We start from the raw sequence: 72,089 nt of genomic DNA on the forward strand, positions 1-72,089 counted from the left end.
ACCGAGCAGTCCGCCGCTTAGAGTAACTTCTTAGGCAAGTTAGAAGTCTCCCCTGCAAAGTCGAGTCCATGTATCGGTTCATGAGAACCATGAGTGTTGTGTGCTTCCTATTCGTGTTTGATGCAAGCCGCATTTCTGCCTTAGGCAGCTTGTAAGCGACTACATCACTTGTTTTAGTTAAGTAATTGCATTAGTCTTCTCAAAACCTTTTGTGGTCTCACACACTTGTACAGTACCAAACCCCCTTATCTAGGAGCGTCATCCCTTATGATTCCCCGACCACTTTGGTATATTAACGTGTCTGCTCCCAAGCAGGAATGTGATTTTGACCCGCACCAGCACCTTCAACAACCCCAGCACTAGCACTTCTAGCTAGCAGCCAGGAATTGGTGGGTCTGCCTAAGCTAGAGAATACCCCGAGCAGCAGCAAGGCGACATTCCCCCGCCACCACCTCCTCCAGAAAGCATGACTGTGGCTCAGTCCCTCCATGCTCTCCGCGAGGAAAGGCAAGCCAACAATGCCGCCATCCAATAGATGGCTCAAGTCTTAGTGAACAATCCACCGCAGAACAGGAATGGCAACAGTCGCTCCACTGTGTCCGAGTTTATGAGGACTACGCCTCCCATATTTACAAAGAAAACTAAAACGCTGGATACCGATGACTCGATCCGCACCATCAAAGACCACCTCGCGCTGGTCAAATGCATCGACGACTACGAGAAAGTTCTTTATGCTTATCACTGTCTCGTAGGCACGGTCAAGGCTTGGTGGGACGGGTTCCAGATCATGCGAGCAGGGCAAGCTATCTCCTGGATGGACTTCAAGGAAGGATTCCATGCCGCTCACATTCCCCCTGGAATGATGACCATTAAGAAGCGGGAATTCCGAGCTCTGAGGCAAGGTAGTGGAACCGTCATGGAGTACGTGCAAAAGTTTAACCTTTTCTCAAGGTATGCACCGGAAGACGTCAGTAGTGAAGCTTCAAAGGTGGAACGCTTTATGGAAGGACTACATCAGTCGCTTCAGTATCAACTGGTTGTCTATGAATGTCGGACCTCTTGCGATCTGGTTAACAAGGCCCTCATGCTGGAGGATAAGCATCATGCGATGGATGACACTCGTTAGGGTAAGCTGATGGGTAATGGAGGTTCCAGTAACCAGAAGACACGTGTGTGGCAATCCGCCCCGGCAAGACCCAGCTATCAGCAACAACAGTATAAGGCACCAATGTTCCGCCAGAACTACCAGCCCCAGCAGCAAGTCAACCCCAAGCCAGCAATCAACCCGCCCAACAACAGTGGAGTCAAGCCTAACATCCTAGGGCAGGTTACCTGCTTTGGGTGTGGTCAGACTGGGCACTAATCCATGCAGTGCCCCAACAAGAAGCCCGATGCACCGTGCCGCAATGCGCTTAATCAACGACAAGGTCATGGAGCGTCAGGCAGGAACCAAGCTCCCCACAACCAGCAGTACCACAACAGAGGACGCGTGAATCACATCTCCGCAAGCTCAGGAAGACCCGGACTGCATTTTGGGTACGTTCCTCGTCAACTCCACCCCAGCAACAGTATTGTTTGATTGTGGTGCTTCGCATTATTTTGTCACCCAAAAGTTTGCGGAAAAGTGTGGTTTGAAGCCTACCCTCCTTAATGGACAATTGGCAGTACATAACCCCAGGAGCAGTGCCAAGGACCAACCTAGGATGTAGAGGAGTCGGGATCAACATTAATGGGATAAGCTTCACAGCAGATCTCATCGTCATTAAGTCACAAGGCTTGGACGTGATCCTTGGTATGGATTGGTTGGCCAGGCACCAAAGCATACTGGACTGCACAAAAAGGGCTATTACCATGACAAGTGACCAAGGGGGCAAAGTCAAATATGTCCCGGAACCTACCTCCACTCAAGTTCCTCAAGTCAATTGCCTATCGGAAGAAGAGTTGGACCGAGTACCAATAGTCTGTGAGTACCCGAACATCTTTCCTAACGAGCTGTCAGGGATGCCTCCTGACCGAGACATCGAGTTCATCATTGAGCTCATGCCCGAATCAAGGCCTATCTATAAGAAGCCTTATAGGATGGGGTCCGAAGAGCTAGCAGAGTTGAAGAAGAAGTTGGATCAGCAACTCAGGAAGGGATTCATCCGTCCGAGTGCATCACCTTGGGGATCACCTGTTCTGTTCGTGTCTAAGAAAGATAGGACTATCAGGCTCTGAGTCGATTACCGTTCCCTCAATAAAGTCACGGTCAAGAACAAGTACCCACTCCCCAAGATCGAACTCCTATTTGACCAGTTAAATGGCGCCATGGTATTTTCCAAGATCGACCTCAGATCTGGATATTACCAACTAAAGATCCGACCCAAAGACATACCTAAGACGACATTCGTGACCCGGTACGTTCTATACGGGTGCACAATCATGTCATTTGGGTGACCAATGCCCGAGCCTACTTCATGTACCTCATGAACAAAGTCTTCATGGAATACCTGGATAAGTTTGTCATCGTCTTCATCGATGACATATTAATCTTCTCCAAGCCCGAAGAAGAGCATGAGCAACACTTGAGGCTAGTGTTGTAAAAGCTTCGAGAGCACCAACTTTATGCCAAATTTAGCAAATGTGAATTCTGGCTTCACGAAGTTGGATTCTTGGGTCATACCATGACGGCAAACGGATTGGCAGTCAATCCTTCCAAGATTACCACAGTAACCAACTTGGAGTCGCCAATCGATGTGAAGGAAGTCAGAAACTTCCTCGGACTCGCGGGTTACTACCGCAAGTTCGTGGAAGGATTCTCCCGCATCACCTGACCAATGACTCGGCTCTTGAAGAAGGGCAAGAAGTTCGAATGGATGCCGGAGTGTGAAGAAAGCTTCCAGGAGCTGAAGAAGAGGCTGACCACCGCCCGGTACTGGCTACTCCGGATATCAGCAAGGAGTTTGTGATATACTATGATGCCTCAAGGACCTGGCTCGGTGGTGTCCTAATGCAAGACGGCAGGGTCGTGGCTTACATGTCACGGCCACTGCTCCCGCATGAGGAGAACTACGCCACTCATGACCTCGAGTTGGCAGTCGTAGTGCAAGCTCTAAAGACATGGCGACATTACCTTCTAGGGAAGCGATATGAAATATACACCGACCACAAGAGTCTGAAGTATATTTTTACTCAAGGGAATTTAATATGAGGCAGCGAAGATGGTTGTCGCTGATCAAGGACTATGACCTCAGCATCCAATACCACCCCGGTAAGGACAATGTGGTGGCTGATGCCTTAAGCCGGAAGGCCAGCACCTTGAATGCTATGCTCAAGGAAAGGCTATCCGCCTTATATGACTAGCTAGAGAGCTTCGGGTTGGAGCTTGTTGAACCTGGATTCCTAGCTAACCTCGAAGTCAAACCCACTCTGGCAGACGACATCAAAGAGGCCTAGAAGGGGCAGAAGAGCATCGAAGGCATCAAGAACAAGATCCAAGGAGGCAAGGCCCTAGAATTCTCAGTGGATGAGCAAGGAGTCGTGTGGTTTGGAAAACGTTTATGTGTACCCAACAAGGCTGAACTCAAGGATTTAATCCTACAAGAAGCCCATGACACACCCTACTCTATTCAACCCGGTGGAACCGAGATGTATCAAGACCTCCGGGAAAGGTTCTGGTGGAATGGCACGAAGAGGGAAATAGCTTCCTATATTGCCAAGTGTGATGTGTGTGAGCGTGTCAAGGCTGAGCACCAACAACCTGCTGGACTGCTACAACCTCTCCAAGTGCCCGAATGGAAGTGGGACAGAGTCGGCATGGACTTCGTCACTGGTCTACCTAAGTCCAGCGGAGGCCATGACTCCATATGGGTAATTGTCGACCATCTGACCAAGTCCAGCGGAGGCCATGACTTCATTCTGGTCAGCACCACTTATGGTGGCAACAAATTGGCTAGTCTCTACATTGAGTGTATCATGAGCCTCCATGGAGTTCCCAAGGAGATTATATCCGACAGAGGCACGCAGTTCACCTCAAGATTCTGGAAGAGGTTCCAAGAAGCTCTCCGAACCAAGCTCTCCTTCAGCACTGCCCTCCACCTGCAGACGGGCGGACAGATGGAGCTAGTGAATCAGATACTTGAGGATATGCTCCGCGCTTGTGTCTTATCAGACGGGACCAAATGGGAAGACTGTCTACCATTTGCTGAGTTCTCATACAACAACAGCTACCAGTCCAGTCCCTAGATGGCCCCATTTGAAGTGCTATATAGACGGAAGTGCCGCACCCCGCTCAACTTGTCCAAAACTGGTGAAGGATTGGTTTCCGGGCCAGAAGTCCTTCGTGAGGCAGAAGACAAGTTGCAACTTGTTAGGGAAAATCTGAAGGCAGCCAAGTCGCAATAAAAGAGCTACGTGGATTCCCACCGCAGGGAATTGGAATTCAACCTCGGAGACCATGTGTACCTCCGCGTCACACCTCTCAAGGGGACCAATCGTTTCCACGTCAAGGGGAAACTTGATCCAAGTTTCATTGGCCCTTTTAAGATCACGTCAAGGCGTGGAGAAGTTGGTTACCAATTGGAGCTACCTCCGGAACTTTCGGGTGTGCACAACGTCTTCCACGTGTCCCAACTCGGAAGTGCCTGCAAGCGACAAACCGTCCAGATCTTTATAAGGATATTGACCATCAAGCAATTAACCTTCGACCAGACCTCACTTATCGTGCGAGGCCGATCTGCATACAGGACGAAGCTGAGTGTTGTACGAGAAGATGCATTATCAAGTACTTCAAGGTTCAGTGGAGCAACCACACCGAAGCAGAAGAAACATGGGAGCATGAAGACTATCTCTGATCCGAATTTCCGCACCTTTTTAGCACCTAGCTTAGGAATCTCGGGGACAAGATTCTTGTAAGGGGGATAGGTCTGTCACACCCTATTTTTACCTTACTTCAACTGTAGCTTTCCAAAATCTAAGTTCATTAAAACTTTTTAAGCAAGTGTCATGAGTGCCATGATTGCCATTGTTTGAGTGTATGTCTGAATGAGTGGATCCAAAATAAGCATTTTTATAACATGATATTTTCACAAGAACCTTTTCCTCATCTTTGACTATTCCAAAACCTTGCTTTGGGTTTGCACTACAAGTCCCTCATGTCAAGGGAGTGCCTTCACCCAAAGATGGTAATCTGGTTTTAGCATTATTTAACTCTCCAAAATCATAAAATAATTATTTTATAAAATATTTTTCTATTTTATTTGCATGTCCTTTTCTGAGGCCAGAAATGATATTTCTAGATGGAAAATTACTTTTCTGCCTTAGAAAAATGTGAGAAAATTTGGAGATACTCACAGGACATATATTTTCCATGCATAAGATTTTCAACCCCTATTTATGTTCAAAATATTTGAGCCAATCCTTGATAACCTATTCTGTCTGTCTTGACCTTTTGAAAAAGGAAATATTTCCAATAAATTCTCTGCAATTTCTAGCATGCTTCCCAAGCTAAATTTGGTGGCCATGCCAAATTTCACCTCATTCCAAGGTGGTTTGGTTCACCAAATAATCCTAAAACCCTCTCCGTCCAGAATCTAGTTGAAGCAACTCTACATAGCAAAGTTTGTCCAAATGGCTTGAAACTTTGCAAGAGTGCTCAACACCCCAAATAAGGAGTCCCTGTCAAAAATTGGATTTGTGGGGATTAATTTACCCACATTCCCTTTAGAAAGGACAGAACTACCCATTTGGGGTTATTTCATGTTTGCACTGCCAAACTTGTCCAATGGAGCTAAAATTTGGTGGAGCATCCTATTTTTGTATCAAACCCAATCATGTTAACCTTCATCACCAGTGGTGAAGGGTAGCTACCCCAAACACCTGTCGAACACCATCTGCCAGCATTGTGAAGCAGCACTTATCTCACTCTACGCCCATACCCTTTCCACCAAACTCTTAGTGCAAGCAGCCAACACCACTCCTCAACTGCAGACGAGTGGACCCTCTCTGGTTCCGAGAAAAAGAGCCCAAAATATCCATTTTAGTTTCTGGCTCAAGTCTATCATCTCCTCATTAATCACTTGCTTTGACCAGCAGGGAAACCCTTGGCTCTCAAACAGCTAGGGATCATCCAACCCAACCCCCGGACATGCCAGACGCAGCCAAAGCACCCCAAGAGCGCGCCAGCATGTTGTGGCATGCCAAAACTAAGCTTTGGGCACGCTACAAAGCGCACCCGAGGCTAAGGTGGACAGCCCTGGCCGGTTCTCACCTCCCCTCGATGCCTCTCCACGTCTTCGACAACCCACCTGAATCAGAGCAGCCTCAGGGCCCCTCCTCCCCCTCTGTGCTGACCAGGGCGACGCGTGCCCGCGCACGCCCGATTCTGCGAGAAGAATGCGGCCACGCACCACGCGCGCACCTCGTCCCCTCTCTCTCTCTCGTGAGTCACTGGGGTCCTAAACCACGTCCGCAAGACCGTGGTTTCGACCCCGAGCTCTCTCTGCCTCTCCTTCAAGCCATGGTGATACCACCGGCGCTCCCCGCTCGGTGCACCATAGCTGGCTTGTAAATAGACCTTCCCCCTCGCTCTAGCACCCTCACACCACTCCTTCAGGGCCATAATCGAGCCCCTAGCCACCCCATTCGAGCACAACAAGCTCCGGTGCTCGAGATCGACCGAGGCCCCACCGCTTTGGAGCTCCTCGATCTCGGGCTACAGGCCATCTCGTGCGCTCCTCTCACCTCCTCCGTGACTGCAGTGAGCTTAGGGAGCTTCCCCACCTCTTCCCCGCGCAAATCCTTGCCCTTAGCACCCAGCTCCACCACCTCCCGTAGCATCTCCGCCATGGCCACCTCGTCGCCGGTGACCCAGGGCCTCCCCATCGTTCCTTCGACCACCCGCAGGTAGGCGGCGATCCATTGATTCCATTACTGTCATCGTTGGGGCATGAGGGCGTCGGTGTTGCCGCCGGCATGCCTCCCCTCCCCTCTATCCAGAGGAGGAAGACGACCCCGACAGGCGTATCCTACTTGTCGATGGCCCATCTCTCCCCCTCTCTCCTATCTCTGCCCCTGACCGCACGGGCCCACGCGCCAGGTGTGAACCTGGGCTGCTGGCTGACTGACTAGCCGGTTGGCCAGTTGGGCCGGCCCATTCTGTTTTTAATAGATTTTTGCAGACATTATTATTTACTCAAATTTAATTATTTTTTCACCACAATTCTTCTACAAATATGTAGAATTTAATAGAGTTGTTATACATTTTTTTATGAAAACTTTTCTGCATAGTTATAATTAAAAGGCTTTGAATATTATAGCTCCCGTTAATTGGATTTTAAAAATAATATTTCCATCAAAACCAGAGAAAAATATTTTTAAAACTATAATATAGATTTATCAAAATAGGATAACATTTTTAAAGTGAGTTTGTGCTCTGTTTTTGAGTGAGCTACTTATTATATTACTATTACTACGACGATAGATCCCGCGTTTGACGAAGGACTTGGACTCGAAGACCCCGAAGACCCCGGATACCTAGCTGACAAAGGCAAGCAACCCTTTGACCATGTTTGAGCAAAATATTATTTGCATGCCAAGTAGAGTAATATTCCCGTTGCATATGATCATGAGTATTCGGTAAATTATCGATATGGTGTTACGGATGGCTCCTCTAGAGCTCTTGCATTTGAGCATGACCCTGCCACCTACGAGGGTCACGTTGATATTATGTTGACTAGTAGATAGTAGATTTACACATAGTAGAAGCATATGCATGATGATGGTAACTCAGATTTGATATCAAAGGTTTTACAAAATCCCGTCAGGTGCCACTAATGCCCGAAGATGATGATGATGAGTTAGGTGGCCACTTGTGAATAAGTGGTGCACCGTGAAATATTTTGGTGTGAGTGGTTTCGAAAACAGGAATAGATCTATGATGTGTCGACTGTCCCTACGACCACGATGACCCTTTATGGGACGGGGCTTTCTTGATTACTTTGGTCGGTACTAGCAAAGAGGCCACATTACTAGTGGCGGGAGTGATATGTGGTCACTCTCGTGACGGGGTCATACCAGGTAGGTCGACTATGCCGTTTTTACATGTTCTGGGCACACCGTTGGTCCCCGTATGGATGATACGGTCCAGAGTTGGTGCTCGTAAGACGTACATCTTGTGGGCTGGGTACCAATCGAGTGGAACTCTTTGTCTAGTGTCAACAGGGGAAAGGCAATGATCGGGTACTTACCTCGGGTATGTTATATACCGCGAGTCGTGGATGACACGGATGTTTCCCATATCTCGTGGGTACAGCGTACAACCTCTGCAGAGTGTAAAACTATTCGGATAACCGTGTCCATGGTCAAGGACAGTTGTGTAATCCTGCTTAAACTACGTCCAGTTGTTTCCGCGTAAACCAACTATGTGTGTGTGTGTGTGTGTGTGTTCAAAGAGGCAAGTGAATGAGTTGATATGACCAAGTTTCGTGACTTGGTATATCGGTTGAACCCGAAGTGTTGAGCCCTCAACAGATATGTTGATATTTGTAACCTATTCTTCTAAATACCATCTAGCTTATGATGCATATTCATACCCATCTATGATCATGTTTAAGTACATCCCATTTTCTTTCCACCAAGGCTGCATATCGCTTATTATCATACCAACTGCATTATTGATATCATGGGCTGTCTGCGAGTACATTCAAAGTACTCACTGGCTTGCCACTGGTTATGTTATTGACTAGACATGTAAGAACCGGAGTTTGGAGAAGAATTCATCATTGGAGACGGACATGCGAACTAGGATGCTTCCCAGTCAGAATGCCTGCTGGTGAAGGTTGATGGCATGGGCTCTCGTTTATTCCCAAGATCTCCGCTAGTAGTTGTATCGGTGTGATTGGCCTTATAGGCCCTACCTATCTGATACTTGACCGTGATGGTCATTTGTTGCGTTAATCGGTATATTGGATGTAAGACTCTTAATATTCAGTATGAGTGTGTTTGGTGAGCATTGATCTCTGGGATCACTGAGCACGTTCATTCGGCGATCTCAACTCATAAGTCGGGGCCCCCACACACATCACTGACATCTCATATTTTTCTGACATAAGTCTTCTAATTTTTTCACTAAAATGTGGGTTAGTAGAACCAAAGGTAATATCATCCACATATATTTGGCATACAAATAGTTCTCCATTAACTCTTTTAGTGAATAGGGTTGCATCAATTTTACCAAATTCAAAACCCATTACAATGAAAAACTTCGTTAGACATTTGTACCAAGCTCTAGGGCTTGTTTAATACCATATAAAGCTTTATGAAGTTTGTAAACATGATTAGGTTTCTTGGGGTTTGCAAAGCCAGGAGGTTGTTTGACATAAACATCCTCCTCAATTTCACCATTTAGAAAAGCAATTTTGATATCCATTTGGTAAAGAGTAATATCATGGTGATTGGCATAAGCGAGAAGAATGTGAATGGTTTCAAGTCTAGCAACGGGGGCATAAGTCTCACCATAGTCCATACCTTCGACTTGCGTGTATCCTTGGGCTACGAGACGTGCCTTGTTGCGTACAACTTGTCCATCTTCATCTTCCTTATTCCGAAAGACCCATCTTGTACCAACGATGTCTTGCTCGTCTTCGGGATTTTCAACAACTGTCCACACTTGATTCCTATCGAAGTTTTGTAGCTCTTCGTGCATGGCATACACCCAATCTGTGTCTTGAAGGCTTCTTCTACATTCAAAGGCTCAATGCTAGAGATGAAAGAATATTGCTTGCAAAAGTTAGCTAAACGAGATTTAGAGCGAGTGATTCTCCCAGTTTGTATGTCACCAAAGATTTGATTCAGCGGATGATCTTTGTCCACTCTTGCTCAAACTCGTGACAACTTATTCTTGTTGGATGGTGGAGCTTCTTCATCATCATCATCATCTTGCACGTTGTCATTGAGGTGTCATCTCCTTGAGGTGGTGGTGAGGAAGGTTGAGGTGGATCATCACGACGTACTTCTTCGCCTTCTTCATCATGTCGTGTACCGCTTGTGGATGCCTCCATGTCGTTTTGTGGTTCGCCTTGACGTGAAGTAGGAGCTTCCACTTGAACTGATGGAGTACTTTCCTTCACCTCCGTGGGACGAATCTTGTCGATAGGTAGATCTTGGATGGCTTCCGAAGGTTCCTTATCTCCTACATCATTTGGTAATTTTTCTACTTGCGAACCATTAGATTCATCAAACTTTACATCTACTGTCTCTTCAAGTTTGCGAGTGAAGTTGTTGTAGACATGGTAAGTGTGAGAGTTTGATCCATAATCGAGTAGGAAACCTTCATGAGATTTAGGAGTTAATTTAGTGCGACGATGCTTATCAAGAATGTAGAACTTAGAGTCGAATACTCGAAAGTATCCAACTTGGGGTTTGTTACCTGTAAGTAGCTTGTATGTCATTTTACCGAGAAGGTTGTGTAAGTAGAGTCAGTTTATGGCATGACAAGCTATTTCCACGGCTTCTGCCCAAAAGTGTCTTGGCATCTAGTATTTGTCAAGCATCGTTCTGGCCATCTTTATGCGAGTTTGGTTCTTCCTCTCAACAACTCCATTATCATTCTTGAACTTTGTTCCGTTGTCACTCCAAACTTATCAAGAATGCGGGTTTGTTGAGGTGTGTACATTGCCGAGAACTCATATGAGATACCTTCTTCGTCAAGAAAAGTATCCACATTATCATTCTTGAACTTTGTTCCGTTGTCACTCCAAACTTTCTTGATCTTCACTTCAAACTGATTTTGAGCTTTCCAAGCGAAGTTCTTGAAGATATTTTGTACCTGCGACTTATCATCAAGAAAGAATACCCATGTGAATCTGGAAAAATCATCAACAATGACTAAACCATAAGAATTTCCACCGAGGCTCTTGTAAGCATTGGGACCAAAGAGATCCATGTGTAGCAGCTCAAGTGGCCTTCTTGTAGTCATGATGTTCTTCACGAGATGACTTCCACCAACTTGCTTTCCTACTTGACAAGCACTACAAAGTCTATCTTTGTCAAAGATAAAAATTCTAACACCAAGAATATTATTACCTTTCATAAGTATGTCAAGGTTACGACATGTCCTAGCCTTCTATGCCATAACCAACCTTCAGAAGATTTTGCAATACGACATGTACGGGGTTTGGATTTTTTAGTGAAATCGACAATATACAGATCACCTCCACGAAAACCAGTAAAGACCATGTTATAAGTGTCACTAAGAAAACACTTGGCAGTCAACTTTCGTAAATAGCATATTGGAACCAAAGTCTGCTAGTCTAGATACGGAAAGAAGATTGTAGCCAAGGGATTCAACAAGCATGACTTTTTGAATGGAACTCTCATGAGATATGGCCACCTTATCAAGAACCAATACCATACCCTTGGAGTTGTCTCCAAAAGTCGCATACCTTCGAGGTCCACGGTTTGGTGTGATCTCATGGAGTATGTATCTCCGGTCATGTGAACGGTGCATCCACTGTCGAGAACCCACTCCTTTCCACCAGCGAAGTAGTCTCTAAGGTTCGCCATAAGACTAAGGTTCCTCATGGTCTTCTCATACTCGATGTCAAACTCTTCATCCTCATCGCAGTAGCCATGCTCCACATTGTCATCGTCGAAAGAAATATGCTCGTCATAGGAAAGAAGAATTTCATCAGAGTTTTGACTATCACAATGTTCATATTTATGTATGTGAATGGCTTCAACAATGACATTGTTAATAGTAATGACATATCCTTTAGCACACATGAGGTCATGACGGTCAAAAAGGCATTTATCAAAATTAGGACCGGTTGGCTTCATTTTGTGACAGGGAATGCATTTATTGAAAATGATCTCAAGATTTTTCAGTGAGTAGTCGGGATATCTTTTATCTAAGTCTTTCCACAAAGTATGAGCACACTAAAAATTCTACAATTGATTAAGCACGTTTCTTGGTAGTCCTCTAATGATTGGATTTACAAATTTAATATTACCAAGCATATCAAGTTCTTCATCATGAGAAGGATGCAAAGGGTTAACGGGAAGCTCATAGAGATATTCAACATACTCGCGCAAATGGAATTTACCAAGTATATCAAGTACTTCATCTTTCCATTGTCTATAATATTCCCCATCAACCATAGGTACTCTACAACAAGTATTCCCCATACTAGGCACATCCATCTTCCTCCATTGGTGATTAAACCAAGGTTTTGGAGACCTTGCTTTGATACCAGTTGAGAGATCGATAGAAGAGGTGTCTAGAGGGAGGTTGAATAGACTACTTGCATAATTAAAATCCTAGCCTTTTCCCAATTTAATGATTGGACAAGTCTAGTGCACCCTACACATGCTAGTCAATAAATATAGCGGTGGAAAGTAAAGACTTTGCACATGTAGTAAGGAGTAGAGTTTAGGAAAATCAAACGCGAAGAAGTTGACACGGCGATTTTTTGCATGGTTCCGATAGGTGGCGCTATCGTACGCCCATGTTAGTGGAGACTTCAACCCATGGAGGGTAACGACTGCGAGAGTCTATGGAGGGCTCGACCCACAAGTGGTCCACGAAGAAGCGCCCTTGTCTATTCCACCACGGCTTCCGTCCACAGACGACTACCCTCACTCATGGTAGATCTTCACAAAGTAGATGATCTCCTTGCCCGTACAAACATCTTGGTTCAACTCCACAACACGAAGTAGAAGGCTCCTAAGCGACACCTAACCAATCTAGGAGGCACCACCCTCCAAAATGTAATAGATGTGGAAGAACGATGAACTCCTTGCTCTTGTGCTTCAAAATATAGTCTTCTCAACACTCAATCACTCGCTCAGAGATTTGGCATGCGTAGGAGAGGTTGATCATGTGTAAAGCAACTTGGGGAGCCTAGAAATCAAGTTTCAAATGGTTGGAATGGAATCTCTTGATCTCAACATATGAGTAGGTGGCTCTGTCTCAGAAAAAAATGGATCTGGAAAGTGTAAGTGTGTTCTGAGTGCTTGCTGTGCGAGTGAGAGGTAGGTGGAGGGGTATATATTGGCATCCCCCAAAATCCAACCATTACAACATTATTACCCAACTCGGAGACACCGAAACGTTAATCTCAATGGTACCGAGTTGCACTAAATGTGGCAACTTTGAATTCTCGGTGAGACCAATATAGGAATCTCGGTGGTAGTGATACAATAACCTAGACTGGTTTCCGAAGTCGGTGAGACCGACTTCCAACTAGGAAATTCCGAAACTTGAAATTACCTCAACAGAATGTTGGTCACCCAATCTCAGTGGCATCGATAGAAATGTTGGTTGTACCGAGATGGTAGGATTGGCATGGGATCTGTCTAAGTGTAAAATCTGTATAGCTTAATGGAAATTGTTGGTGGCACCGATTTTGCTGGTTTGGTTTTGGACAAAGATATTTTGTGGGAAAGTGGCTGAGTTTTTTTGGTGGCTATCTCTAAGCGCTTGAGCAACCAATTCATCATAATAACTCATCCCCTTTTAATAGCATTGTCTTTCCTATGGACTCAAAGAGATTTCTCACAAAGTGTAAATGAAGAGTCTTCTTGCTTAAAGCTTGAGCCAATCCTATTCCTTCCTTCATCAAGGGGCTTCTACTCACAATCCTATAGCCAAAGTTCTCTGTGGACTATTCCTGAAATATACTAGGTAAAAGTGTTAGTCCAACAGACAATGTATGTTGTCATTAATTATCAAAACCACCAAGGGAGCATGTGTGCTTTCACGGGGGGCCCATGGATCATCCTCTCCAAATGTTGGATCCAATGCACTGTTACAAGTCCTAGCAATGTGGCATGGTCCTCCACATATTTTGCACTTGTGCCTCCTAATTGTACGTCCCTCTGCATTTTATGTGATCATATTCTTCTTCGGCCTTCCTGGTGCTCTAACTAAAACTGGAGTGTATAGCTTAAAACCTGGATCGATGATAGTCCATTGGTATTTTCCCAACAAAGCAGGCACGTTATTAGCATATGTCGCCTTAAACCTCACAAGAGAGAAGTATTCAGACATGTACTAGTCAACCTCTCCAACTTCACCACCAATGCGTTCCATGAAAAATAGGGCATGTATGCATGGTTGCACACGTACCCTCCACTGCCTACAGCTACATGTCTTACTACTTAAATCCACTGGGTACTTCCACTCCCTCTTTTTGGAGTCACTATATGTTACCTCAGGCTCTTGTGTTGATGGTCTAATTCATTTCATCATCAACCCTCTTTCGCTAGCATGCAATGCCTTTATCAGAGTCGGGATTATGAAATGGCCAACATTATGTGTATCTGCAGTTCCTCTATGCAAATCCATATTTATCAAGATCATCTGCCTAATCTAGTCAAATGCTTGACACAACTTAAGCCCATTCACTAACTTCATTTTTAAATTATAACATTCGGCAAGGTTACTCGTGTTGGTGTCAAAACCGGCGGATCCCGGGTAGGGGGTCCCGAACTATGGACCATGGATCAATGGGTTGCACAGGACGAAGGAGATAGTGTTTACCCTGGTTCGGGCCCTCTTGAGGAAGTAAAACCCTACGTCATGCTTGATTATATTGATGTGTATGAGGATTATAGAGTTGATCTGCCTCGAGATCGTATGAGCTAAATCCCTAGATGAGTCGACCTCCCTATACAGATGAAACCCTCTAGTTTATATAGACACCAGGGGTCCCTATGGTTACATACAACCAACATCGAGTCGGGGGCAGAGGCGCCCACCTAGACTACTAAACTTGGATTGTACGCCAGTCTTTGGAACTTTCCTTCTTGAATACGAGGTCATCATGCAATCCGGTCTTCAATAATACGGCCCATATGGTCGGCCTCTAAGTGGTAGGTCAACCATCCGAGGACCCCTTAGTCCAGGACTCCCGCAGTAGCCCCCGAACTTGCATCCAATGATGATGTACATGGTCTTCGGCAGCTCCTTACATCCAGAGTGATCAGCTTGTGAGGTGACTTCCTCCTTCCCCACTCATTTGTAGACTAATGATCTAGTCATTGACCAATTCTCGACTATCGAAGCATCATGGACCCACGGCCTCTAACATTTCCGCTCGAGAAATGATAGCAACACATGATTTGTGTGCGCATTAATGAAGACAAGGAATCTAGCAGTCCCTCACGAAACCACTTCTTGTGACCGAGGGAGAAATAAACTCTTTATAAACAGATCAAGTCTGTCCTTGGGTGATCATCACCCTTCAGGCACCAACAACAAACCCTAAATCTCTAGTGCCTAGAGCCATGGCGGGTTCCTCCTCGCGACCCTTTGGCCCCCTTCTGGAGATTGGGTACATTGTTTTGTTTCCCTGCTCCTGTTGTGCAACCTTGAAGTACAAGGATATCTTCCCACGTTGGATCTGGCGCCCACTCGCACTGGATTGACCTCCGCTAACGGAGAGGCCTTCGCAGAGAATTTCCCTACCCCTCAAAAGGGTAAAAGGATCTGATGTGTTTCTTTCCTGCTGCGAGGTTTGGGATTTCCGGTCCACCCCTTCCCGAGGGGCTTACGAGAATTCTACAGGCTTCAGCTACATGACCTCACCCCTGGCTCAATCCTTCACATCTTAGGCATCGTAGCCTCGTGCGAGATGTTCTTGGATTATGAGCCCCACTTCGACCTATGGAGAAAATACTTCTACCTCGTTCCCCGAACTAGGGGAACGTCAATGCGGGAAGTGGGCGGAGTCGAAGTGTGGCGTGTAGCCGGAACCGGATACCCAGTCGGGACTCCAAAGAAGGAAACCAAGGAGTGGTCTTCATAATGGTTTTATATCGAGGACATTCCTTTATTCGACCCAGTTCGGAGGGGTCTTCCTGAATACTCCGAGCTCCCCTTAAAGAAGCAGTTCAGCTGGCAGCCGATCAGTCCCTCCCAAGAAGAGAGCCCCAAAGTAAAACGCCTAGCTGCCAAGCCGAGATTACTGGCTCATAGTGGGCTGACCATCATTGGAGTATGTCCAGCCACTACAACACCACATAAACCCTTTGTGGCACTATAAGAGAACAAGCAACACTACATGTTCTAGACGAGAGGGACCGGATAATCAAGGAGCTTTAGCAGTTATTTTGGCCGACCTCTTTAAGGGGGAAAATAGATTTTTTTCCCGCCTTACTATCAAGGACGGCTACTCGGCATATAATGTTGTCGAATGGGTAAGTGTGATCATAATCCCATAATATGGGTGCTTATGCTTCACTTTACCGATCAATAACCCCTTGCCTTTCTTAATAGACTTGGAGGCGTTGGATTGAGACGGTCGATTGTCCCGCTCCTCAGCCCGAGAATTACTCCCATGACGATGATCCCAGATTCCATGATGATACGGAGATTTCGATCAACTTTGAGGACAGAGTATTTTACCAACAAAGTGTCGACGAACTCAAGGTGTCCCATGAGGCTGACAATCGGGGGCCGCTTCCATCTTCCACGGCAAACAAAAGGAAAACCAATACTCGAAGAGGAGCTATACCTCCTGTCATCCCAAATGTTCCTGGCTCCAACCCCAAAGGCCGTTGGTCCATGCGTCGAACTCCGTGTCGAGCTATACCGACTAGGGTTGCATCGACCGTGCATAGGATTCATGCACAAGGGGCAATGGCAGAAAACATATCGGCCGCCCCTTTGACCAAGAGGTATACATATCAATCGTTCCCTTTTTTACTGTAATGTTGGCCTTAACTGTTAATGACCCTTAGCCAAAATATTCAGGAGACGTATGTAGTCGCCTTCATCCGAAGACGCTGCCGAAGTGTGCGGCGGTGATCAAAATCCAAGGTCCCCAGCTAAAGCGAGAGTTCCGCATACGGACTTACTCCCTGATGACCCCGAGGAGTTTTCGGCAACTCATTTTGAAGCCGAAAGCTTGATGAATCATCGGCGATGAAAGGAGTCCTTGTGCCACCCTGTTTTTTTGAACAAGGGCTTAATGATTTTAACTCCGCAGATGCATGCCTTGCGGCAGCGAGAGCTGGACTCGAGGAAGTGGCCAAGCTAACGTCTTCCCATCTACAGGAAAGTCATTGGTTTTTCATAGCCGGATATAAGTTCAGACCCAGTAGCCCCTGAGCCTTAATTTGGTCGGGACAGCCTAACTAAGGGTCGAATTAATAATTTACCACCATACAGTCTCTGAAGTAGGAGAACGAGAAACTGGCCAAAGATTTCGAGCTAAGCCAGGCCGAACTGCAAGCTAGCTAGGTCGAATTGGAGGAGGTGAAGAGGTTCACCGGAGAAGCACTTAGTGAGTAAAATTATTTTTGCAATGTACTGTATTTCCATGGGATTTCCTTTATAACAGAAAACATTGCATAGCACGTGAATCGATAAGCCAATTGCAAAAAGACTTAGACGCATCCCGAGGTTCTGAGAGGTATACCGAATCCGAGCTTGAAGTTGGTCATCGCGTATTAAAGCGATGTTGTGAAGAAAATAACCAACTCATGGAGGAGAATAAGCGTCAAGCCGAAGAAATTGAGAATTTGAAATCTTAGTTAGTGCAAAACCATGAAGAGAATTCGAAATTAAATGGTGGCATATTATGTAAGTAGAATTTCAACCTGGAATGTGATAATTCACTTTTTATTGCGTTGATCATAAAGAAGTGCAATTCCTTTTGACCATCTCTTGAATGGTCATCATGAGTAAGGGGCGACCTCTTTCAATGAGGGTTGTTGAAGGAGTTGTCCATTGTGCATGACCGAGCTCGAAAAGTTATGAGGAGTATGGTCAAAGCGCTATGGCGAAAGTCCACACAAGGAATGGTCGAGCTTGCCGACCATTTAAAAGGATCCCGGAGTCGGTTCGAGCTATGGAAGACTTCAGCATGTCACGAAAGTGATCGGGAGGTGTGGGCTATGGTGAAGATCCATTTTACCCAACTGATCCCAGAGCACATGGCCCGGGTTGGGCCGGTAGCGCCGGATGGCAAAGAGATTCTGGTTCACTTGGTTTATGACCAAGTGATGCCCGTTGCCCGTCTTTCACAAGAAGACTGCACCTTAGATGTTATAATAGATCATTTGGACCAATCACCTAGCACGTGATTATATGTAATTTTGTATTCGTGCATCAAGACACTTCCTTTCGTGTTTGAATATTCTGTCTTTAACCGGCCATCGGCTTCTACCTCCCCTGTCGATAACTGGGCAATGTTCTGTATTGTGTATCATGTGGCAATCCGGCCATGTGGTGCGAACAGACAAAGAGCGCATGATAGGATTATGTTATATTACGATGAGGCATAAGAAACATTTTCCAAATAAAATAGTTACTCGATGGGTTCCTTTCTTCGGGCTACTATAGAAAACATAGGAGTTATAGCTATGTGTCCTTGTCGTGAGGACAGCTGCTATTTTGGGATGAATAACCCCCTTTCGTGGCGAAGGTTGCCGATTATACAAACCTCATTCATAGCGAACCAAGTTGTATCTTAATAAATGCTAGATTTCGTCTTCACTCGTTTGAGGTATGTATCTGTACGAATCGGTCATAATAATCATAGAGGTGCTCCCTTTACCCCCTAGCTGAACATTTGGGAACTAGGGGTAAGCATAGGAGCAAGGCAACCAAACATTGCAAGAATCTTAAGTCCAATTGATGCATATAGTGGCATAAATTAATGTTCAGTCGAGGCATATAGTACATAAAGATGTAGGAGAAATAAATACTTTGATCGGCTTCCCTAGAAAAGCCCCGGGGTGAATTGGGTTTAGACACTCTATATATCATGAATGTGTTTCAATAAGTGCTTGAAGTAGTTCGATTGATCCGAACATATCCTAGGAAAATTTCAGTGATCTTACAAAAGTAAAACAAGAAAAACTTCACAAAATAAAAAATGTAAGGTTATGAAGAAGGTAGCGACATCGGTCTAGCCATAGAAACACCGAAGGCGAGCTGCGTTCCATGGGTTTGGCTCTAGGCAATTATCCTATGGGTTACGCAGGCGATAAGCTCCTCCCGTTAGTACTTCAGCAATTATGAAAGGGCCCTCCCATTTGTGGTTAAGTTTGTGCTTCTGCTTCTCAGGGAGGCATAGGACGAGTTCACCCATGTTGTATGCCTTTGCCCGAACTTCTCTCCTCTGATCGTGCTCGCCTTCCAATGCATCTAAGTTGTCTTGCCTATCTAACTCGGCCTCTCTTTCCTCATACATGCGCACCCGAGGTGCGTCATGGATGATATAGCAAGGGAAGACCACTTCGGCCCCATACACCATGAAAAACTGTGTGAACCCTGTTGAGTGATTCAGGGTGGTACGCAGGCCCCATAGTATGGAGTCGAGTTCCTCCACCCCGTGACAGTCGGATTCTGCGAGAGATCGGACCAGCCGAGGTTTGATACCACTCATAATGAGCCCATTGGCTCGTTCGACTTGTCCGTTTGTTTGGGTGTGATATACCGAGGCATAATCGAGCTTAAGGCCCAAGTTTGCGCACCAATCTTTCACCTCCTGTGCGGTAAAATTGGATCCATTATCCGTTATTATGTTGAGCGGGACACCATAACGGTGTACGACACCGGATATGAATTCAATCACCGGCTTCACTTTGGCGGATCTTATAGGCTTTGCTTCGATCTATTTAGTGAACTTATCCACCATAACGAGGAGGTATTTCTTTTTCTTGCCCCCCCCCCCTTTAAGTGGGCCGACCATGTCCAGTCCCAGACCGCTAAGGTCCAGGTGATTAGAATTGTCCAAAGAATCGTTGGGGGCATGTAGCTTTGATTTGCAAAAAAGTTGACACCCTATATAACGCTAAACGAGTGTGTGGACGTCTGCTCGGGCTGTGGGCCAGAAGAAACCAGCTCAAAAAGCCTTAGTGACCAGGGCTCGTGCAGCCGCATGGTGGCCGCCTATACCTGCGTGCACTTCGGCCAAAAGATGCCTCCCTTCTTCTTTGGAGATGCACCGCCGGAGGACTCCTGTGGTGCTTTTCCTATATATCTCACCATCATGGACCTTGTAGGCCTTTGATCGGCAGATGATATGTCTCGCCTCGGTCTGGTCGTCGGGAAGCAAGGAAGGGCTCAGTCCATGGAGCGATCACTGCCATGAGCTCGTGAGCTGAAGGTTTTTCTTCGATTATAGATCCAATGATGATTTGATCGTCCGTCTCGGCTATGGGGGTGTAACCTGTTCTACACCATCACCTGTTGTGCTACTATCCTCATCTTGCCATACCACGGATGGCTTGAAAAGCCTCTTTAGGAATGTGTTACTGGGGACAGGGTCATGCTTTGCGCCTAAGCGGGTGTAGATCTCTCCTGCTTGGTTGTTATCTCTCGAGACATCATGAAACTCCAATCCCTCGAACTGTGTTGATATCTTGAGGACGGCGTTTTTGTATGCTGAAATTTTTGGATTTTTTTGCATTGAATTTGCCGTTTACTTGTGAGATGTCGAGGTTGGACTCCCCTCGTACCTAAAGTCATTGTATCCCCATTGAGGTTGCCATCCGAAGACCATGTAGTAGTTCCTCGTATTCTGCCACATTATTTGAGTCGGCATACATGCTCTGTAGCATGTATCAGATGTTATTCCCGATAAGGGATGTGAGGATCACACTAGCCCCTAGTCCGGCGAGAGTTTTGGACCCGTCTAAGTACATGGTCCAATGAGCGTAAGTGCTATACTCTCTAGGGAGCTCTGCCTCAGTCCATTCAGCCATGAAGTCAGCCAGCACTTGAGATTTGATGGCTCGTCGTGGCTTGTAAGTGATATCGAATGGAAGCAGCTTGATGGCCCATTTAGCTATTAGTCTGGTGGCGTCCTTATTGTTAATGATGTCGTTCAGGGGTACCTCCGATATTAGCATGACCGCACATTCTTGGAAGTAGTGTCTGAGATTACGTGATGCCATGAACACTGTGTAGGCAATTTTCTGATAGTGTGGGTATATGGTTTTGCAAGGGGTAAGCACCTCGGATACATAGTAGATCGGCCTTTGTATCCATAGTTGGTGACCCTCGGCCTCCCGTTCTACGACGAGGATCGTGCTAACCACTTGATTGGTGGCCGAGATATACAGCAACATTGGCTCCCCTTTGCAGGGTGCTGCTAAGATGGGGTTACTGGCGAGCAGCATTTTGATTTCCTCCAGAGCCATCGCAGCTTCATCGGTCCACTCAAAGTTATCTGTTTTCTTAAGAAACCTGTAAAGTGGGAGAGCTTTATCGCCGAGGCGAGAGATAACCGGCTAAAGGCCACCATGCAGCCTGTCAATTTTTGTACATGCTTCAACTTTGTAGGGACCGCGAGTTGTAACAAGGCTCGGATCTTGGGCGGATTGTCCTCTATCCCTCTTTGTGACACAATGATTCCGAGAAGTTTGCCGGCTAGAACTCCGAAGACTCACTTGTCCGGGTTAAGTCGTATGTCATATTCTAGTAGGCTAGAAAAGGTATGCTTGAGGTCATCCACCAGCTGGACGACATGCTTGGTCTTGTCTACCATGTCTTCCACGTATGCCTCTACTATTTTGCCGATTTGTTTCTCTAAGCATGTCTGGATCATGCGCTGGTAAGTAGCACCCATGTTCTTTAATATTGTGTTAAAGCAGAATAGCCCACAAGGGGGTTATGAAGGCGCTTGCATCCTAATTGGATTCCTTCATTTTAATCTGATGGTATCTAGAGTAAGCATCAAGGAAACAGAGAGAGTCATGTTCTTTGGTACCATGACCAGGTTAGGATACTTAGGGCAAGCCATATGGAGGTTTTTGAAATCAACGCATAGCTGCCAAGATTTGTCCTTCTTTGGTACCATGACCAGGTTTGCCAACCAGTCAGGATGTTTAATTTCTCTGATGAACCCCGCTTCTAGTAGTTTGGCAAGTTCCTCACCCATAGCTTGACGCTTTGGTTCAGAAAATCAGCGCAAGGCCTATTTGACAGGTTTAAAACCTGCTATTATATTCAGACTATGTTCCATTAGCCCCCGAGGGATTCCTGGCATGTCTGAGGTATGCCAGGCGAATATGTCCCAATTTTTCGCGCAAAAACTGTGCAACACTTCGTCGATTGCGGGGTCCAGCTGGGCTCTGATGGACGCTATTTTGTTGGGGTCCGTTGGATGCACCTGAAATTTGATGATCTCGTATGTTGGTTTAAAGGATGCGGACTTGGACTGCTTACCAAGGATCACGTCATCCTTGTCCACTATGAAGCGGAGTGTGGTGAGCTCTTGTGCAGCGAGGTTTCCGCTGCGACCTTAAGGGCTAGGGATCCATTTAAATTTCAGCACGGAGGGCTCTGTTGGTGTCACTTATGATTGTGATCACACCGTTTGGCCCTAGTATTTTGAGCTTCATGTATGTGTAATGTGGTATGGCTTGGAATCTTGTGAAGGCTTCGCGTCCCAACAAGGCATGGTAACCACTGTGGAAGTGTATGATATGAAAAAGACGTTCTTCGGATTGGCAGTTCTCGGGCATGTCAAATATCATGTCGAGTGTTACTCGTCCAGTACAGCGTGCTTCCTTTTCGGGGACGATACCTCGGAAGGTGGTGTTGCTATGTTCGATTCGAGATATGTCGAACTGCATTTTTTCCAGTGTGTACTTATAAATGAGGTTTAGACCGCTACCCCCATCCATTAGCAGCTTATTCACTCAAAAGCCCTCAACTCCAAGTACCTTTGACAGGTTTGACATCTCAGCGAAGGTTTGAACTCAGCGATGGGCGAGGGTGTTGAGTATGCCCTCGTCATGGTTGATCATCTCCTGCCCATCGTGGCCCTCTGCCCTATCCTGGTTGAGGAGGAATCTGGCCCAAAAGTGGTGTGTTCATTCCCCTGCTCGTTGTTTACCCTTGTGTGGGTCTAGTAAACCGAACCTTTCTACTTTTCCCGAGGGATGCTCGAGTCGTGTGGTGGGTGGGATCAAATTTTGTGTTCCCATGAGGTGCGAGTCCGAGACTTTGGCGACAGCGTCCTTCGCTTTAGAGTTCATGGTTGCGACGAGACCCTGTTGCACTAATTCTGGGTCGCGTGTCGTGTCAGCCTGAGGCCTCGACTTAATCTCGGGATGAGATTCGAGTTTTGGATTATTGGAGGAGTCTGGATGTTCAGTAACCGGGATGTAGACCGTCCTTAACTCCGGTAGTTGATGTGGGGATCCCTTAGCTGGGCACTCAACGGTAGCGACCTTGGATGTGAATTTCCCGATCATCGGGTCTAAGCCCGACTCGATCATAGATCGGAGATTGGTCACCAATCATGCCCATAGATTGGATCTGGTCGAGTAACTTGTGTAGTAACGGAGTCTAGATGCAGTCCCTATTGCTCAGGTGTTCGAGATTGGCCCGCAGCACTTATGCACCGAGGTCATTCGAGGATACTCTCGAGTTGTGTTCGGTTGAGCCAAATCCGGGCGTATCGACCATGTCGGGCTCTAAGGCCGGACCAAGGGTCAAAGTCACCCTAGTAGTGGGATCCACGGCTTCAGAAGTCAAGGCATCGGAGCTCGTGGGCTCCCCGAAAGGGCTAGGGGCTCATGGTGAACTCTAGGCTCTCGAACCTTACTTCCTGACTCGGGGTGAAGCTTCCGACCTGGCCAAGGTGGTCGGCCGGATCAGCATGCAGAACGATGCTTCCGAACACGAAGATCTGTCCGGGGACAAAGATGTCCTTGTTGCGGATCTCTTCGTGGATGACTAATTGTGCCCTCAATCCTTCATGCGATCCTAGAACAGAACTCTCAATGAAAGTACCAATGCCGGTGTCAAAACCGGTGGATCTCGGGTAGGGGGACCCGAATTGTGGACCTTGGATCGATGGGTTGCAGGGGACAAAGGATATAGTGTTTACCCAGATTCGGGCCCTCTTGAGGAGGTAAAACCCTATGTCATGTTTAATTATATTGATGTGTATGAGGATTACAAAGTTGATCTACCACATGATCATATGAGCTAAAACCCTAGATGAGTCGACCTTCCTATACAGATGAAACCCTCTGGTTTACATAGACACCAGGGGTCCCTAGGGTTACATACAACTGACCTCGAGTCAGGGGCGGAGGCGCCGATCTAGACTACTAAACTTGGATGGTACGCCAGTCTTAGGAACTTTCCTTCTTGGATATGAGGTCGTCACGCAGTTTGGTCTTCAATAATATGGCCCATATGTTCGGCCTCTAAGAGATGGGCCGACCATCCGAGGACTCCTTAGTCTAGGACTCCCTCAACTCGTCTCATAGTCTACCTTGCATATTCCATTGAATTTGTTTCTTGACCACACCATTCCATGATGCTCTTCCATGTATTCCCACATAGCAGAATTTTTTCCCTACAAAACTGTCAAGTGGTGCTCATGTTTCCTCAGGCTGCAAGTGTATGATGCTGACCATAGGTTCTCATCATACACTTTACCCATGAATTTCTTTATAAAATTAGTAGCTAGATATCTCATGCATTACCTATGCTCAACTCGAGCGAAAACAACACCTGTTGTAGTCTCTAAACCTTGCAAGCATCACTACTGCACGAATGCCTACTAGTGGTGGGCGCAAAAAGGCCAGTAGTGGCGAGCGAGCACCTTTCTATTGCCCGCCATTGATGTCCTACCACTTCTAAGGGGGCATGAGTGGTCGGCGCCCACCCGCCACTGGTAGGTCCCTAACTATGGCGGGCGTTGCGGTCTGTCCGCCAGTGATGTCCATCTTGTTGCAGTCCGCACCCGTTAGTAAGGTGTGAAGTACAAGTTTCGGCCTTTTATTATTGCCCGCCACTGTTAGCTACACGAGACTAGAACGAAAAATGATGAAGTGGTAGCATATATTATGTTGTCACAGCAGCATTAGTTCATGCAAATAGGGGACAATTATCAATTAAATGCGAGCAAATCAGGGAAAAATCTAGTGGTAGTCACTAAAAATAAAGAATGAGAAGTACATTAAGAATAAAGTAGTTACACAAAATGCATGTTCACTCGTACCGTTACATGCATACAAACAGTTTTTACCCCTTTCCGCAATGAAGTTTTAAACCATTGCCTCATAAGTGTGGGTGATAGGGGGGTGCTACCTCTTGAGCTTGCGTTGGTTTTTCCCTTGAAGAGGAAAGGGTGATGCACCACAGTAGCAGTAAGTATTTCCCTCAGTATGAGAACCAAGGTATCAATCCAGTAGGAGTATGAAGACGAGGCACCAATGTACCTGCGCAAAAACAAACAAACTTGCACCCAACGCTATAAAGGGGTTGTCAATCCCTTCACGATTATTTGCAAGGTGAGATCTGTAGGTGGAAAGTGCAACAAAGTAAAACAGTAGATCTGAAAATATGATGTGAAGTAGACCCGGGGCCATAGTGTTCACTAGAGGCTTCTCTCATGATAGCAAGTATTACGGTGGGTGAACGAATTACTGTCGAGCAATTGATAGAATCGCGCAAAGTCATGATGATTTCTAAGGCAATAATCATACATATAGGCATCACGTCCGAGACAAGTAGACCGATACTGTCTGCATCTACTACTATTACTCCACACATCGACCGCTATCCAGCATGCATCTAGTGTATTGAGTTAATAACAAACAGAGTAACGCCTTATGCAAGATCACATGATGTAGAGGGATAAATTCATGCAATAGATATAAACCCCATCTTTTTACCCTTGATGGCAACAACACGATGCGTGCCTCGCTACCCCTTCTGTCACTAGGTGAGGACACCGCACGGTATGAACCCAAAACCAAGCACTTCTCACATTGCAAGAATTATAGATCAAGTTGGCCAAACGAAACCCACAACTCGAAGAGAATTACAAGGATACGAAATCGTGCATATAAGAGATCAGAGGAAACTCAAATAATATTCATAGATAATCTGATCATAAATGCACAATTCATCGGATCTCGACAAACACACCGCAAAATAAGGTTACATCGGATAGATCTCCATGAAGATGATGGAGAACTTTGTATTGAAGATCGAAGAGAGAGAAGAAGCCATCTAGCTACTAGCTATGGACCCGAAGGTATGTGGTGAACTACTCACGCAGCATCGGAGAGACAATGGTGTTGATGAACAAGCCCTCCGTGTCTGAATCCCCCCTCTGGCAGGGCACCAGAACGGTCCCCAGATGGGTTCTTGCGGAGACAGAAGCTTGCGGCGGCGGAAAAGTATTTTCGTGGCTCTCTCTGGTGGTTTTGGATTTTTAGAGAATTTATAGGTGGAAGAAGTAGGGCAAAGGAGCGACGGGGGACCCACAAGCCTGCTAGGCGCGCCCCCCTAGGCCACGGCTAGGGGGCTTGTGACCTACCCCGGGGTCTTTTGCCTTGGTTCTCAAGTCCCCTGCGTATCTTCTGTTATGGAAAAAATCATTCCGCGGGTTTTATTCCGTTTGGACTCCGTTTAATATTCTTCTCTGAAAAAGGTCAAAAACACGGAAAAACAGAAACTGGCACTTGGCACTGAGTTAATAGGTTAGTCCCAAAAAATATATAAAATAGCATTTTCATGCATACAAAACATCCAAAGTTGACAAGATAATAGCATGGAACCATCAAAAATTATAGATACGTTGGAGACGTATCAGGGGGTCCTTCCCACACGACCCAGAAACCGTATTGGATAGCCGAGCGACTACTCGTGATTGCTAAAGAATAAACGTATGAGAAGTCGCGTATGTCCCACACCTTCGTCTCGACGTTACGTTTCTGATCCGAGAGACATCTAAAATGATTACGCTGCTATAGTCGTGTGCAAAAGGTGGATATCACAAACATTTAACCTACCAATGTGTGTGCGATATGTACGTTGTCGCACATAGTTCAAAAAAGTAAAATGTGTGTGGTGCCTCTACTATCACCAACGTGTGCATTTTCATAATTGTATGCGACAGGTATTCCTATCACACACGGGCTCCATATATGCACCGTCTTCTTTTTGTCCGATATTACATAGGCATATAGGTTTGAAATGTTTGCCATATTACGATGAGTCGCACATGCATATGAGAAGAAACCGTGTGTGCCTGTGTCGACCATCGAAAATGTTTCACGTCAAAGAACCATATGTTCTACAATTTTCCATCGCACACATTGTTTTCTTTCTAACTGTGTGTACATTATTTAATTCGCCCTATTAAATATATTTTCTCTATAATTTATTATTAGAATTAGAAATTTTGAAATCTGAAACGCGGAATTCAAATTCTCAACACAATGGTTCAACAACCAATCATCACATAAAATTCTCAGTGCAATATGTTCAGTAATTATAGGATTAAGCAGCAATTAACTATGATGAACCACAATATTTAGAGGCGGTAAAGGTGATTAGACAAGTGTAAATAATTTTGGCTTCTCGTGGTTTCGAAGAAGAAGAATGCCCATAATGTGCCCTCCTGCATGGAATAGGCACAAACAACTTTTGTCCATCCCCTTGTGACGATCGCCCTCCCATCCTTCACCGTCTTCAGGAAGACTTCTAGACCATTCTCATGGTAGTATGAATTATATACTTTAACTTCAGTTCCTCCACTCCAGTCAAGTAGTTTGCAAGGTAATCATCATTAAATTGCTTCAGAAACCACTAAAAAGAGGAAACTTTCATATACTCATGCCTAATAGAGTAACCCATGTGGGCAGGGGAAAAGGCATCATATTACTTACCATCCTAAAGTTCACTGTTGTCTTGGACAAAGTGTAAATAAAGAGCTTAGTTCACATCACTCATCTATGTCACCTAACAATCTTTCTTAGTTTCCTCACTTGACGCTTGTTCATGAATATCTCATTGCCCCATACGCAAAAGGGATCAAAGCATGGATCGATAGCGTTGATATATGTACCTACAAAGAACAAGTAAATGTTAGAACCAAAACTATGATTGCGCAAATGGTGTAAAATACAACTACCTACGTTCCTAAGTACAAGTATTTTTAGAGATTTCAATATAAACAAGATACAGATGTACATAGACATATTTTAGATTAGAATGTAGATTTGCTCATTTTTCTTCGTATGTAGTCTATATTGGAATCTCTAAAAATACTTATATTTAAGGACAGATGGTGTATAAGACATGGGATGCAGCTAACCTTGACGGATATCAACAGCATCACCCATTGTAGCCTTCCATAAGTACATGGAAAGGCAATGTTAACTACAACAGGGTTAACATCCACCAAAAATAGAAATGCTAACAAAATGACAGCATATGTAGTGATATCGTCATTGCGAAAGAGTAGCACAGTAGCAAAGCAACGGATTAAAAAAATGGATAGAATTGTTTACTACAACAGGCATGTTTCACTATACACAAGTATATAGCCATTGAAACTAGTATTGAACTACTGATAGAAATTAAATTTACAGAGTTAAACAGCACAAGGCAGGTCCTCCTAGAGCAGAGAATGGCCATGTTGTCTATAGAAGGTAGGTGAAATAGATAGGACGGGTTAGGCGTGTTTACTACACGCATGCTTAATACATCAACCGCACAAAACATGGCCATTGCAACTCGTATTGGTAAGATTCAAATCGTCAGTTCATAATTGGTAAGTCCTAAGGGTTAGTTGTTGGGGCACTTCATATCGGCAAGAGCCCAGCCCAAGTCGGCCACAGCGGAGGCGAGGTGTTCCTCTGGGATGAAGCGTGGATCAGTGTCACTGACATGTGTACCTACAAGAAGCAAGTAAATGTTAGAAGTTTAACTCCAATTGCACAAATGATGTAAAATATTGTAGACACGGGATCTAGCTAACCTTGACGGCAAACAACAGCATCGCCCGTTATTACCTTGCATAAGTACATGGAAAGGCATGTTAACTAAAATAGGGTTAGCATCCACCAAAAATAGAAAATGGAAATAAAATGACAACATCTCAGGTATATCTTCATTGCACAGAGTAGGATGGTACCAAAGGGAAAAATTAAAAAATAGGTACAATTGTTAATTGCAATAGGCTTAACAGCATCCTAAGCCATCTTTTGTAAGTTTATAGGTGCTATTGGTGAAATTGAGCTGGATAGTTCATACTTGAACATCGCACAGTGTGTAGTACTTAAAATAACAAGGCACGTTTAAGTACAAGCAACCTAGTATAGCCAATGAAACTCGTACTGACAAAAATACATTTGACAGAGTTAAACATCGCAAGGCAAGTGCTGCCATAGCATAGAATGTCCCATTTGTCTACAAAAGTTAGGGAAATTAGCTAAGACGTGTTAGGCATGTTTACTACAACATGCTAATGCATACAAAACATAGCCATTGCAACTCGTATTGGTAAGATTGAATTGGTTAGTTCATACTTGGTAAGTCCTGAGGGGTAGTTGTTGGGGCACTCCAACTTGGCCAGAGCCTACCCCAAGTCAGTGATGGCAGACGCAGGTGTTCCTCCGGGTCGAAGCATGGATCAGTGGTGCTGACATGTGTACCTGCAGGCAACCAGTAAATTTTAGAAGTTAAACTACAATTGCAAAAATGACGTGAAATACTATAAGACTTGGGTTGCAACTAACCTCGACGGCAAACAAGAGCACCGCCTGTTATGGTCGTGCATAAGTACATGGAAAGGCATGTTAAGTACAACAGGGATAGCATCCATCAAAAATAGAAAATGGAAATAAAATGAACGCATCTCTAGTGATATCTTCATTGCGGAGAGTCGCACGGTAGCAAAGGGACAGATTAAAATGTGGATGCAACTGTCAGTTACAACAGGTTTAACAGCATGCTGAGTCATGTATTGTAAGTTTGTTGCTGGTATTGGTAAAATTGAGCTGGACATTTAATACTTGAAAATCACATGGTGTGCGGTACTAAAATAAACAAGGCACGAACATGCTTAATACAACAATCGTACAAAATATAGACATTGCAACTAGTATTGGTAAGATTGAGCTGGTCACATCATACTTGGTAAGTCCCTGGGGTAGTCGATGGGGCACTTCACCTGGGCCAAAGCCTGCACCAAGTCGGCGGCGGCGGAGGCGATGTGTTCCTTTGGGTTGACACGCACAGCGGCCATCGCGCCATCGACCACCATCAGCTCCTCGACCTCCATGTGATATATGGTTTGGCTTGCGCGGCGACACTCTGGAGGTAGGGGAGGTGGGGATTTGTTCGCATGAGGATGTTTCACATGCGCCATTTAAGAAATCAAGTCATAGCCGTAATAGAGATCGGTGGGTTACCTGACTCGATCGATGATGCTCGGGCAGAACGTAGATGTGGTTGAAGTTGTGGTTGCGGCGGCGGCGGCATCGGTTTGAGCAGCTCGGAGGGGGAGATACTGCGGAAATGTGATAGGTGGGGATGTGGTGGGAGGAATAAATTCTGAAATCGTGCGACTAATGAAAATTTCACTGCGAAACTTGAAACTTGGGCAGGGGAAACAAACAACACAAACGAAGCGCGTAAAATAGTCATGTGTGAGAAAAGAGAAAATTGATAGATTCCATCTCCAAAAAAACTACACGTGTAGTTGATTTTTGGGTCAATGGTACGCTTGTTTTATTAAAAAAGATCGCACAGGTAACTGACTTATGGATCATTAACGCAAAAAACCACATGGTACTCCATAGAAACCATGTGTAGTAGTTGTAGATGCTCGTAATTAATTATACAAACTTACGGGTGACACATGCACTAACTACTTCTCACATGCTCGCATCGGGGCATGCTCGCGAAATGCAGTCTTTCTCCTTGTTGGCCTTGTCGGCGACAGCCCATCATGCTTGGATATCCACCGAGCTCTCCTCAGCACGGCATGCGGCCTCTTCTTTCTTGCGACGGTGGAACTCTCTTTTCTTAACGGCTTTCTGCCGTTTCCGCTCCTTCTCAATGGCTTTGGCCGCCTCTTGATCCACCACACATTCGGCCATGGCAGCATCAAAGTTCTCCCACATAGTTTTGCGGCCACAGGCGGCAATAAACTCGGCGCGGTGGGATGCCATTGCTTCCTGACCTTCATTGAGGTCGCCGGCGGCAAGGAACTCGGCATGGCATGATGCCATCGCTTCCTTACCACTTACTGCGTGGCGCGGTTCCATGAACGATTCTTGAGAGAGCTCTGCGGCGGAATGGTTGGACAACCGTATATCGCAACGGTTTTTAAGAACTCAAGGACAAACAACGCCGGAATTTTGGCTTCCCTTACAATCTTGTTCATTAATTATCGCACACGGTTCATCTTCGTCGCCTCCAGAAACAGTGTGTGTTGAGCCTATTGTGTGTTGTTTTATGATTGGCCAGAACCCCAGCCACACAGATCACGCGTTTGCATCATCGGATGCACCATGATCGAATGGCAATCCACGTCCCTCTCATCACACTCACGCAGTTGTAGCTCAATTGGATTTATATGTGCATTAATGCCTATAAAATGCACATAATCACCAACATATGGAAAATTATCGTGGAAAAGTGCCAAATTTGAACACGGTGATTTGCATGGTTTATGTTCATCCTAGAAAAAAACCAAGGACAAAGGGCGAAGGAAATTTGGATTCCCCTTCAATCTCAGTGATTTCCCTCTCGAAACCATGAAACTTCCTTAGTGATGGTTCGATTTATGAACGACGTGCACGACGATATAAGACAAACCTTCTAAATTTGTTACCATAGCGTAGTGAGTCCACACCATAGCACCATGCCACGCATCATGTTTTTCAAGCATGTATTTCATTTTCCATAGTTGAAAAACCAATAAATGACACGTTTGTGGTTGACTCGTGCCACAAGTATCCTTGAAATCCCTACCCATTCCTTGTAAAAGGCATGGCAATTTACTAAATAGCATGAGCATGGTTTTCCCTGCCGTTCTTGTACACCTTTTCATGCACCGATTGTTTGAATTTGAATTATGTGCATATATTAAAGCCCAAAAAGTGCACATCACGCCCTAAATATGGCAAATGAGTTTGGAAAAGTGCCAAATTCGAACACACTGATTTGCAGGGTGTATGTTCATCGTAGAAAAAAAACTCAAGGACAAAGGACGAAGGAAATTTGGATTCCCCTTCAATCTCGGTGATTTCCCACTCGAAACCATGAAACTTCATCGGTGATGGTTCGATTTATGAATGGTGTCATGATGACAAAATCTAGACCTTCTCATAGTGAGGCCATACCATGGCACCATGGTGGCGTCATGTTTTTCAAGCATGTATTTCATTTCACTATAGTTGAAAAACAATAAATGGCACATTTGTGGTTGACTCTTTCCACATGTATCCTCGAAATCCCTACCCATTCCTTGTAGAAGTCATGAGAATTTGCTAAATAGCATGAGCATCGTTTTCAAGACCATTCGTGCGTACCTTTCATGCACCGATTGTTTGAATTTGAATTATGTGCATTAATGCATAGAAAATGCACATAATCACCGAAATATGGTAGATGAGCCGGGAAAAATTGCCAAATTTCAACACGGAGATTTGCAGGGTGTTTGTTCATAGTAGAAAAACTCAAGGACAAAGGACAAAGGAAATTTGGATTCCCTTCAATCTTTGTGATTTCCCTCTCGAAACCATGAAACTTCCTTGGTGATGGTTCGATTTATGAAGGGCGTGCATGATGACATAAGCCAACCATTCTCAAATTTTACCATGGCATAGTGATGCCATGACATGGTACCATCCCAGGCGTCATGTTTTTCAAGCATGTATTTCATATTTCTATAGTTAAGAAAACAATAAGTGGCACGTTTGTGGTTGACTCCCACCACACGTATCCTTGAAATCAATGCCCATTCATTGTAAAAGCCACGACAATTTACTAAATAGTACGAGCATGGTTTTCCGCACCATTCTTGTGAACCTTGTCATGCATCGATTATTTAAATTTGAATTATGTGCATTAATGCCTAGAAATGCACATGATCCCCTAAATATGGCAAATGAGCCCAAAAAAAAGTGTCGAATTTGAACACGATGATTTGCAGGGTGTATGTTCATCATAGAAAAAAAAACTCAACGACAAAGGACGAAGGAAATTTGGATTCCCCTTCAATCCTGGTGATTTCCCTCTCGAAACCATGAAACTTCCTCGGTGATGGTTCGATTTATGAAGGGCGTGCACGACGACATAAGCCAAACATTCACAAATTTTACCATGGCATGGTGAGGCCATACCATTGCATCATGCCAGGTGTCATTTTTTCAAGCATGTATTTCATTTTTCTATAGTTTAAAAACCAATAAATGACACGTTTGTTGTTGATTCTTGCCACACGTATCGTTGAAACCACTGTCCATTCCTTGTAAAAGGCATCCGAATTTACTAAGTACCATGATCATGGTTTTCCAAACCGATGTTTTGCACTTTTCCATGCACCGATTGTTTGAATCTGAATTCTATTCATTAATGCCTAGAAAAGGAACATAATCACCTATATATGGTAAATGAGCCCGAAAAAGTGCCAAATTTGAACACCTTGCGCTGGAGGGGTTATGTTCATCGTAGAAAAAAACTGAATAACAAATCAAGATGGAAATGTGGATTCCCCCACAATCTCGGTGATTTACTATCGCACACGATTCATCTCCGTCGCCTCTGCAAGCCATGTGCGTTCACCCACACATCCAAAAGGGAAAAAGAAAACCCTCACCCCCCTGTCAACTTCGTCCACACCCAGTCGTCGTGCACTCCTCCGCAACTTTGCACCTCATCGACTTCTATCGTGGCGGTCATCCTAAGCTCGACGGCGGGCGGAGGTCATGGTCCAAACGGCAAGCGATTTCTCCCCTACCGCTTGTCGCCGCCTACTTGCACCGACTTTTTGGACTCTGATCGATTGGGGCTTTCCATGCGATTGGGCCAGGGATTTTCTTCTTGGATAAGGCACTTAATTTAGCAACATATTCACTCATTTGTTATCGCGGTCCTTCTGACGTTCTTAATCAACCGATGGAAATCGTCGTAAACTCTCATTTTTCATTCAAGTGTCCACAGTGCAAGCACAAATCAGGCAAGTGTGGTCGTGGCCAGTCAGAAATGAAGTTCTATCTCACCATTCCATGTGACTTTAGGAAGCACTCGGTATGTTCAACCTCACCCTACCACGATCGGCATTGCATAAATTTATGAACATATACATTATACTGATACATTTGGATAAAAGGTATGGTGCCACACGCAGCCTAGATGTCAAAGATGATTTTTTTCTTTCTAAATTCAGCAAATTAATGATGTATTGTTCAATCAGTTACTCTCATATTTGCACCAAATATTTGTTACCTTCTCTATTTATGATTATATTTTTTTACTTTGCTTGCAGCTATATATTCTTCTGTTCTCTAAGTTACTCCTTATTTGCATGTTAGTCTTTTATTTCAATATATCTAATTTACGACCTTAATTTTCATTTCAAGCAATACATCCCTTTCTTTGCAAGAGCACGGGTAGAAGGAAATCTTGGGCTTTATTTTTTTGTTGACTCCATGGATGTCATATTGACAATGCAACATGGATTTACAATGACAGTTAGAATAAAACTTGATAAAGATGGTCACTCCTATTTTGATGCGGACTTTTGGAGAAAAAATTCTAAGTTTTATGAACTGAAAGCTGGCAATAAAATTCTAGTCCGTGCACCACAGCCTGGTTTAGTTAACATGGATGTTTACTTCCCCAATGTCATCAGCCGATCATAGTCTGAACGAGGTTAGTGTTCTTTCAACTTTCTCCATGGTGGCATATTACTTAGCAAAATCGAGGTATTTGTTCTAACTAACTGATCACTATTTAAGCAACCAATTGTGATTGTGTTTTCTGGCTCCATTCCTATGCAGTAAAAAATTATATTTACCAATTTATGCCCACTATATATTCTTCTGCCATGTTCTGAATAAATAATACCTTTCCACCGTTCAAGCAGGATATGTTGGATGCATAGTTAACGATTTGTATGTTATTCATTGATAATCTAACAAAGATAGCACAATGTATGAACGATGGATTTTGGATGGGATTAATTCTACATGTGGGTTGTGGTGCACACATTGAACAAGACCAATTGTGCACACAAAATGCTGGTACAAAGTCTTATTTTAATCTTGATGTTCATAAACTATATATATATGACCAACTATAACATATATATATATATATTCAGTGATATGTTACAATTGGATTTTATTCTACATTGCAACAAAAATTGCTCGCTGCAGTTGTTCCTGAATTGATTCCCTGGCATGTTCGAATTACACTTGTACGTGCTAATAATGACAAAGTGATTGCAAGGTACTCCATTTCCTGCATAAATGGAACCATTCAAATTAACAAGTTCTCGCTTGGCGTGGCAACGCATCCACATTGGAAAATTGGAGACACTATTCTACTCATGTTGTACCAAGGCATAGGAGGGTTCTTCCTTTTCATTGACGAGATGCCGAGTCACCATGATCAAGCTACTTCCACCGAATAGTTGTGGTTGTTGGCCCTCGGCCTCTTAAAATCTTCTAGTAGTTACTCTGTTAACATGTAGATATGGTTAAGTATCATGTTACCAAGATCTGTCTTTTGTCAAATAGTGTCACCAGTATATGTTACGCAAATGTTGTCAGCCAAGTTCTTAAATTTTAATGGAAAGTATTGTACACAGTTCATATAGCTTAAGTGTGTGTCCTGTAGAGTATAGGATATCCGTGTTTTTCAGATGGCGATTAACACAGATGTACACAAGGAATTTGCATATTAATTGTCCATATTGCAAATTCAGATAATATATGGATAGGCCAGCCCATATAATTGACATATTTGACATGCATGAACAAATCAATAGTTCGACGAGTAATTTACAAACGATAAGCTCGCTAATTTACAAGAATATAACAAATTGCGCATGCACTAATACGTCTCCAACGTATCTATAATTATTTATGGTTCCATGCTATTATCTTGTCATCTTTGCATGTTTTTTATGCATGAATATGCTATTTTATATCTTTTTTGGGACTAACCTATTAACTCAGTGCCAAGTGCCAGTTCCTGTTTTTTCGTGTTTTTGACCTTTTTCATAGGAGAATATTAAACGGAGTCCAAACGGAATAAAACCTGCGGAATAATTTTTTCCATAACACAAGACACGCAGGAAACTTGAGAACCAAGGCAGGGGACCTCGGAGGAGGTCACAAGCCACCCAGGCCCGGCCTAGGGGGGCCAGGCCTAGCAGGCTTGTGGGCCCCCTGTGGCTCCCCTACCCTAGTTCTTCCGCCTATAAATTCACTAAAACTCTGAAACAACGGGAGAGAGCCACGAAAATACTTCTCCGCCGCCGCAAGCTTCTGTCTCCGCAAGATCCCATCTGGGGCATGTTCTGGTGCCCTGCCGGAGGGGGGATTCGGACAAGGAGGGCTTCTCCATCAACACCATTGCCTCTTCGATGATGCGTGAGTAGTTCACCACAGACCTTCGGGTCCATAGCTAGTAGCTAGATGGCTTCTTCTCTCTCTTGGATCTTCAATACAAAGTTCTCCATGATCTTCATGGAGATCTATTCGATGTAATCTTCTTTTCCGGTGTGTTTGTCGAGATCCGATGAATTGTGGATTTATGATTAGATTATCTATGAATGTTATTTGAGTTTCCTCTGATCTCTTATATGCATGATTTCGTATCCTTATAATTCTTGTAATGGGAGAAGTGCTTGGTTTTGGGTTCATACTGTGCGGTGTCCTCACCCAATGACAGAAGGGGTAGTGAGGCACGCATCGTGTTGTTGCCATCAAGGGTAAAAGGATGGGGTTTATATCTATTGCATGAATTTATCCCTCTACATCATGTCATCTTGCTTAAGGCGTTACTCCGTTTGTTATGAACTTAATACACTAGATGCATGGTGGATAGCGGTCAATGTGTGGAGTAATAGTAGTAGATGCAAACAGTATCGGTCTACTTGTCTCGGACGTGATGCCTATATGTATGATCATTGCCTTAGATATCATCATGACTTTGCGCGGTTCTATCAATTGCTCGACAGTAATTCGTTCACCCACCGTAATATTTTCTATCATGAGAGAAGCCTCTAGTGAACACTATGGCCCCTCGGTCTACTTCACATCATATTTTCAGATCTACACTTTTACTTTGTTGCACTTTCCGCCTTCAGATCTTACCTTGTAGTTAACCGTGAAGGGATTGACAACCCCTTTGTAGCGTTGGGTCCAAGTTTGCTTGTTTTTGCGCAGGTACTTTGGAGACTTGCCTTGATACTCCTACTGGATTGATACCTTGGTTCTCAAACTAAGGGAAATACTTACTGCTACTGTGTTGCATCACCCTTTCCTCTTCAAGGGAAAAACCAACGCAAGCTCAAGAGGTAGCAAGAAGAATTTATGGCGCCGTTGCCGGGGAGTATCAAGTCAAGAATAGTCTTCCTCCAACGTGTCAATTTCTGGCACCGGGGACTATTCTAAGTGAAGCTTATCCAAGTAACTGTCGCAAACTCATCTCTTGCATTTAGTTTTTTGCCTCTCGTTTCCCTCTCCCCCACTTCTGAAAAACAAAAAATTACAAAAATATTTTCCTTTTCCGTTCGCTTGCTTTCTGTTAACTTGTGTGCTTGTCTCCTTGCTGAAGTCACCATGACTCAAAACACCAAACTCTGTGACTTCTGAATACTAATAATAATGATTTTATTAGTACTCCGATTGCTCCCGCCACTAGTGCGGAATCATATGAAATCAATGCTGCTTTGCTGAATCTTGTTATGAAAGAGAAATTTTCCGGCCTTCCTAGTGAAGATGTCGCATCCCATCTTAATACCTTCATTGAGTTATGTGATATGCAAAAGAAGAAAGATGTGGATAATGATGTGATTAAATTGAAGCTATTTCCGTTCTCATTGCGAGATCGAGCAAAAACTTGGTTTTCATCTTTGCCCAAAAATAGTATTGATTCTTGGAACAAGTGCAGAGATGCTTATATATCCAAGTATTTTCCACCGGCTAATATTATCTCTCTCCGTAATGATATCATGAATTTTAATCAACTAGATCATGAACATGTTGCACAATCTTGGGAGAGAATGAAATTTATGATTAGAAATTGTCCCGCTCATGGCTTGAGTATGTGGATGATTATACAAATTTTCTATGTTGGTTTGAATTTTGCTTCTAGAAATATCTTGGATTCTGCCTCGATTCCGCCTCCGGTGGAACTTTCATGGAAATCACACTTGGAGAAGCCACAAAACTCCTAGACAATATCATGACAAACTATTCTCAGTGGCACACTGAAAGGTCACCTACTAATAAAAAAGTGCATGCTATAGAAGAAATTAACTCTTTGAGTGCTAAGATGGATGAGTTAATGAAATTGTTTGCTAGTAAAGTTGCTCCTTTAGATCCAAATGATATTCCCTTTTATTCCTTGATTGAGAGTAGCAATGAATGCTTGGATGTTAATTTTGTTGGTAGGAATAATTTTGGCCACAACAATGCTTTTAGAGGTAACTATATTCCTAGGCCTTTTCCTAGTAATCCCTCTAATAACTTTGGCAATTCCTACAACAATGCGCATGGAAATTACAATAAATTACCCTCTGATCTTGAGAGTAATATTAAAGAGTTCATCAACTCGCAAAAGATTTTCAATGCGTCCATAGAAGAAAAACTGCTCAAAATTGATGACTTGGCTAGGACCGTTGATAGAATGTCTCTTGATATTGATGCTTTGAAATTGAGATGTGCTCCTCTAAAGATTAATATGGATGAAACTTTGAAAGCTATGCGTGTTTCCATGAGTGAGAGTAAAGAAAGAATCGCCCAAATTCGTGCTAGACATGAATGGCTTAAAAAGGCGTGTTCTCGTGATGAGAATCACGAAGATCTTAAAGTGATTGGTGTGACTCCAATTGAATCCTTGTTTTCTAATGTCAAACCTAATGATGATGGGGCTGGATATGAATCCATTTTGGTTGAGAAACGCCCCAATGATTCGGAGTCTATCTATCTTGACGATAAAAGCATTGAAAGTGGAGTAGAGGATATCAAAACTTTGAGTAGTAATGAAATTACTACTTTGGATTTCAAGGAATTCAATTATGTTAGTTGCTCTTTGATTGAATGTATTTCCTTGATGCAATCCATGCTAAACTCTCCACACGCCGATGCTATGATGAAATCTCTTGAAGAGAAACTTGAGTTGGAAGTTTCTATTCCTAGAAAACTTCATGATGAGTGGGAACCTACTATCAAAATCAAGATCAAAAACTATGAATGCAATGCTTTGTGTGATTTGGGTGCTAGTGTTTCCGCTATTTCAAAGTCTTTATGTGATGTTCTAGGCTTCAATGAGATTGATGAGTGCTCTCTTAATTTGCATCTTGCGGATTCTACTATTAAGAAACCTATGGGAAGGATCAATGATGTTCTTATTATTGCAAATAGGAACTATGTACCTGTAGATTTCATTCTGCTTGACATTGATTGCAATCCGACATGTCCTATCATTCTTGGTAGACCTTTCCTAAGGACTATTGGTGCTATCATCGATATGAAGGAAGGGAATATTAGATTTCAGTTTCCATTAAAGAAGGGCATGGAACACTTTCCTAGAAAGAAAATAAGATTGCCTTATGAATCCATGATGAGGGCTACTTATGGTTTGAGCACCAAAGACGGCGATACTTGATTCTATCGCCTTATGCCTAGCTAAGGGCGTTAAACAATAGCGCTTGTTGGGAGGCAACCCAATGAATTTATCTTTGCTTTTTTCTTTATGTTTTGTTGTGTCGACACCATCATAATTCTGTTATGATTGTGTTTTTTGTATTTTTTTTGTTCGAGCCAAGTAAAACCTTTATGACTAGTTTTGGTGATGGTTGTTTGATCTTGCTGAAAAAGACAGAAACTTTGCGCTCACGAAATTATTTTTCATTCCTATCCAGAAAGAGAAATTGAGTTGATTATTTTTTCTGCTGGTTGATATGCCAATTTCCCTAACTTTCGTAATTTTTCAGAATTTTTGGGCTACCATAAGCATACGAAGTATACAGATTGCTACATACTAGTCTGTTTTTTATAGATTCTATTTTTGTTGTGTTGATTGCTTATTTTGAGGAAACTATGGATAGTATCGGGGGGTACTAGCCATGGAATAGTGAGAATACAGTAATCTAACATCAGTATAAATAGAAATCAAGTTTGATACAGTACCTAAAGAGTTGGTAGTTTGTTTTCTTATGCTAATGATATCACGAGTTTCTGTTTAGGTTTTGTGTTGTGAAGTTTTCAAGTTTTGGGTGATGTTCTCATGGACAATGGGATAAAGAGTGGAAAGAGCTCAAGCTTGGGGATTCCCAAGGCATCCCAAGCCAAATTCAAGGACACCAAAAAGCCTAAGCTTGGGGATGCCCCGGGAAGGCATTCCCTCTTTCGTCTTCAATCCATTGGTAATGTTACTCGGAGCTATATTTTTATTCACCACATGATATGTGTTTTGCTTGGAGCCTCGTGTATTATAGGAGTCTTTTCTTTTTGTTGTGTCACAATCATACTTGCTGCACACCTTTTTGAGAGAGACACGCACTCATCATGATTTTGCTAGAATACTCATTGAGCTTCGCTTATATCCTTTGAATTAGGCAATTTAGCTCGCGTGTGCTTCACTTATATCTTTTGAGCTAGATAACTTTGCTCTGTTGCTTCACTTAGATCTTTTCAGGGCATGGTGGTGTCATATTTTGGAGAAAGAACTCTCGATCTTCACTTATATCTTTTTGAGAGTGCTCTCTCTGAGCAACTTGGTAATTGGCTTGTGCTGTGAAAGTAGTCCAAAAGATGATAGGCATCCAAAGAGGATATAATAAAAACTTCCATTCCATAGATGATTGGCATGTGCATTGATTAGTAAAGAGAAGTTTGATTCCTCTCAATTAGTTTTGAGACATGGATTTGGTAATATTAGAGTTATGTTAGTAGGGTGTTGTGAATCTAGAAATACTTGTGTTGAAGTTAGTGATTCCCGAGGCATGCACGTATGGTGAACCACTATGTTATGATGTCGGAGCATAATTGATTTATTGATTGCCATCCTTTGTGTTGCGATCGGGATCGTGCGATGGTTAACACCTACCAACCCTTCCCCTTGGAGTATGCGTTTAGCACTTTGTTTCGATTACTAATAAAACTTTCGCAAAAAGTATATGAGTTCTTCATGACTAATGTGAGTCCATGGTATAGATGCACTTTCACCTTCCACCATTGCTAGCCTCTCTAGTGTCGTGCAACTTTTTCCGGTGCACAAACCCACCATATACCTTCCTAAAAACAGCCACCATACCTACCTATTATGGCATTTTCATAACCATTCCGAGATATATTGCCATGCAACTCACACCGTTCCGTCCCATGACTTGTGCCGTCACTTTCATATTGCCATTGCATGATCGTAAGATAGCTAGCGAGATGTTTCAACGTCATATGCTAAGCTAGATCATTGCACATCCCGGTACACTGCCGGAGGCATTTCCTATAGAGTCATCACTGCTCTGAGTGTTGAGTTGTGAGTAAATAAAAGTGTGATGATCATCATTATTAGAGCATTGTCCCATGTGAGGAAAAAAAAGAGGCCAAAGTTGCCCAACAAAAAAATGAATAAAAAAAGAGGCGAAACAGCCCAAACAAAAAAAATGAGAGAAAAAGAGAGAAGGGACAATGCTACTATCTTTTTCCACACTTGTGCTTCAAAATAGCACCATGTTCTTCATGATTATATTGAGAGTCTCTTGTTTTGTCACCACCATATACTAGTGGGAGTTTTCATTATATAACTTGGCTTGTATATTCCAATGATGGGCTTCCTCAAAATTGCCCTAGGTCTTCGTGAGCAAGCAAGTTGGGTGCACACCCACTAGTTCTCCTTTTGAGCTTTCACACACTTATAGCTCTCGTGCATCCGTTGCATGGTTCTCCCTACTCATTCACATTGATATCTATTGATGGGCATCTCCATAGCTGATTAATACGCCAAGTCAATGTGACCATCTCCTCATTTTTGCCTCACTACCTCCACCACACTCTATTCCACCTATAAGTGTTATATCCATGTCTCACGCTCATGTATTGCGTGAGAGTTGAAAAAGGTTTGAGAAAGTAAGAGTGCGAAAACAATTACTTGGCTAATACCGAGGTTGTGCATGATTTAAATTCATTGTGTGGGGATAATGGAGCATAGCCAGACTATATGATTTTGTAGGGATAACTTTCTTTGGCCTTGTTATTTCAAAAGTTCATGATCACCTTGCTAGTTTGCTTGAAGTATTATTGTTTTTATGTCAATAGCAAACTATTGTTTTGAAACTTACGGATCTGAACATTCATGTCACATGAAAGAAGTTACAAAGGACAATTATGTTAGGTAGCATTCCACATCAAAAATTCGGTCTTTATCACTTCCCTACTCGAGGACGAGCAGGAGTTAAGCTTCGGGATGCTTGATACGTCTCCAACGTATCTACAATTTTTGATGGTTAAATGCTATTATCTTGTCATCTTTGGATGTTTTGTATGCATGAATATGCTATTTTATATCTTTTTTGGGACTAACCTATTAACTCAGTGCCAAGTGCCAGTTCCTATTTTTTCCGTGTTTTTGACCTTTTTCAGAGGAGAATATAAACGGAGTCCAAACGGAATAAAACCTGTGGAAAGATTTTTTCCATAACAGAAGACACGCAGGAAAATTGAGAACCAAGGCAGGGGACCTCGGAGGAGGTCACAAGCCACCCAGACCCGGCCTAGGGGGGCTAGGCCTAGCAGGCTTGTGGGCCCCCTATGGCTCCTCTGCCCTAGTTCTTCCACCTATATATTCCCTAAAAATCTGAAACCACGGGAGAGAGCCACGAATATACTTTTCCGTCACTGCAAGCTTCTGTCTCCGCAAGATCCCATCTGGGGCGCGTTCTAGTGCCCTGCCGGAGCGGGGATTCTGACACGGAGGGCTTCTCCATCAACACCATTGACTCTTCGATGATGCGTGGGTAGTTCACCACAGACCTTCGGGTCCATAGCTAGTAGCTAGATGGCTTCTTCTCTCTCTTGGATCTTCAATACAAAGTTCTACATGATCTTCATGGAGATATATCCGATGTAGTCTTCTTTTGCGATGTGTTTGTCGAGATCCGATGAATTGTGGATTTATGATCAGATTATCTATGAATTTTATTTGAGTTTCCTATTATCTCTTATATGCATGATTTCGCATCCTTATAATTCTTACAATGGGAGAAGTGCTTGGTTTTGGTTTCATACCGTGCGGTGTCCTCACCCAGTGACAGAATGGGTAGCGAGGCACGCATCATGTTGTTGCCATCAAGGGTAAAAAGATGGGGTTTATATCTATTACATGAATTTATCCCTCTACATCATGTCATCTTGCTTAAGGCGTTACTCCGTTTGTTATGAACTTAATACACTAGATGCTTGCTGGATAGCAGTCGATGTGTGGAGTAATATTAATAGATGCCGACAGTATCGGTCTACTTATCTCGGACGTGATGCCTATACGTATGATCATTGCCTTAGATATCATCATGACTTTGCGCGGTTCTATCAATTGCTCGACAGTAATTCGTTCACTCACCTTAATATTTGCTATCATGAGAAAAGCCTCTAGTGAACACTTTGGCCCCCGAGTCTACTTCACATCATATTTTCAGCTCTACACTTTTACTTTGTTGCACTTTCCGCCTTCACATCTCACCTTGAAGTGAACCGTGAAGGGATTGACAACCCCTTTGTAGCGTTGGGTTCAAGTTTTCTTGTTTTTGCGCAAGTACTTTGGAGACTTGCCTTGATACTCCTACTGGATTGATACCTTGGTTCTCAAACTTAGGGAAATACTAACTGCTACTGTGCTGCATCACCCTTTCCTCTTCAAGGGAAAAACCAACGCAAGCTCAAGAGGTAGCATGCACAAAAGAGCTATTGTGCACCTGACGCCGACCCACCATGCACATCAGCCATCATCCATCGACATGTCGATCATGGGCTCAGTGGGAGCGAAGGTGTGACAGCCCGAGACCGACGCTCGAGAAGATTCCCCTTTTATTACGTTGTTTCCGTGTCATTATTTTATTTGTCGCATCATCATCGCATCATGCGCATCATCTGCATTGCATCGGCACTCCGTTGCTGCCAGTTTTCAGAACTTGCATGTGTTATTAGTTGCCGGTTCTCTTTGTGCTCGTCGTTGTCCGTCTTGAGACCAACCACACACGCACGCGCCCACGGCATCGTTTAAATCTTGTTTTTAAAAGTGTGTATAAAATATTCTTGGATTGGATTGAAACTTAGCGTGCGGTCTAATTTAGATATAGGTAGGTCGTCTGCCAATTTTCGTTGCAATCGGAGTCCGTCTGGTACCCGAACGGTCGACTGTAGCGGCCCCGTCTTCGGTTATTCGTCATACGTTTTTTGGTGTTTGTAAATCACGTTGCTGGGTCCCCGTCCCCGCGTCCCCGCGTTCGAGACCATCCGATTTAGATCGCGTGTTTATAACCGGGGCGAAAACAGCTAACCCTAGCCCGTTTTCTATAAATAGGCAGCTAGATACCTAATCCCCCTCGTTTGCCGGGCCAAACCCTAATCCTCTCAGCCTCAGCCTCCCTCCTCCCAAACCTGGCCCGCCACGCCCAGGTGCAGCCCTCCCCGGGCCCGAACCGTCGCCGCTAGTCCCGAACTCCCCTGCGCCCGTGGAAGCCGAGCTCTCAAGCTCACGCATCGCCTCCTCTGTCTAGATCAGGTGGCCCCTCAGGCGTCCCGCACAGCGCCCCTCCCCCCCATTGCACCGTCCGCCGCCGGGCAGAAGCCCATGGAGGCGCCGCAGCAGCCAGCCCCACCCCCAACTGCGAACCTCGCTGCCCCGTCGGCCCCGTGCTCTGCAACAGCCCGCCGCCGCCGCCTTGGGCGTCGCCTCCGTCCGCCGCGAGCGGATCCGGTCGCCCTGGTCCGATCCCCTCTGGATCCGGCCATATCCGGCCTTGTCGCTCCTCGTCCCGCCTTGCTGGAGGCCTCGACCTGCGTTGACCTGCGCCACGCAGCCCGAGGCTCCCGCTCGAGAGAGAGCACGAGGAGGAGCTCGCTCGCGCTGGCCTCACTCGTGTGGGCCAGCACCTCGCCTCGTCCGGCCCAGCTCCACCAAACGCCGAGGCCCAGCAGCAGCGCCCCCCCCCAGCCGGTCACTCTCTCCTCTCGAGATCCTCCTAGGACGAAGCCCACGAAGGTGAGGCCCCGGCCCCACTATATTTCTCCATGGGTGTCTGATAGTTATCTTGCGCCACCAGATTCGGCGTGATAGTTATTTTTTTTAGGATTTCGGATTTATTTAATTTTAGGGATATTAGATATTTCAAACGCCCGTAGATAATTAATCATGCATCGGATCGCGATGATTTAAATACGTAACTTGATTGGTTTTTCGCGTAGAACATTTTTTGCAACTTGCATGCATGTTTGAAGTAGTTTGACCCAATGTTTGCCTCGAATTGCGTGTTGTCCTAATAGGTTAATATCCCGTAGTTATTTTGGTGCGCGTCCGGATTGTTCCAACCCCGTAGATAAAATGTTCATGTTCTTCGGGACCCTTTGCCATGTATTTTAGAGTAGTTTCTTGCATTTTTGCATGTAGGTGTTATCATTAGTTTGTTATGTCGTGTTTAGGACATATTCTCGCATATATGTGTGGTGTTAGTTTTATTTTGCAACCCCACATACTATATATGTTTTCAGGGTAGAAAAATCCGTACAATTTAACTCTGCATTTAGATTTAGCTTCTGAGCAATTTATTGTGCGTGATATTTTGCCATGTTGCCCTTTTGTTTATTTTCTGTGCTTTATTCCGTTTGTGATATGCATGAGTTGTGAACTAGAGATATGCCCTTGGATATGTAGGCTAGCCTCTGGTAATTTTTGTTGCAATAGAAATCCATGTTTAGGTGTTGTTTGCTTGTTGCCAACATGCTAGAAAATAGTGCTGATTTGAAGATGCTGAAATATTTCTAAGTCTGAAATCTGTTATATTGTGTTGATGTCTTGCCATGAGTTTTGCTAGTGATCTACAGCTCCTTCGGGGTAGTCCAATGGAGTTATTTGTAGTACTTAAGATTCTCTAGCATGTTGTAAATTTTCATATCACTCGGTGCCCCGTAGCATATAGTTTTTGTGCTATCAATGTGCCTTCAGATCGAAAACTGCATTGTTAAAAACTAATATTTTCACTAAGTGCGAAACTGTATGTGAGATGCCATTTTGTGAGTTTTTTTCCTAGTGATCCATGCTTCCAAGCTAGTTGTATTTAGTAAGGTGTTGTTGTGCATCTTGACCACTACTGCCTCATGTCTTGTTTGAGCATTTTAGATTTATGTAGCTTGTTGTTTTGGGGTGTAGAAATTAACATGTTGCTGTTTTTGGTAGACTATGGCTATTTCTTGTGTAGCTTGTATTTGTTGAACCGTTGCTCCGTTTTGATCGTGTCCTATATGAAACTTGTTTAGAATCCCGTGTAGGTTCATATTATCTTGTTGTTTGTATTTTTGGGATGCTTGTGACTGTCATTGCATACATATTGCATTCATGCCATCATATCTTGCGGTGTTTGTATCTTTTTAACCGTAGCTCCGTTGGAGATGATCTCTATGTGTAATTTGATCGGTATGACACGTAGAATCGCGTGAATCACTTTATTTTCACTATTTAAGAAGTATTAAAACGTGTTAGTTCAGATATATACAGAATTATAAATTAACGTATGTGGTCATCTCGGAGAAGCTACATGTCGTTTCCGACCTCATTTAAAATGCCTAGATAGGTAGATTAATTAGGCTTCACCTCTTGCCATGTTTAACCCCAATTATTATTATCGTGTACCTAATCGGGATAGAACTAAATAATTCGTATGTGGATTTTCGTCAATATGCAACTCGTTGCATATTGAACTTCGCTTAATGTGTAGTGTTTGATTGGAGTGAATTGCCATGTCATGCCTTGCATTAGACCGATCATGCATCATACGTGTTGAGCATTATGTCATGCATGTGTCGTGGTGAATATCGTGTGTTGATTCTTGTTTTCGGTTTGCTTCGTCTCAGTAGAGTTCCGCAAGCGTGTCGGAAAGTGAGGACACGTTCGACTCCATCGGTTCGTCTGCTTCACGGAGTCATTCTTCTTCCAAGTGGAATCTCGGGCAAGAAGACCATTTCCCTAGATACCATTAATATCATTGCCATGCTAGTTTTATCATTTCTATCGTTATGTGTCTCTGCCTACCACATGTTAAATATCGGCCTCTCAACATTGCCAAGAAAACCTTCAACCTGTTCACAACCTAGCAAACCACTGATTGGCTATGTTACCGCTTGCTTAACCATGTGTTATCGTTGCTAGTTGCGAGTGCAGTTGCTTCCATGTGTTAACATGGGTTCCTTGTTATATCACCATATTTATTGCTAATTAATTTAATGCACCTATATACCTGGTAAAAGGTGGAAGGCTCGGCCTTTCTAGCCTAGTGTTTTGTTCCACCTTTGTCGCCTTAGTTTCGGCTACCGGTGTTATGTTCCATAAATGAGCGCTCCTAACATGCTTGGGGTTGTTATGGGGACCCCCTAGATTCTCGTTTTAGGATAAATCTCGTTTTGCAAGGCCCAACATTGGTTCTATATTTTCCCAACATATTAATTCTGGTAATTCTGAAAACCATAGCGAGTTAGTGCTATCCGAGGAGTAATTCAACATAATACAGGGGGGCAGTGCTGATGGTGTTGGTCCCAAACAGAGCAGCTTATTAACGCTACCCGGGGCAACTCGGCGTTTGGCGTGGTAACCATCCCTCATCGAGTGTGCCCTGAGAACGAGATACGTGGCTCCTATCGGGATTGTCGGCACGTTGGGCGGCCTTGCTGGACTTGTTTTACCTTTATCGAGCGTCTCGTGCGAGGGATTCCGAGGATGCTTTGAGCTAACTCGAGGTTGAGGTTTTCCAATAGGAATCCATGGAGATCACGGGTTTCCCTGATCGATGTCATTCCGTCGCAGCGTGTGGTAGTTTATGACGGACTAGTTGGAGCACCCCTGAAGAGTTAAATCTTTCGAAAAGCCGTGCACGCGGTTATGTGGCAACATGGAAACTTTGTTTAACATCCGGTTCTAGATAACTCGAGGTAGGCTTAATTAAAACTTGCCAACTGAGTGTGTAACCGTGACTGTCTCTTTCGTGAGATTCTCCGATCGAGGACAAGGTGGGGTTATGTTTGACGTAAGTAGGTGTTCAGGATCATTCGTTTGATCATCAGTAGTTCACGTCCGATATGCGTAGATCATCCCCCTCTTATTGTGGTACTCGTAAGTTAGTCACCTCATATAATGCTTAGTCGCTTGCTGTAGCCTCACCACTTAACCATACCTCACCCATTAAGCTTTGCTAGTCTTGATACCTTTGGAAATGAGATTGCTGAGTCCCCTGTGGCTCACAGATTACTACAACACCAAATGTAAGTACAGGTAAAGGATATTAAGACGTGAGTGCGATGATTGTTCATTTGGAGTTTCTTCTTCTTCCTCTTCGTTGATCTAGGATGTGTTCCAGGCCGGCAGCCTGGGATAGCAAGGATGGACGTCATTCTTTTCTCGTTTGTTTTTCGTCCGTAGTCGGACCCTGCTCTCCTTTGTGATATGTATGTATTGTACCGATGTGACTCTGATGTAGCTTGTGGCGAGTGTAAGCCAATTCCATATACTCATCTTTTCAATACATGTACTTGTAACGATATCCATTCTTGTGAAACGACGAGATGCGCTTCTATCCCTGTTGAGGCCCTCATGCCAAAATAAGGATAGGGTCGCATCTTGGGCGTTACAAGTTGGTATCACAGCAGTACCGACCTAGGAGCCCTCTTGATTGATCGAACTTGGCCGAGTCGAGTCTAGTGAAAAACTGCTTTGAGTCTAGTTATATATCGGAGAGTAGGATTCTTTTTTATCCTCTTCTATGCTCTGGTGAGGAATCTTGACGTAATAATTTTAATTCTACTCCTCTTCTCACTGAATTTTTTTTAGGATCACGCGGATATTTTTGGAATCTATATGATGCCGATGTGACGGAGTTCTGTCTTGGTGCCTCCTGTCTGACTTGATTTCTTCCGGGAAGTTGAGCTCCAGGGGATTCTCGAGCACATTGTTATCATTCTGATTTCTTAGTATCTGAGGACGAAGGATGTTCGAAATTGCTTCAATACTAGTAGTGGCGAGAGGAATCCAGCTTCCCCAGTACTGGTGAAGATAGATCCAGATGTATCGCCACACTTATTATTGTTGTGATTACGAGTGTCTGAGATAGATGAATCTGCAAGATCTCTGGTTATGTGTTGACCGATGTGATACACTGGACGGGTTAGTATAGGAGTTGAGTGATATATTACTCCTTGTATCTGTGGACCAGATTGCATGACCAGAAAATTTCGAAAGTTCTTAGGTGGGAATTCAAGTAGTTACTTATAGGACAATCTTCCAACAAATGCATGATGTTAGGTTGGGGTTCGACATCTAGTGGATTTGTTTGTTCACGGTCGTTTTACAGTGGTTCTCGTTGTGTCTTAAAGAGTACTTGTAGCTTTCTACGACTTAGGGACGCTTCGTATGTCGTGTGCAATGCCTTGTACATGATGGCTATTGTAGGATAGAGCCCGTGCGAGCCTCATCCACGAAAATATCGAACGGAATCTCTCTCATAAATTTGTTCTGGCTTGTTTCATAAGCCTCATCTCTTTGTTTTGTTGGAGTATGGAAATTCGAGTTGCTTTGATGTCAAATGGTGATTTCTAATCTTTTCCAAAAGGTGTTCTCATATTTTTATGAGAGCGCTAATTCTTTTGCTCAATCAATTATCTTATCAATTCTTTCAATCGAAGTTGTCTTGTCAATTTTTTTCCAACCGGTGTGCTTCTCATCAGTGAATTCAATCCTCTCCAATATTTGCAAGATCAATCTATCTTTTCTTTCTGGAGTTGTCTCATCTGTCCCAAGTTGTCTTTGTTTTTCCCGCCCTCCCACCCTTTTCCTCGGTGATTCAATTTTCATCCAAGTGTCTTCCGCTATCTTTTCTTCCGTGTCCTATCCGGTGATTCTTTATGAAGATTCTCAAGAGTTTCGTGTTCATCATTTTTCATTCTTTTTCTCTTTTCCGGTGGATTCGATCCAATCTCTTAGTGTTCATCATATCATTTTCATTCGTTAATGCTCTTCCATGTTGGCAATTCTTATTCAAGCCTCTCTTATTATTCCTCAATCTCTGTTTTCTAGCCAAAGTGTTCAAGATATCTCAGAGTTTCTTGTTTTCAATCCTTTCAATTATTTTGAGGGCCTCACCTCTTCAAGCTTTCATTTGTACCGGTGCAATATCCCTCTTTCTGAGAAATTTGTTACAAAGGTGGTTTCTTTTGAGTGGGCCCATAACCCACAGGTTTTTCCTACAATCTTATTTGTCTCTTCTAATCTTTCTGGAGATCTCTAATTCTTTTCAACTATGACGTAAGTATGAATTTCATCAGTCATATTCCTTCTTCAAGATCGCTTCAAATTTATTTTCGTCATTGGCTCATTTTTTCCTTGTTCTTATTACAGAGTGTCTCAATTAATCTTTGTGGTGTTCTCCTCATCATTTTCGGCTTGGAAGACCGAAGGAGTGTTTCTCTCAAATCTTGGTCCATTCTCTTGAAGATTCATCATTTCAGCTTTGTGGCATCATCTTGAATTGTTCCCAATCATGAGAATCCCTTTCTTGCTATCAGGTGCATTTCTGAGTTGTTTTCATTCTTGATCCTCCGAAGGCCATCATTTCAGAAGATTTCTTTGTTCTCAGCTTTCAGCTTTCGTTCTCAAATTCTTCTCAATTGTTGTCTCTTCGTTCGTCTCTCAATTATTATGGTGCCTCATTCAATTTCTGTGAGGCGGCTCAAGATCTCTTCATTCACAAGGTGTTCTTCAGGATTCTTGTGGTAGTAGTTGTCATTTTCTTATTCGTTCTTTCTTTTCAATATCTAGTTTCTATTCTTTGTGACGGAGGCTTTGTGATGTTGCTCTCTTCAATCCATCATCTTGTTCTATCAAGATCATGTTGTTCCCTTGTTCAATTTAGTTAGTTTGTTGTCAATCTTCTCAAGATCTTTCCATTGTATTGAATTTTGTCCTCTTTTCCTACCGAAGCGCTGCCGAAATTTTGTGTGAATTCTTGCTTTTTTTCTCATGTCATTCTTCATCTTTGCAACCCCCAAGGATCGTTGGTTTCACTCGTTTGTCAAAGAAGCAATTCAGTTTTACCTCTTGCTCTTTCTCTTTCTCTTCCCCTTTCATTCTTGGATCTCGGGTCGAGATCCTCTTGTAGTGTAGGAGAGTTGTGACAGCCCGAGACCGACGCTACAGAAGATTCCCCTTTTATTTCGTTGTCGTTGTGTGATTATTTTATTTTTCGCATCATCTGCATTGAATCGGCACTCCGTTGCCGCCAGTTTTCAAAACTTGCATCCGTTATTAGTTGTCGGTTCTCTTCGTGCTCGTCGTTGACCGTCTTGAGACCAACCACACACGCACGCGGCTACAGCATCGTTTAAATCTTGTTTTTAAAAGTGTGTATAGAATATTCTTGGATTGGGTTGAAACTTGGCGTGTGGTCTTATTTAGATATAGGTAGGCCGCGTGCCAATTTTCATCGCAATCGGAGTCCGTCTGGTACCCGAACGGTCGACCGTAGAGGCACCGTCTTCGATTATTCGTCATACGTTTTTCGACGTTTGTAAATCACGTTGCCGGGTGCCCGTTTTCCCTCTCATCTCCGGCTAGCCTACTCTACACAACCACTTAGCCCGTCCCCGCGTTCGAGACCGTCCGATTTAGATCGCGCGGTTGAAACCGGGGCGAAAACAGCTAAGCCTAGCCCGTTTTCTATAAATAGGCAGCTAGATACCTAATGCCCCTCGTTTCCCGGGCCAAACCCTAATCCTCTCACCCTCAACCTCCCTCCTCCCGAACCGGGCCCGCCAGGCCTTGGTGCAGCCCGCCCCGGGCCCGAACCGCCGCCGCCAGTCCCGAACTCCCCTTCGCCAGCGCAAGACGAGCTCCCAAGCTCCCGCATCGCCTCCTCTAGCCAGATCCGGTGGTCCCTCCGCTGTCCCGCACCGCGCCCCTCCCCCCACCCCCCCCCCCCCCCCGTTGCGCCGTCTGCCGCCGGGCAGAAGCCCATGGAGGCGTCGCAGCAGCCAGCCCTGCCGCCAACTGCGAACCTCGCTACCCCGCCGGCCCCGTGCTGTGCAACACCCCGCCGTCGCCGCCCTCGGTGTCGCCGCCATCCGCCGCCAGCAGATCAGGCCGCCACATTCCGATCCCCTCCGGATACGACCATCCCCTGCCTTGTCACTTCTCGTCCCGCCTCGCCGAAGGCCGCGACCTGCGTTGACCTGTCCTACGCCGCCAAAGGCTCCCACTCGGGAGCGAGCACGAGGAGGAGCTCGCTCGCGCTGGCCTCACTCGTCTGGGCCAGCACCTCGCCTCGCCCGGCCCAGCTCCACCAAATGTCGAGGCCGAGCAGCAGCGCCCCCCCCCCCCCCCCCATCCGGTCTCTCTCTCCACTCCAGATCCTCCTGGGCCGAAGCCCACGAAGGTCAGGCCCCATCCCCTCTATATTTTGCCCTGGGCATCTAATAGTTATCTTGCGCCACTAGATTCGGCCCGATAGTTTTTTTTAGGATTTCGGATTTATTTAATTTTAGGGATATTAGATATTGCAAACGCCCATAGATGACAATTAACCGTGCATCGAATCGCGATGATTTAAATATGTAACTTGATTAGTTTTTCGCGTAGAACATTATTTTGTAACTTGCATGCATGTTTGAAGTAGTTTGACCCGTTGTTTGCCTCGAATTGCGTGTTGTCCTAATAGGTTAATATCCCGTAGTTATTTTGGTGCGCCCGGATTGTTCCAACCCCGTAGATAAAATGTTCATGTTGTTCGGGACCCTTTGCCATGTATTTTATAGTAGTTGCTTGCATTTTTGCATGTAGGTGGTATCATTAGTTTGCTAGGTCGTGTTTAGGACATATCCTCGCATATATGTGTGGCGTTAGTTTTATTTTGCAACCCCACATACTATATATGTTTTCGGGGTAGAAAAATCCTAAGAATTTAACTATGCATTTAGATTTAGCTTTTGAGCAATTTAGTGCGCATGATATTTACCATGTTGCCCTTTTGTTTATTTTGTGTGCTTTATTCCATGCGTGATATCCATGAGTTGTGAACTAGAGATATGCCCTTGGATATGTAGGCTAGCCTCTGGTAATTTTTGTTGCAATAGAAATCCATGTTCAGGTGTTGTTTGCTTGTTGCCAACATGCTAGAAAATAGTGCTGATTTGAAGATGCTGAAATATTTCTATGTCTGAAATCTGTTATATTGTGTTGATGTCTTGCCATGAGTTTTGCTAGTGATCTACAGCTCCTTCGGGGTAGTCCAATGGAGTTATTTGTAGTACTTAAGATTCTCTAGCATGTTGTAAATTTTCATATCACTCGGTGCCCCGTAGCATATAGTTTTTGTGCTATCAATGTGCCTTCAGATCGAAAACTGCACTGTTAAAAACTAATATTTTCACTAAGTGTGAAACTGTATGTGAGATGCCATTTTGTGAGTTTTTTTCCTAGTGATCCATGCTTCCAAGCTAGTTGTATTTAGTAAGGTGTTGTTGTGCATCTTGACCACTACTGCCTCATGTCTTGTTTGAGCATTTTAGATTTATGTAGCTTGTTGTTTTGGGGTGTAGAAATTAACATGTTGCTGTTTTTGGTAGACTATGGCTATTTCTTGTGTAGCTTGTATTTGTTGAACCGTTGCTCCGTTTTGATCGTGTCCTATATGAAACTTGTTTAGAATCCCGTGTAGGTTCATATTATCTTGTTGTTTGTATTTTTGGGATGCTTGTGACTGTCATTGCATACATATTGCATTCATGCCATCATATCTTGCGGTGTTTGTATCTTTTTAACCGTAGCTCCGTTGGAGATGATCTCTATGTGTAATTTGATCGGTATGACATGTAGAATCGCGTGAATCACTTTATTTTCACTGTTTAAGAAGTATTAAAACGTGTTAGTTCAGATATATACAGAATTATAAATTAACGTATGTGGTCATCTCGGAGAAGCTATATGTCGTTTCCGACCTCATTTAAAATGCCTAGATAGGTAGATTAATTAGGCTTCACCTCTTGCCATGTTTAACCCCAATTAATATTATCGTGTACCTAATCGGGATAGAACTAAATAATTCATATGTGGAGTTTCGTCAATATGCAACTCGTTGCATATTGAACTTCACTTAATGTGTAGTGTTTGATTGGAGTGAATTGCCATGCCATGCCTTGCATTAGACCGATCATGCTTCATACGTGTTGAGAATTATGTCGTGCATGTGTCGTGGTGAATATCGTGTGTTGATTCTTATTTTTGGTTTGCTTCGTCTCGATAGAGTTCCGCACGCGTGTCAGAAAGTGAGGACCCGTTCGACTGCATCGGTTCGTCTGCTTCACGGAGTCATTCTTCTTCCAAGCGGGATCTCAGGCAAGATGACCATTTCCCTAGATACCATTACTATCATTGCCATGCTAGTGTTATCGTTTCTATCATTATGTATCGCTGCCTACCACCTGTTAAATATCAGCCTCTCAACATTGCCATGAAAACCTTCAACCTGCTCACAACCTAGCAAACCACTGATTGTCTATGTTACCGCTTGCTTAATCATGTGTTAGCATTGCTAGTTGCAGGTGCAGTTGCTTCCATGTGTTAACATGGGTTCCTTGTTATATCACCATATTTATTGCTAATTAATTTAATGCACCTATATACCTGGTAAAAGGTGGAAGGATCAGCCTTTCTAGCCTGGTGTTTTGTTCCACCTTTGCCACCTTAGTTTCGGCTACCGGTGTTATATTCCATAAATGAGCGCTCCTAACATGCTTGGGGTTGTTATGGGGATCCCCTAGATTCTCGTTTTAGGAAAAGCTCGTCTGGCAAGGCTGAACACTGGTTCTATATTTGCAAACATATTAATTTTGTTAATTCTGAAAATCATAGGGAGTTGGCGCTACCCGAGGAGTAATTCAACATAATACAGGGGGGCAGTGCTGATGGTGTTGGTCCCAAACATAGAAACTTATTAACGCTACCCGGAGCAACTCGGTGTTTGGCGTGGTAACCATCCTCATCCGGTGTGCCCTGAGAACGAGATATGCAGCTCCTATTGGGATTGTCGGCACGTCGGGCGGCCTTGCTGGACTTGTTTTACCTTTATCGAGCGTCTCGTGCGAGTGATTCCGAGGGTGCTTTGAGCTAAATCGAGGTTGAGGTTTTCCAATAGGAATCTGAGGAGATCACGGGTTTGCCTGATCGAGGTCATTCTGTCTCAGCGTGTGGTACTTTGTGATGGACTAGTTGGAGCACCCATGCGTGGTTAAATCTTTCGAAAAGCCGTGCCCGCGGTTATGTGGCAACGTGGAAACTTTGTTTAACATCCGGTTCTAGATAACTCGAGGTAAGCTTAATTAAAACTTGCCAACTGAGTGTGTAACCGTGACTGTCTCTTTCATGAGATTCTCCGATCGAGGACATCATGGGGTTATGTTTGACGTAAGTAGGTGTTCAGGATCATTCATTTGATCATCAGTAGTTCACGTCCGATATGTGTAGATCATCCCCCTTTTATTCTGGTACTCGTAAATTAGTCACCTCATATAATGCGTAGTCCCTTGCTGTAGGCTCACCACTTAACCATACCTCACCCATTAAGCTTTGCTAGTCTTGATACCTTTGGAAATGAGATTGCTAAGTCCCCTGTGGCTCACATATTACTACAACACCAGCTGCACGTACAGGTAAAGGATATTAATACATGAGCGCGATGATTGTTCATTTGGAGTTTCTTCTTCTTCCTCTTCGTCGATCTAGGATGGGTTCCAGGCCGGCAGCCTGGAATAGCAAGGATGGACGTCGTTCTTTTCTCGTTTGTTTTTCGTCCATAGTCGGACCCTGCTCTTCTTCGCGATATTTATGTATTGTACTGATGTGACTATGATGTAGCTTGTGGCAAGTGTAAGCCAATTCCATATACTCATCTTATCAATAACTGTACTTGTGACGATATCCATTCTTGCGAAACGATGAGATGCGCTTCTATCCCTGTCGAGGCCCTCGTGCCAAAATAAGGATAGGGTCGCATCTTGGGCGTTACAGGAGGCCACCAAGTTGATGAACTACACACCTTGATCGATCAAGGCTGGGGCAGACTCGACATCGTGATTCGTCGGTACTACCTCAGGCGCAGCGCTCACCACGGCTGCCGCGACCGCGGGGTTTGCCCCGGCGACGTCCGACGAGACGACGTTGGCTCTCGCTAGGGCTGCCGTGATGCCCCCAGGCATGCCCTAGTGACGCCCGGCGTTGAGCCCTCCTACATCTGGGACATAAGCCTACGCCTCGTGCGGCGGCCGCGACGGCCGTATTTTTCATTGCATTGTCTCGGTTCCTACTCCGCTGTCCACACCATCCGCCGCACTCTGCGCCGAGCCAGCAGTATCGCCCACTGGGGATGCCTGTCTGCTTTTAGTATTACCCTAGCTAACCTGGCGGCTTGCTTGTACCATGTTTCTTCCTTCCTATGCCCGTCGTCGGGAGAGTCGGCGGCATGGCCATCGACTGCAAAACCGACCATCATGCCTTCAGCCTCGATTCCACCGTCGCACAACTCCATCATGTCGTCGGCTTCTCGGGGTATGTCGGTATGTGTGGGTAACTAACTAGCAAGTGGATCAATAGCGAATCACCGTTGGTGGCCATTGTTGTGGTTATTTATAGCTAGGAGCTTGCTATGGGATTGTGGGTTTTAAAACTCATCGACGTGGAGCGGGGAAGCCTGCCTAGAGCGCGGGTAGACTAAGTCGAGCACACGACCCGATAACTGTATGTTGTGTCACCTGTTATCACACACGTGTTAACACAAGAAACGTATGTGTAACTTACTAATCATTACGCACGAGTACTCGCATACGCATCATGCGCGATACTGCTAGCCACCGCAAGCAACTAATTTGCATTTTTCAAAGTTTTTTCTACACACAGAATCGCACATGAATTAACTGTAGTAATCGTTTGTGTTATATTTTCTCATCGCAAATAGTTCATCCGAGTGGGATTTTTGCCGCGTATCACACCCATCTTGTTTACAGAAATCGTTTGTGTTATTTTCGCTCATCGCAAATAGTTCATTTATGTGAACTACATGCCGCATATCACACACATCTTGTTAAAATGAACCGTTTCAGTTGTGTTTCCTAATCGAAAGCAGTTCGTCCGAGTGAACCATATGTCGTATATCGCACACACCTTGATCTGGCTAACCGTTTCTGTTGCATTCCCTAATAGAAACATGTCATCTGAGAAAATTGTATGACGTATATCGCACACACCTTGATATAGTTGCCCATTTTTGTTGTTCTGCTTCATCGAAAACAGTTCTTACGGATTAATTGTATGTCACGCATCACACATGCAAGTATAATATGAACCGTGTTTGATGTCTCCGCCATCGCAAACATTTCGCATCTTTTTTGATGGGTTTTTTACATCACCATTTGTGATTAATGCATCACACACAGTTTCGTCGAAGGGTCTGTGATTGTAGTGTCGCGTTAGCAGCATCCTGCAGTAGTGGTTCATCAACTACATAGTGCATGATGCCAAATATGTTTAGTCACGGTTTTAGTTTTGCCCGTTGCAATGCGCTGGGTAAGGATCTTTTGTTGGTTGGACGCATCTTCTTCGAGTTATTATAGAATAGGCCGGACGACAAGCGGGCCTCCTTGTTTATGATAGCCGCTAACTTGACTTGTAGTTCTTGGAGCACTAAGGCGGCTTCGGGCTGATTGCTTTGTACTTCTTGACCCCATTTGAGGATTTTTATCATGTTGATTTAACATTTTCGCGGACCGTATAAATTCTTCCATGTGAATGCAGGTGTAGAAACCACAGGTCACACTTGTTGATGGTTGTTGCATACAAGATAGTGTTCCATTTGAAGGCACTCATTTTCTTTCCACTTACTTTGTATTTTTTTCTTAATCGTTTGGCCTCTTGTATTATTCCAATCAAAAACACAATCATTGAGAAGTGTCCGTGTACTAAGAAATTGGGTCCTTAGCACCCAAACTTAGGCACGGGAAACCGCGGCCCTCAGGTCAGCGACTCCTCATCGAGCTCACACAACTCCCAAAGTAAGCCAAAGCCAATACCGAAGCGAGGCGGTAAGACTCTCACCAGTCAATAAAGCCGCCCACAGACAACACCCGGCAAGATTATAGCCTGACAAGCCACCGCTCCACCGCACCATGGGGCTAATTTTCTACATCAGATGAGGTGTCAAGCAGGCACGCGAACAGGCAGGGCTGGCAGGGGCGCGTGGCTGTAGCGGCAGGCCTGTTGCATCTTTAATGACACCCGTCTCACAGCATGGCACAAGAGTAGGAGGTAGCTAGGCAGACGACACGGAAGGAGAGGCAATCCTTGCTGGGGAACGTCGCCAGCGTGCCACCTCACGATGCATTCAATGCGCCTGTCCTAGTCCGTCAGAGTTAGGTATTTCCCACTACCTATCCTGACGAGCAGTCTTCGTAGCTGCAGTACAAACTGTACACCCAGGAAAAGACCATGATAACCATTATGGTGACCCCTTGAACTATAAAAGGAGGCCTAGGACTACCTTTTAGGGGGTAACACTCTGTCCAATTCCATGCGTAGCTGCACCTCTCGAACATCCTTGTCGGGTTGTTGTGCACATAATCAACCAAACTCACATAATCAACCAAACACAAACAGGACGTAGGGTCTTACACTCCCGATAATCAACCAAACTCACATAATCAACCAAACACAAACAGGACGTAGGGTCTTATGCACTCTGAGCCCCCTGCAGAACCGTAATGGGACCCCACAGATCCCATAGATCATCGTTACCCCGACATCATGAGCCATGACCTAGACACTAGCATTGTGGTGGCGCAATATGCGCCGGCGACGGACGAGGGCGACACCACTGCCGCGGCCACGGCGGCAGCAGAAGCGGATGGACCTCCATCGTGCCCTTCACAAGACAACCATAGCCTGCGCCCGCGAGATGAAGACCTGGGGCGACGAGTGGACAAGATCCTTGCGCAAGTAGCGCAAGGCCAGGCTCAACCACCTCCCCCCGGTGAGGGCTGGCAGCGGGCGACGACACGGGAAAGCGCTCCTTCAGGCACTGTAGGGAGTAAGATCACAACCCACGCCATGCCCCATCTGATCCCTAGAACCATGGGGCAAGCTTTGGTGCAGGCCTAGTTGCTGTTGAACTTTCTGCTTATGCTAGAGATGATGCAGGAGTGGAGGGCGACCATACAAAACTTTCTGCCTATGCTAGGGATGATGCAGGAGTGGAGGCCAGACGCGGCGGGTTCCTCGCGCGCGTAACGCGTGGCTCTTGCAGGACCCACCGCCATGTGTGTTCTCAGGACCCATCGCCGGGCGCGACGCTGGCAGAACACGCACGGTGCAGTCGCCCCCATGACGGCACCAAACTTCCCGCTAGACGGACATACAAGACGGGGTATCACAAGCCTCTACGGACCCACGGCTGAACCAAAACCAGCGCCAAGTCTTGAAGGACGGATGCAAGCAGGACGCGCGCACCACAATCGAAAGGCAACGGGAAATAGGTGTGTTTTCCGATAGTCGTGGAGATCCATTCGTCGGCGAGCCCATGCGAGGGACACCCGGTAGCCTACCTTATGAGCTGGGATGCCCTACATTCACCCGCGAGCTGTGGAAAGTTCGCTGGCCCTCCAGTAGGGCCTTCAAGCCGGAGTTGCCTGACCAATATGATGGCAATATCAGTCCATCAAAGTTCCTAGCATCTACAGCATTGCGGTGCAGGCAGCCGGGGGACGAGACGAGAAGGTGCTCGCCAACTAATTCCAGCTAGCACTCAGGCCCAACATGAGGTGTTGAATGATGAACTTGCCAGAGGGGTCCATCTCCTCTTGGGCGGATCTGTGCAACCAGTTCGTTGGGCTAACCATGGGGGCCACAACCTCCCGGGGCAGCCCAGCAATCTGCACATGCTCCCCCAACGAAATGGCGAGACCCTCCGCAAGTACATCGAGAGGTTCAGCTGCGTCCAGCACAACATTTCGGACATCCACCCTACCGTGGTGATTGCTACATTTCACACGAACGTACGCAATCGCTGCATGCGCGAGGAGATGAGCAACAACAAGGTGCGGGACATTGCCGAGCTCTACGCTCTGGCCGACAGGTGCCTGTGGACTGAAGAAGGGAGAATGCTCTCCAGGGAGGACGTTGGCACGGAGATGGACTCTGAGGACAACGAGAATACACCTGCCTCCTCGAAGAAGGAACACAAGCGCAACAAGAAGCGCAAGGGAAAGTTAGTGATGGTTGTCGAGAGCTCCGGCAAACCTAAAGCCAGCAAGAAGGCCAAATCCGAGGAGTCCGGCAAGGACGTTACCATTTGCTCCAGATACGATGAAGCCACGGTAGGCGAGAAGACCGGCAAGCCATACTGCAATATCTACCTCACCAAGGGCCACGACATCACTAAATGCTGCCAACTAGAACAGCTTCCTGAGAAGCAGAAGCAAGAGTACGGAAGGCGTGACAAGGAGAAAGGCCGAGATGGTGTCGGTGGATTCAACAAGAACAGCCACAATGGCCGAGGTGCCAGCCGCGACAAGGCCAAACAGTAGAGAGAGAAGCTTGCTAGAGGCCGGGGCGAAAATCTGATGGTGATGTTGACAATGACAAGGATGAAGGGAAATCTGACAGGAAAGAATTTTAGAAGGCCATAGATGCTATGTGCGTTGATGGAGGCGCGTGTTTGCACTCCTCCCAGAGGTACCTCAAACAATGGGCCCACAAAGTCAACGCGACAGAACCGACGACACAAGCAAGGAAGCCCCTCAAGTGGTCCAACACTCCCATCATATTCGACGTTGAGGACCACACTGACCACATCACCGCAGTTGGGTGTGTGTCTTTGTTGGTCTCACCAACAATTCGCAACCTCAAAGTCATGAAGATGTTGGTTGACAGTGAGGTCGTCCTAATCCTGATTTCGCGTGATGTGATCAAGCAGTTGTAGATCCCCGATTCGGATCTCAAACCAATGGGCTCCTTCCAAGGAGTGGACGGGGGGATATCTCAGCCAAAGGGGAAAATAAAAAAACAACGACTACACTCAAAAAGCAAATCCTCTAGGGGATGGCGACGCCCACCTCCCACCTCCCACCTCGGCGGTCTCATGGCGATCTGGACTTCTAGCCGGCGTTTGATCCTCGCTCTCCGCTCATCCTCTCAGGTGAACTCTCACGATCTCTTACGTGGTCGTGCATGGCTCGCATGGATGGTTCCACGTTGGATCTGGATTTTTCTCCCGGTTTGACCTTCGCAGATGAGGTTTTTCAACACTCTGGTTTTCCGGTACATCCACTGAATCTTCATCGCCCGTTCATTATGGTGGTATCCTTTGGTCGTCATGCTTTCCGTCTCTCTGCGGATTCAGTCACCGCCGCGCTTGAATCTTCCATTGGTGATTCCGCCACTGAGTTGTGGGTTTCTCAAGTCACAGACTCGGTTTTCTCCTTCAAGGTCTCTTGCAAGCAAGTTGGTTTTCACATTTTGGCCTTACGTTCTTACAAGGGTTCGAGCTTTAAGTGTTTTTTCATCTATGGGGCAATGGTGGTCCTAATTGGCGTCGGGAATTTTTATTATGGAAGAAACAATGTGATGCAGAATGGATCATTGTGAGCCCGTCCAAAAGAAGAGCGGCTCTAGGTCTGATGGCAATGCATTCCAAACCTCTTAAGTCATCTTTTAAGTCGGGATCTTCTGCTCGCAAGAAATTATCTTTCACAACCCTCCAGCAGTACGAGGTTCGCAAAGGCTATCGATGCCCTGTCTCTCATGATGAGCTTCTCACGCTCACGCAAGCTGGTTATTCGGTCCCTCCTCAGAAGCGTGTCATCATTAGTGCGTCGCCGCCAGCTGAACTCCGGTGGACGTCGACATGGCCGCACATTACTTTTGGAATAGTTTCTCGGCAGGTGTCACCTTCCGGATCCTCCGGTACACAAATTGACACGAGCGATATCAGCGGGAATTCTTCCTCCTCTTGCGTGGATTCGGCTAATCCTCCGCGTTAGGCGGGATTTCAAATACTTTCAAAATCGCATCGTTGGAAGGTTCAGACAGTGGGCCTTTCTCTGATCCCATTAATGGGTCTTTGGCGACTGCATCTTCAACTCGGCCAGATATTGATCGATAACGTAGCATAAATTCAAAAAAAATCCTACGCATATTCAGATCTTCCTATGGAGAGAGCAGCAACAAGAGAGGGTGAGTGCATCTTCATACCTTTGAAGATCGCTAAGCGGAAGCGTTGCTAGAACGCGGTTGATGGAGTCGTACTCGCGGCGATTCAGATCGCAGTGTGATTCCGATCTAGTGCCGAACCACGGCACCTCCGCGTTCAACACACGTGCAGCCCGGTGACGTCTCCCACACCTTGATCCAGCAAGGAGGAGCGATAGGTTGGGGAAGATCTCCGGCAGCACGACGGCATGGTGTCGATGGAGAGAAGAGGTCTCCCGGCAGGGCTTCGCCAAGCACCGACACAGATGAGGAGAAAGAAGAGCAGGGCTGCGCCGAGGGAGAGGGAAAAGTGTGTCTCCAACAGCCCCAAAACCCCCACTATTTATAGGAGGAGGGGAGGGTGTTGCGCCACCCCTAGGGTTCCCCCTAGGTGGTGCGGCAGCCCACATGGGAGAGGGGCGGCCGCCAGGGCACGGAAAGGGGGGGCGGCGCCCTAGGTGGGCCTTGGGCCTCCCCTGCACCTAGGGTTTCCCCTCCCTCCCTCTCTGCTGCGCATGGGCTGGGTGTGGGGGGCGCACCAGCCCACCTAGGGTCTGGTTCCCTCCCGTACTTGGCCCATGTAGCCCTCCGGGGCTTGTGGCCCCTCTCGGTGGGCCTCCGGAACCCTTCCGGTGGTCCCGGCACTTTGCCGGTGGTGCCCGAAACATTTCTGGCGTCCAAACCCATCCATCCTATATATCAATCTTTACCTCCGGACCATTCCGGAGCTCCTCGTGACGTCCGGGATATCATCCAGGACTCCGAACAACTTTCGGTAACCTCGTATAACAATTCCCTATAACCCTAGCGTCATCGAACCTTAAGTGTGTAGACCTACGGGTTCGGGAGACAGGCATACATGACCGCGACACCTCTCCGGCCAATAACCATCAGCGGGGTCTGGATACCCATGGTGGCTCCCACTTGCTCCACGATGATCTCATCGATGAACCACGATGTCAAGGATTCAATCAATCCCGTATACAATTCCCTTTGTCTGTCGGTATAGAACTTGCCCGAGATTCGATCGTCACTATACCTATACCTTGTTCAATATCATTACCGGTAAGTCTCTTTACTCGTTCCGTAGCACGTCATCGTGTGACTAACTCCTTAGTCACATTGAGCTCATGATGATGTTCTACCGAGTGGGCGCAGAGTTACCTCTCCGTCACGCGGAGTGACAAATCCCGATCTCGATTCGTACCAACCCAACAGACACTTTCAGAGGTACCCGTAGTGCACCTTTATAGTCACCCAGTTACGTTGTAATGTTTGATACACCCAAAGCACTCCTACGGTATCCGGGAGTTGCACAATCTCACGGTCAAAGGAAAAGACACTTGACATTAGAAAAGCTTTAGCATACGAACAATACGATCTAGTGCTACGCTTAGGATTGGGTCTTGTCCATCACATCATTCTCCCAATGATGTGATTCCGTTATCAATGACATCTAATGCCCATGACCAGGAAACCATGATCATCTTTTAACTAACGAGCTAGCCAACTAGAGGCTTGCCAGGGACACATTGTGATCTATTTATTCACACATGTATTATTGTTTCCTGTTAATACAAGTATAGCATGAACAATAGACGATTATCGTGAAAAGTGAAATATGATAATAACCATTTTATTATTGCCTCTAGGGCATATTTCCAGCAGTCTCCCACTTGCACTAGAGTCAATAATCTAGTTACATTGTGATGTATCGAACACCCATAGCATTATGGTGTTGACCATGTTTTGCTCGTGGAAGAGGTTTAGTCAACGGGTCTGCAACATTCAGATCCGTGTGTACTTTACAAATCTCTATTAGTCCACTCTGGACATGGTCCTGGATGGAGTTGTAGCGGCGTTTGATGTGCTTCGTCTTCCGGTGAAACCTGGGTCCTTGGCTATGGCAATGGCCCTAGTGTTATCACAGAAGAGTGTCATTGGACCCCGACGAGCTTGGAACCACTCCAAGGTCGGTGATGAGCTCCTGCATCCAAATTCCTTCATGAGCTGTTTCTGAAGCAGCTATGTACTCCACTTCACATGTAGATGCTGCCGCGACTTCTTGCTTGCTGCTGCACCAGCTCACTGCCCCACCATTCAAAACATATACGTATCCGTTCTTTGACTTAGAGTCATCTGGATCTGTCTCGAAGCTAGCGTCGACGTAACCCTTTATGACAAGCTCTTCGTCACCCCCATAAACGAGAAACATTTCCTTAGTCCTTTACAGGTACTTAAGGATATTCTTGACTGATGTCCAGTGTTCCTGTGACAGCCCGATGCCGACGTTCCAGAAGATTCCCCCTTCTTTCCGTTTTCGTCGTGTGTCTATTTTATTTTGTCGCATCATCATCGCATCACTTGCATCATCTGCATTGCATCGGCATCTCCGTTGCCGCCAGTTTTCAAACTTGCACCCGTTGTTAGTTGCCGGTTCTCGTCGTTGTCCGTTCTGAGCCCGACTGCACTCGCACGCGCCCGCAGCATCGTTGAAACTCTGTTTTAAAAGTGTGCGTAAAACTTTCTCTGATCGAGGTGAAACTTGGCATGCGGTCGTAATTAGTTATCGCTAGGCCGCATGTCGAATTTCGTCACGATTGGAGTCCGTCTGGTACCCGAACGGTCGACCGTAGCGGCACCGTACTCGGTCTACCGTCAAACGAATGTTGGTGTTCTAAAATACGTTGCCGGGTCGCCCGTCTTCCCTCTCATCTTAGCCAACGCCACTCTACACAGCTAACCCTAACCCGCCTCTCCCATCGGACTGCACGATCGCGATCGGAGGGTCGAAAAATCCCCAGATACACTCCATCCTAGCCCCCTTCCTATAAATGAAGCCCTCCCTGCCATTTTAGGGAAACCCTAGTGGTTGCCTCGAATCCCGCGACCACCAACCGAACCAGCCGCCACCCCAGCGCCTCTGCCTCTCTCCTCCCCACCGACAGGGCCCGCCAAGCCCACGGCTGGCCCGCCGTCGCCGCCCGTTCTGCCTCCCGTACCCGCGCCTCCGCCTAGCGCAGCCTCTCCTGCGCCGCCCCGCCGCCCGCAGCTCGCCGTGCCTGCAGCCCCGACGGACCCCGCCGGAACCCCATCTCCATGCCCCTCCTGCGCCGCCCTGCCGTTGATCCCGTTCCCGCTACCGTCGCCGTTCCGGTCTTCTCCAGCGCCGTCCTCGAGACCTCGCCGGAGGCGTGCACTATCGCCAGCAGCCGGCAGCGCCCGGCCTCGTCCGCCCCGCGCCGGAACCGCGCCCCTTTGCCCTCGCCGCTCGCCGGGATCCCGCCATGGCCCTGTGCCGCGTCGGCCGCCGGAGTGCGCCGCCTCTCCTCGTAATTCTGATCTGGATCGGGGACGGGAACGAGGGGGCTTCGCTTCGCCCCACCTCGGCCTCCACAGCTCCCCCGCAGCGGGCCCAGCTGCAGCTCCCCTTTAGCCCAGGCGCCCAGGTCGCCTCCTCCCCTTCAGCCGGCCTTTCGGTCCAAGGTGAGAGTCCCCCCCAGCCCCTCTAAATCACGCCTAGGTGCGTCTTAGCTAAATTGCGCCCCCAATTCGGCCCGGTAGTATTTTTATTTAGGGTTTTTCGAATTAGTTAAATTTCAGGAAATAGGCATATTAAAACGCTCGTAGATTCTTAACTGTAAGTCGGATCGAGGCAAGTTGTATATGTATCTCGTGTAGTTTTACGCGTAGATTACGTTTGTGCAACTTGCATATTTGTTTGATTTAGTTTAGCATGCCTAATGCCTAGTTTAGCGTGTTGTCTCGATAGGTTTATCGCCCGTAGCTATTTTCGCGCGTGTCCGGATTGCTCGTATGCCGTAGGTTAAATGCCCTTGTTTTAGGAACCATTTTTCCATGTATTTTAGAGCAGTCATTTGTATTTTTGTGTGTAGGGAATTGCGCTAGCTTATTTTTCCGTGTCTAGGTTTTTTTCTCGCATATTCGTGTGGCATTATTTTGTTGCGCAACCCTACATATTTTATATGTTTTTGGGGTAGAAAAATCCATGGGATTTTTCTGTGCAATTAGTTTCAGCTTTTGAGCAAGTTAGTTCGCGCGATATTTTGCCGTGTTGCCCTTTTGTTTAATTCGTAGGATTTATTCCGTGCTTCGTTTAACGGAGTTGTCAACTAGAGAGTTGTTCTTGGATGTTTACTCTAGCCCCTGGTATTTTTGGTTGCAATAGAAATGCATGTTTAGGTGTGGTTTGCTTGCTCTCAAGTTGCTAGAAATAGTGCTGATTTGGAGCTGCTGAAATATTTCTAAGTCTGGAATCTGTTATATTTTGTTGTTGTCTTGTCTTGCTTGCATCTTGTGATATGTAGCTCTGTTGAGGTTGGTCCAATGGAGTTAGTTGTAGTCCTTGTGTTTCTCTAGCATGATGTAAATTTTCATGCCATTTGGAGCCCTGTAGCTCTAGGTTTTGCTGCTGTCAATATGCCTTCAGATCGAAAACTGCAGCTTCAAAAACTGCTATTTTCACTAAGTTTGAAATAGTGTGTGAGATGCCACTTTGTGACTTCTTTTCCTAGTGATCCATGATGCCATGCTAGTTGTTGTTGGTTGTACGTTGTAGTGCTTCTTGCCCTCTTTCGTGTCATGTCTTGCTTGAGCGTATCGGTGTTGTGTAGCTCGTAGTTGTGGGCGTAGAAAATGCTATGTGGCTGATTTTGGCAGATTGTAGTGATTTCTCGTTTTGCTCGTAGATGTTGAACCGTAGCTCCGATTTGATCGTGTCCTATATGAAACTTGCTTAGAATCCCATGTAGTTTCATTTTATCTTGCTGGTTGTATGTTTTGAAGTGCTCGTGACCGTCGTTGCACACATATTGCATTCATGCCATCATATCTTGCGGTGCTTGTATCTTTTGACCGTAGCTCCGTTGGAGATGTTCTCTATGTGTAAATTGCTTGTAATGACGCGTAGAATCACGTGAACCTATTTTTTTGCTGTTTAACAACAAATTAAATGTGTTAGTTCAGATCTGGACAGGATTGTAAATTAACATGTGAGGTCGTCTCGGAGGTGCTATATGTCATTTCCGACCTCATTTAAAATGCTTAGATAGGTAGCTTAATACGCTTCACCTCCCATGTTAACCCACCTTTAATATTGTCGTGTACCTAATCGGGATATAACTAAATAAATGAACGTGGAGTTTCGTCAATATGCAACTCGTTGCATATTGAACTTCACTTAATGTGTAGTGTTTGTTTGTCGTGGCTTGTCATGCCGTGACTTGCATGTATTCAGCTGCTCATGCATCATTTGCGTTGTGCATCGTGTGGTGAATTCCGTGTGTTGATTTGTGTTTCCGGTTTGCTTCGTCTCGATAGAGTTCCGCAGCGTGCCGGATTGTGAGGACCTGTTCGACTACGTTTGTTCGTCTGCTTCACGGAGGCATTCTTCTTCCAAGTGGGATCTCAGGAAAGATGACCATTTCCCCAGATACCATTACTATCATTGCCATGCTAGTTTTATCGCTTCTATCGATTATGTCTCGTTGCCTACCACATGTTAAATATCAGCCTCTCAACAATGCCATGATTACCTTCAATCTGTTCGACCTAGCAAACCACTGATTGGCTATGTTACTGCTTGCTTAACCTTGTGTTAGCGTTGCTAGTTGCAGGTGTCGTTGCTTCCATGTGAAAGCATGAGTTCCTTGTCATATCACCATATCAAATGCTATTTAATTTAATGCACCTATATACTTGGTAAAAGGTGGAAGGCTTGGCCTTTCTAGCCTAGTGTTTTGTTCCACCTTTACCCCCTTAGTTTCCGGCTACCGGTGTTATGTTCCATAATTGAGCGCTCCTAACACGATCGGGGTTGTTATGGGGACCCCCTTGATAATTCTTTTTAGATTAAAGTTGGTCTGGCAAGGCCCAACTTTGGTACTATATTTGCCTAATCACCTAATAAAATTGCATAGGGACTTTCCGGACCCCGAGGATAATTTAATCAACCCCCGGGCTAGTGCTCCTCATGAGTGTTGGTCCAAACTGGACAGACTGCGGGGCCACCACGGGGCAACTCGAGATTTCGCACGTGTAGGCTTTTCCATCCGTCGTGTCCTGAGAACGAGATACGCGGCTCCTATTGGGTTCGTCGACACGTCGGGCGGCCTTGCTGGATTAGTTTTACCTTTGACGAAATATCTTGTGCATCGGGATTCCGGTGATGCTTTGGGTAATCTCAGAGTTGAGGTTTTCCACTATGGAATCCAACGAGATCGCGAGTGTCTTGATCGAGGATTTCTATGCGGCTTGTGGTAATTTGGGATGGACTAGTTGGAGCACCCCTGCAGGGTTAAATCTTTTCGGAAAGCCATGCCCGCTGTTATGTGGCAACGTGGAAACTTTGTTTAACACTCGTTCTAAATAACTTGAAGTTAACTTAATTTAAATATGCCAACTGTGTGCGTAACCGTGACTGTCTCTTTCGTGAGTTCCTTCTCCGATCGAGGACACGGTGGGGTTATGTCTGACGTAGGTAGGTGTTCAGGATCATTCATTTGATCATCAGTAGACACGTCTGTTATGCGTAGATCTTCCCCCTCTTATTTCTTGTACTCGTAAGTTTAGCCACCAAATATATGCTTAGCCGCTGCTACAACCTCACCACTTAACCATACCTCACCCATTAAGCTTTGCTAGTCTTGATACCTTTGGAAATGAGATTGCTGAGCCCCCTGTGGCTCACAGATTACTACAACACCAGTTGCAGGTACAGGTAAAGGTTACTTGACGCGAGCGTGTTGATTGTTCATTTGGAGTTGCTTCTTCTTCTTCTTCTTCTTCACTGATCTAGGATGGGTTCCAGGCCGGCAGCCTGGGATAGCAAGGATGGACGTCGTTCTTATTTTTCCCGTTTGTTTTCGTTCGTAGTCGGACCCTGCTCTTACTCTTGATGATTATGTAATGTACTGATGTGACTCTGATGTAGCTTGTGGCGAGTGTAAGCCAATTCTATATATACATCTCTTCTTTTCAGTACATGTACTTGTAATGATATCCATTCTTGCGACACGACGAGATGCGCTTCTATCCCTGACGAGGCCTTCGTGCCAAATTGAGGATAGGGTCGCATCTTGGGCGTGACAGTTCCATACCGGGATCACTTTGGTACCTCCCTACCAAACTTATGGCAAGGTTTATACCAGGTCTGGTACACAGCATGGCATACATTAGAGAGCCTACGGCTGAAGCGTAGGGGACAGTACTCATCTTCTCTCTATCTGTTGCCGTGGTCGGTGACTGAGTCTTACTCAATCTCATACCTTGCAAAACTGGCAAGAACCCTTTCTTTGAGTTTTCCATATTAAACTTCTTCAATATCTTGTCAAGGTATGTACTTTGCGAAAGACCTATGAGGCGTCTCGATCTATCTCTATAGATCTTGATGCCTAATATGTATGCAGCTTCTCCAAGGTCCTTCATAGAAAAACTCTTGTTCAAATAGGCCTTTATGCTCTCCAACATCTCTATATTATTCCCCATCAATAATATGTTATCCACATACAGTATGAGGAAAGCTACAGAGATCCCACTCACTTTCTTGTACAAACAGGCTTCTCCATAAACTTGTATGAACCCAAACGCTTTAATCACCTCATTAAAGTGAATGTTCCAACTCCGAGATGCTTGCACCAACCCATAGATGGAGCGCTGGAGCTTGCACACTTTGTTAGCACCCTTAGGGTCGACAAAACCTTCTGGTTGCATCATATACAACTCTTCCTTAAGGTTCCCGTTAAGGAACGCTGTTTTGACGTCCATTTGCCAAATTTCATAATCATAGAAGGCGGCAATTGCTAACATGATTCGGACTGATTTCAGCTTCGCTACGGGAGAGAAAGTCTCTTCGTAGTCAATCCCTTGAATTTTTCAAAAACCCTTTGCGACAAAGTCGAGCTTTGTAAACGGTTACATTACCGTTTGCATCAGTCTTCTTCTTGAGAAAGTCATCGAGCAAGTCCACCAAAGTCCATACTTTGTTCTCATACATGGATCCTATCTCGGATTTCATAGCTTCAAGCCATTTGTTGGAATCCGGGCCCGCCATCGCTTCTTCATAGTTCGAAGGTTCATCGTTGTCTAACAACATGATTTCCATCACAGGGTTGTCGTACCACTGTGGTGCGGAGCGTGCCCTTGGGGACCTTCACGGTTCAGTAGTAACTTGATCCGAAGCTTCATGATCATTATCATTAACTTCCTCATCAGTTGGTGTAGGCGCCACAGGAACAACTTCCCGTGCTGCGCTACTATCCTGTTTGAGAGAGGGTGTAATTACCTCATCAAGTTATACCTTCCTCCCACTTACTTCTTTTGAGAGAAACACTTTCTCTAGAAAGGATCTGTTCTTGGCAACAAAGGTTTTACCTTCGGATCTAAGATAGAAGGTATACCCAATAGTTTCCTTAGGGTATCCTATGAATACGCATTTCTCCGCTTTGGGTTCGAGCTTTTCTGGTTGAAGTTTCTTCACATGAGCATCGCAGCCCCAAACTTTAAGAAACGACAACTTAGGTTTCTTGCCAAACCATAGTTCATACGGTGTCGTCTCAACGGATTTAGACGGTGCCCTATTTAAAGTGAATGCTGCAGTTTCTAATGCGTATCCCCAAAATGATAGCGACAAGTCGGTAAGAGACATCATAGATCGTACCATATCTAATAAAGTGCGATTATGACGTTCAGACACTCCGTTGCGTTGCGGTGTGCTAGGCGGCGTCACTTGTGAAACGATTCCACATTTCCTTAGGTGTGTGCCAAACTCGTGACTCAAATATTCTCCTCCACGATCAGATCATAAACACCTAATTTTTCTGTCACGTTGATTCTCGACCTCACTCTGAAATTCCTTGAACTTTTCAAATGTCTTAGATTTGTGCTTCATCAAGTAAATATGCCCATACCTACTCAAATCATCGGTGAGAGTGAGAACATAACGATAGCCACCGCGAGCTTCAACGTTCATTGGACCACACACATCAGTATGTATAATTTCCAATAAGTCGGTTGCTCTCTCCATTATTCCTGAGAATGGAGTCTTAGTCATCTTGCCCATGAGGCACGGTTCGCATGTGTCAAATGATTCAAAGTCAAGAGACTCTAATAGTCCATCAGTATGGAGCTTCTTCATGCGCTTAATGCCGATATGACCAAGGCGACAGTGCCACAAGTATGTGGGACTATCATTATCAACTTTACATCTTTTGGTAATCACACTATGAATATGCGTAACATCATGATCGAGATTCATCAAGAATAAACCATTCACCAGCGGAGCATGACCATAAAACATATCACTCATATAAATAGAACAACCATTATTCTCTGACTTCAATGAGTAGCCGTCTCGCATTAAGCAGGACCCTGATACAATGTTCATGCTTAAAGTTGGTACTAAATAACAATTATTAAGGTTTAAAACTAATCCTGACGGTAGATGTAGTGGTAGCGTGCCGACGGCGATCACATCGACCTTGGAGCCATTCCCGGCGCGCATCGTCACCTCGTCCTTGGCCAGTCTCCGCTTATTCCGCAGTTCCTGCTTTGAGTTGCAAATGTGAGCAACAGCACCGGTATCAAATACCCA

This window comes from Hordeum vulgare, chromosome 3H, assembly GCF_904849725.1.
Source record: "Hordeum vulgare subsp. vulgare chromosome 3H, MorexV3_pseudomolecules_assembly, whole genome shotgun sequence".
NCBI classification, from domain to species: Eukaryota; Viridiplantae; Streptophyta; class Magnoliopsida; order Poales; family Poaceae; genus Hordeum; species Hordeum vulgare.